Genomic DNA, 72089 nt, shown 5'->3' with positions numbered 1-72089 from the left:
AAAAAATATATTCAGTTTGCAACCTGATGGAGGTCAGTATAGATGGATTAATAGAACAAGACCCACACACAGCTAGAAGCCCAATATTTTTTCAGAGGTAGATGCAGAAAAAAATATATTCAGCTTGCAACCTGATGGAGGTCAGTATAGATGGACTAATAGAACAAGTCCCACACACTGCTAGAAGCCCAAATATTTTTTCAGAGGTACTGTAGATGCAGATAAAAATTAGTTTTAATTTGCAACCTGATGGAGGTCAGTATAGATGGACTAATAGAGAAAGTCCGACGCACTACTAGAAGGCCAAATATTTTTTCAGAGGTAGATGCAGAAAAAAATATATTCAGTTTGCAACCTGATGGAGGTCAGTATAGATGGACTAATACAACAAGTCCCGCACACAGCTAGAAGCCCAAATATTTTTTCAGAGGTACTGTAGATGCAGATAAAAATTATTTTTAATTTGCAACCTGATGGAGGTCAGTATAGATGGACTAATAGAGAAAGTCCGACACACTACTAAAAGGCCAAATATTTTTTCAGAGGTAGATGCAGAAAAAAATATATTCAGTTTGCAACCTGATGGAGGTCAGTATAGATGGACTAATACAACAAGTCCCACACACAGCTAGAAGCCCAAATATTTTTTCAGAGGTACTGTAGATGCAGATAAAAATTAGTTTTAATTTGCAACCTGATGGAGGTCAGTATAGATGGACTAATAGAGAAAGTCCGACACACTACTAGAAGGCCAAATATTTTTTCAGAGCTAGATGCAGAAAAAAATTATATTCAGTTTGCAACCTGATGGAGGTCAGTATAGATGGATTAATAGAACAAGACCCACACACAGCTAGAAGCCCAATATTTTTTCAGAGGTAGATGCAGAAAAAAATATATTCAGTTTGCAACCTGATGGAGGTCAGTATAGATGGACTAATAGAACAAGTCCCACACACTGCTAGAAGCCCAAATATTTTTTCAGAGGTACTGTAGATGCAGATAAAAATTAGTTTTAATTTGCAACCTGATGGAGGTCAGTATAGATGGACTAATAGAGAAAGTCCGACACACTACTAGAAGGCCAAATATTTTTTCAGAGCTAGATGCAGAAAAAAATTATATTCAGTTTGCAACCTGATGGAGGTCAGTATAGATGGACTAATAGAGAAAGTCCGACACACTACTAGAAGGCCAAATATTTTTTCAGAGGTAGATGCAGAAAAAAATATATTCAGTTTGCAACCTGATGGAGGTCAGTATAGATGGATTAATAGAACAAGACCCACACACAGCTAGAAGCCCAATATTTTTTCAGAGGTAGATGCAGAAAAAAATATATTCAGTTTGCAACCTGATGGAGGTCAGTATAGATGGACTAATAGAACAAGTCCCACACACTGCTAGAAGCCCAAATATTTTTTCAGAGGTACTGTAGATGCAGATAAAAATTAGTTTTAATTTGCAACCTGATGGAGGTCAGTATAGATGGACTAATAGAGAAAGTCCGACACACTACTAGAAGGCCAAATATTTTTTCAGAGGTAGATGCAGAAAAAAATATATTCAGTTTGCAACCTGATGGAGGTCAGTATAGATGGACTAATAGAACAAGTCCCACACACTGCTAGAAGCCCAAATATTTTTTCAGAGGTACTGTAGATGCAGATAAAAATTAGTTTTAATTTGCAACCTGATGGAGGTCAGTATAGATGGACTAATAGAGAAAGTCCGACACACTACTAGAAGGCCAAATATTTTTTCAGAGCTAGATGCAGAAAAAAATTATATTCAGTTTGCAACCTGATGGAGGTCAGTATAGATGGACTAATAGAGAAAGTCCGACACACTACTAGAAGGCCAAATATTTTTTCAGAGGTAGATGCAGAAAAAAATATATTCAGTTTGCAACCTGATGGAGGTCAGTATAGATGGATTAATAGAACAAGACCCACACACAGCTAGAAGCCCAATATTTTTTCAGAGGTAGATGCAGAAAAAAATATATTCAGTTTGCAACCTGATGGAGGTCAGTATAGATGGACTAATAGAACAAGTCCCACACACTGCTAGAAGCCCAAATATTTTTTCAGAGGTACTGTAGATGCAGATAAAAATTAGTTTTAATTTGCAACCTGATGGAGGTCAGTATAGATGGACTAATAGAGAAAGTCCGACACACTACTAGAAGGCCAAATATTTTTTCAGAGGTAGATGCAGAAAAAAATATATTCAGTTTGCAACCTGATGGAGGTCAGTATAGATGGATTAATAGAACAAGACCCACACACAGCTAGAAGCCCAATATTTTTTCAGAGGTAGATGCAGAAAAAAATATATTCAGTTTGCAACTTGATGGAGGTCAGTATAGATGGACTAATAGAACAAGTCCCACACACTGCTAGAAGCCCAAATATTTTTTCAGAGGTACTGTAGATGCAGATAAAAATTAGTTTTAATTTGCAACCTGATGGAGGTCAGTATAGATGGACTAATAGAATGATGCTATGCCCAAAAGATTTTACTTCACTAGGTGCAGTAAAAAAATTGGTATTCTATACACAGGTGGTATATCTTGCAACACAGATAGGCTACTCCACTGACTAACACACTCTGCAATAGGCCAAAAAGGATTAGCTTTGCTAGATTCAGCCAAATGCTGTGAAAAAAACTTGCACAGCACTGGCACAGACCTGCCTGGCAAAAACTGATAGGAACTCATGTAACCTAGTCCTGAAAAGGACTGCAATTACAATTAGTCTTTACTCCCACAACCGATCTATTTAAGAGCACAGACCTCCCTGGTAAAAGTCGTAGGAAATGCTGTAACCTAGTCCTTAAAAGGACTGCAATCACAACTATTCCCTACTCCCAAGCTATCTGTATATTTGTGCGAAAATTGGCTTGAAATTAACAAGGTATAGCGCACACAGCAACAGCGGTGCCGTCTAACACGCAGCTGCAGCAGTGAGAAAATGGTGGCGACGGGGAAAATGGCTTGGTCTTATAGGGCAAGGACATGTGACATACACTGCCAATGACACATGCCCTTGCTTGTGTGAAAAAAAGCACTTCGCTCCGTGTGTGCGCTGCTGATAGGCTGACAGATTGCACCTCCCCACTGTAAATGCGGGAAAGAGAAAAAAAAATGGAGATCTTCATTGTTCCTGCAGAGACCCATCCCCTGCCCCTCCCCCCACCCCGCTGTACACTCAAACTGCGTATTAACATTAATTTTCATCATTACTGAGAAAAAATCCAGTTATGATTTTGGTGCACGAACAGTTATCGAACATAACCTCGAACAGCCGAATTTTTCTCAAATTGTTCGTGTTCGCCGAACGGCTCGAACACCGCCCAAAACAGCTCGAATTTGAGATTGGCGAACAGTTCGAGTAGAACAACGCTCATCTCTAGTCCTGTGTAGTACTCCATCCTTACCTGGGAGAGGAGATACCACATATCATTCTAAGGTGCAGTACCCCTGTGGCGACTGAACCCTCAGGGGCGCCACACCGCCAGGGGGCGGCCGGGTGTCCATACTCGGTCCCCAGCCACCTCGTACAGCTGCGCATGTATGTAATAGCGGCTAGGCCTGAGGTGGTCAGCGTTTTGGCGCATATCCTACCTCCTACCTCCTCCGAGGATTGCTGGATGTTTTCCTGCTACTAACCCAGTTCTATGATTCCCGTTAAAACAAAGCTTCAGGTGATGAATGATGGATAAGGTGGTGGCAAAGGAGAAAGAGCAGGAGGAACAGGGACCATTCACATCAATATCAGGCCAGTCAATCACACATGTCTTGTAGGATATGTTTCTGTACCAAAAGGAGCGGTTCGGCTACACAATTATAGGGCATACAGTGAGTGCAATGCCTACCAAAAATTTCGAAGCACTCCAATGCCCCTTGGAAGTGACATGGAGGTCAGAGGGCCTTAACTAAACCTTTTTTTTCATTTATAGCAACTGGGTCTCCTGTGCACTCTTGGCCTAAGCAGTGAATAGAAGACTTTCCAAAAATTATGAGGAACTGCAATGTCCCTTGAAACAGACGTGGATTACAGCGTACTAAAAACCTTCTACCCATTATTGGGGAGTGGGTCTCCCTTAGTGTTCGCCTTTGCATTGAAAAGAAAAAGCTGACAAAAATTAGGAAGAAATGTAATGCCCGTTGGAAGAGTCGTGGAGGTTAGAGGTAATTAAAAACAACATTTCAATGCCCCTTGGAAGAGCTGTGGAGTTCAGAGTGGTTTAACAAGACGGTTTTAATGCCCCTTGGAAGAGACATGGAGGTCACAGTAGCTTAACAAGACCATTTTAATGCCCCTTGGAAGAGTGGTGGAGGTCGCAGTGGAATAAAAAGACAATATCAATGCCCCGTGGAAGAGACGTGGAGGTCACAGTAGCTTAACAAGATGGCTTTAATGCGTCTTGAAAGAGTGGTGGAGGTCGAAGTGGAATAAAAAGACAACATCAATGCCCCGTGGAAGAGACATGGAGGTCACAGTAGCTTAACAAGATGGTTTTAATGCCCCTTGGAGAGTGGTGGAGGTCGCAGTGGAATAAAAAGACAATATCAATGCCCCTTGGAAGAGTGGTGGAGGTCGCAGTGGACTAAAAAGACAATATCAATGCCCCGTGGAAGAGACGTGGAGGTCACAGTAGCTTAACAAGATGATTTTAATGCTCCTTACAGGAGCCATGCAGTACAGCATACTAAAAACATTATTCCCATTATGGAGGAGTGGGTCTCCCATAGTCTTTGAATATGCCTTCAAAGCAAAAGCTGCCAAAAATTAGGAAGGAGGAACTTGCAATGCTGGCAACACGGACCATGGTCACCCTGGTGGTATAGTGGTGGTGGAGGCTGAGCATAAGGAGAAGAGCAAAAAACAGTCGAAATGAAGACGCGTATACCCATGTGTGGGTGTGAAGTGGTGCATGGGAATTCACCTCCCAAAACAACACAGTGGATTTGACTTTATGTTACTCTGCTGTCATTTGGTGGTGATGAGAAGTCTGGCCCAATCCAGCCCTTGTTCATTTTGAAAAGGGTCAGTTTGTCAGCATTGTCAGTTGACAGGCGAGTGCGCTTATCAGTTATAATTCCCCCAGCGGCACTAAAAACACGCTCCGATAACACGCTAGCGGCAGGGCAGGCCAGGACCTCCAAGGCGTACAGAGCGAGTTCATTCCAAGTGTCCAGCTTGGATACCCAATAATTAAAAGGCACAGAGGAATCATGGAGGACGCTGGTACGGTCGACAAGGTACTCCCTCACTATCTTTTGAAACTTTCCACTCCTTGTGAGTGGAAAGCTGAGCTGTAAGCTGAGCGGGTCTCAGAAAACTGTCCCAGAACATTGACAGTGTTCCCCTGCCTCTGCTGGATTGGAGTTGCGCCTCTCTCGCCTATACGCCTTGGTTGGTCAACGAACTGTGACCTCTGCCGCTAGCGTGTTCAGATGGGATTTTTTTTTAAGAGTTCTGCAGCAAGGGCCTTCTGGTGCTGCCCCATTTTTGTAGACCTCTCCACCTCAGGAATAAGAGAGTGAAAGTTCTCCTTGTATTGGGGGTCTAAAAGTGTCACCAACCAGTAATGACTGTCACCCAACATTTTGACAACGCGAAGGTCACGGTTAAGGCAGCGTAACATAAAGTCAGCCATGCGTGCCAGACTGGTAACGGGCAAGACTTCCGTGTCCTCACCAAGATGATGACTGACCATGCTCTCCTCCTCCTCCTCCTCTTCCTCCTCCCCCCTGTCCTCAGGCCAACCATGCTGAACCGACTGTATGACAGTTGTACAGGTACTACCGTCTACAGCGCATGATACAAGTTCCTGTTCTTCCTCCTCCTCCTCTCCCTCATTGTCCCCCAATGCACTTTGGGATGAGATGAGGCTGGGCGGTGTGTAATCGCCCGCTACGGCTTCTTGATCCATCTCATCATACTCTGGCTGCAATGCCTCCTCTTTAATTCTCTGCAGAGAGCGTTGCAAAAGACAGACAAGTGGGATGCTGACGCTATTGATGGCGTCATCGCCACTCATCATCTTGGTGGACTCCTCAAAGTTTGTCAGGATGGTACATATGTCAGACATCCAGGTCCACTCCTGAGGTCTTATGTGTGGAGTCTGACCTGAATATCGACAGCCTTGTTGCAGCTGGACTCCACAACTGCTCTCTTCTGCTCACAAATCCTTTGCAACATGTGGAGGGTAGAGTTCCAACATGTGTAGACATCACACACCAGTCGGTATGCCGGAAGCTGCAAGCGCTGCTGCAACACAGCAAGGGTGGCGGAAGCTGTAACCGACTTCCGAAAATGAGCTGACAGGCGGCGTACTTTGACGAGCAGATCTGGCAACTCGGGGTACGATTTAAGAAACTGCTGAACCATGAGGTTAAGCACATGAGCCAGGCATGGTACGTGTGTGATCTCGCCTCACCTCTGAGCCGCCACCAGGTTACGGCCATTGTCACACACGACCATGCCTGGATGGAGGTTCAGCGGTCTCAGCCACAGATCTGCCTGCTCTTTCACAGCTGTCCACAACTCACAAGCAGTGTTAGGTTTATCACCTAAGCTTATGAGTTTCAGCTCAGCCTGTTGCCGCTTGACTGAGGCAGTACTGCAGTGCTTCCAGCTTGTAACTGATGTGGTGATATCTGAGATGGAGGCTGAACATGAGGAGGAGGAGGATGATGCGCAGGAGCTGTACACTGTGGGGGCAACTCTGACTGACATAGGGCCCTCAATCCTCGGTGTGGGGAGGATGCGTTCCATCCCAAGGTCCGACTGGGTCCTGGCTTCCACTATGTTTACCCAGTGTGCCGTCAGGGAGATGTACCATCCCTGGCCACAAGCACTAGTCCACGTGTCCGTTGTCAGGTGGACTCTCCCAGTAACTGCGTTGTTGAGGGCACGGCAGATGTTTTGGGACACGTGCTTGTGTAGTGCGGGGATGGCACACCGGGCAAAATAGTGTCGGCTGAGGACCGAGTACCGAGGGACGGCCACCGCCTTAAGGTTGCGGAAGGATTCCGTCTCCACCAGCTTAAAAGGCAGCATTTCCAATGCAAGCAGTCATGAAATGTGCGAATTTAGGACTGTGGCCTGTGGGGCGTTGGCTGCGAATTTGCGCTTTCGTTCAAAGGTCTGGGATATGGACAATTGAACGCTGCGGTGGGACGTGGACGTTGATGCTGTTTCTTGAGAAACTGCCATAACAAGTGAAGACTGAGAGGAGGGGGCATCTTTGCATGCAGTATGGACAGGGGATTGCCTTGCACGCACAACAGGGGGTTCTCTTATGCACAACAGCGGAAGAAGCAGTGGTGATGTGACGTCCTCTCCGGTTGAAGCCCTTTTAGTTTACCCTGGGTGTTGGGGGACTCGGTGTCGGGCCCTGTGATGGAGAGATGGGACACAGTCATGGCCCGGACCCGACCCGTGCTCAGGGCCGTCACATTAAAAGGAGATGGTGAGGGCTTATCCGGGTTGAGTGGCTAATTAACGACTACGCCACCTGTGGTGCCTGGTGAGGGGCCACCAGCGCCGCTGCAGTCCGCTGAGGCATGATGTTATGGCGGCCAAAGTTCTTACTACTCCCCACAGGCGAAGCAAGTCCTCAGGGTAGAGGGACAGGATGGAGGGGGTAGTAGTAGAGGGGAAGGGATGCCGCGTCCCGCGGTGGGGCGCAGAAATAACAGTCCGGAGGCCTTAGGGGTGAACTTCCAAGGCTTTACTCACATAGTTGGCAAAGGAAGGCGTCCTGAACTCGCCAGGGACGGGGGTCCGACAACCTCTGAGTAAGTCCAGCTTTCAGTCGGGACCCTAGAGCACAGTGTTCCTGAACTACAGGCCGATTCCCTTCCTGTCCGTGTGTGAGCAAATAGGCCGGGACTCCCTCTGAGCTCATCTCAGAACAAGGGCACGGATGGCAGCTCCACTGCTTCCGATACCCGGTGGGATCCTCAGGGCCTAACCGGGCTTTCCCGTCCAGGACGTAGAGTAGCAAGGTCAGGTGTCGGGGGCCGGTACCCCTCTTGCAGCCGGAGTCCCTCTGAATATATCAGGTTGGCGAGAACAGCTCCATCTGCATCCTGCCTGGGATCCATTTGCTGTGGAGCCACACTCTAGAGCTCCGGGCCTTCTTGCTCATGGTCCTCGACCGGGCTGAGATATTCCTTATATCCCGCCTGCCCATCATCCCAAGGCCTAGGGACTAGGGCCGTGTCTCCATCACCTGCAGGCCCACACAGGATCCACTTTCAGGGTAGGAGATCACGCTCTGACACCAAGCAGGGTACAGCCATAGTATAGCCGAGTGCTGTCAGGATACAGTCAAGAACCAAGATCAAAGATGGCTCTCTATTAAATATGAAATTTAAAGTGCAACTAACTTGTAAGTCCTCCACCCTCGCCCACTAACTGGTTCCCCTAACTCTTGGTTCCCAGTCTCCCAGTAACCAGGGGAGCAGCACCTAGTGCATAACAGCTCCCTCTGGTGGAGAAGTGTGGTGTTTGATGTAAGGGCTGGGTCACGACTATCACACTGGCCTTACCTCAGAGGAGGAACACTACACTCCATTAAAGAAGTGCAGCATTCCTGTGGCGGTTGAACCCTCAGGGGCGCCACAGTGACACCCGCTGACACTGGTCATGGACCCTGGGGTTTGCCCCACAAAGTCGGGTGCTTTGTTGACATGTGCCTGATCATGCTGGTGGTGGTCAGGCTGGTAGTTGTGTGACCCCTGCTGATGCTGGCCTGGCAGGTGGTACAAATGGCCTTTTTGGGGTTATCAGCAGAGTCTTTAAAAAAATTCCAGACTCTGGAAGACCTACAGGTTGTACTGGCAACGTCCCTCGTGTTGGTGTTACGGGCAGCGGTTGCCCGCCTTCTGTCTGCGGCCACCACACTGCTTCTTCCTGCCTGTTGGGGTACTCTGCCCCCCCCCCCGTGTGCTGCTGGCCTCGCTCTGCGTGTCCTCCTGCCACGTTGGGTCAGTTACTAGATCATCCACCGCCTCCTCCTCTTCCACTTCTGCACCACGGTCCTCCTCCTCACTTTGTGGCAATTGTGCCTCGTCATTGTCCACCTCTTGTGACAAATTGCCAGCGTCGCCTTCCTGTGGCCATGGCTGTTCAAATATTTGGGCATCGCTACATGGGATCTCCTCTTCCACCACTTCAAGCGGAGCAGGCAAGGGGCCCAAATATGGAAATGGACCAGTGAACAGCTCTTCAGAATGTCCAACTGTGGGATCAGTTGCTGCCTGACGACACTCGGCATGGTGGGAGGAAGGAGCATCAGGGTGAGGAGGAGTATGCGGTCGAGACTCACGGCTACTAACACTTGACCGTGTGGAAGACAGACTGGAGGTGGTGGTGCACAGGTGACTGGAAGTATTATCTACTATCCAATTAATAACCTGTTCACACTGATCAGTTCGCAATAGTGGTCTTGTTACTGTGTGCTTCCCTAGTAATTCGGTCAAGAACTGGGAGCGAGAAGATGTGGCTGTTGGTTGTGGCACATTTTCACCTTGGCCACGGCCCCGTCCTGTGCACGCACCATTACCAGAACGTCCAGTCCCACGTCCCTTGCCGCTCACCTTGCCCATTGTAAATTAAGTAAAATAGCTTACACTCGCACTATCAATGGTAAAATGATAATAAAAAGGAGATTAGAACCGTGGAAGAGGAAAACCACAGTTCTATTTCTCTGGCTTACACCAGAATCTTTTAAACAGATATATTGGTGTCTTGTTATGCACACGCCTGGGCTGACTGGCGTGTGCGTGATTAGTGATCCCACTGTACCATGAACCGAGGAGTGCCTGGAGGGGCGTAACTAAGTATCTACCCGATCCGACCAAGGTCGCACGGCGGCTAACGACTTCGTGAACCAAGGAGGAACCGAGCAGAGGGACCAGGTGCTACTCCAGGTCAGACCCCGTTCACAGCTGTTGACCCACACCGAGGAATGCAGGAGCAAGCAGGTTAGGCTGGCATACGGAGAGGTGGGTATTGGCAGGCACGGCAGGTAACAGGCAGGTAACAGGCAAGTGCTCTCAGGTGAGCGGGCTGGCAGGCGGTCACGGCAAGTGACGGCAGGAGCCTCCGGGTAGGCACGGCAGGTAACAAGTGGGTAACAGGCAGGTAACAGGCAGGTGCTCCCAGGTGAGCGGGCTGGCAGGCACGGCAGGTAACAGGAACAGAACCGCAGATGCGGTGGGCAAGGCGGAGCCGAGAGGAACCGCCGGAGCGGTGAGCAAGGCAGAGCAGAGAGGAACCGCCGGTGCGGTGAGCAAGGCAGAGCAGAGAGGAATCGCCGGAGCGGTGAGCAAGGCAGAGCAGAGAGGAACTGCCGGAGCGGTGAGCAAGGCAGAGCAGAGAGGAACCGCCGGAGCGGTGAGCAAGGCAGAGCAGAGAAGAACCACCGGAGCGGTGAGCAAGGCAGAGCAGAGAGGAACCGCCGGAGTGGTGAGCAAGGCAGAGCATAGAGAAACCGCCAGAGCGGTGAGCAAGGCAGAGCAGAGCGAAACCGCCGGAGCGGTGAGCAAGGCAGAGCAGAGCGAAACCGCCGGAGCGGTGAGCAAGGCAGAGCGGAGATGAACCGCCGGAGCGGTGAGCAAGGCAGAGCAGGAAGGAACCGCCGGAGCGGTGAGCAAGGCAGAGCAGGAAGGAACCGCCGGAGCAGTGAGCAAGGCAGAGCAGAGAGGAACCGCTGGAGCGGTGAGCAAGGCAGAGCAGGAAGGAACTGCCGTAGCGGTGAACAAGGCAAAGCAGAGAGGACAGGGCTCTGCTCACACTGAACAGACTGGAAGGGAAAAGCAGAACCAGATACACACAAGGTACTTACAGTGAAGTAGCGAGTGGACTCTAAACTCACAACAGAAGTACAGAGACAACGAGTAGGAGTTAGGTGCAGGTTCAGAGACTGCAGGAAAAGGGAAGGTACGGACACGGAGACAAACAGGCTAGAAGAGTGTTCAGACAGGAACTGACACTGCAACAAGATACAGGAGCGAGTCTGGGTATACGGCCCCCAGAGAGGTGGACAAACAGGCTAGGAGAGTGTTCAGACAGGCATGGCAATACAGCCCCCAGGTTGGCGGACAGGCAAGAAATAGAACGGGACCTGGCACATCAGAGGCAAGGAGCCCTCTGAAGGTAAGAGTTGCTCAGGAACCTTCTTCTGGGAGAAGGAGGTTTAAATATCCAGTGACTCACAGCAATAGGCTGGGGACGCATTAGGGGTGTGCCTACAGCAGCTACAAGAATCAGGAAGTAACTGGGCAACCGCCCTAAGCAGTCAGAACAGAGGCATGCACACAATATGAACAGGAGCAAGATTTGCAAGCTGGACTGAAAAGTAAGATTGTGATCTTGCATAGTGGGAGATGGTGCACTATGCAAGCATGCCACCAGGGATGTTACATGTCTGAACAGTCAGCGAGACACTGAAAATGTTTTTTTTTAAGGCAAAAAAGACAAAAAAGTGGATAATACAGAGATTTGAACCGTGGAACTGCAAAACCACAGTTATAATTTCCTGGTGTATACCAGACTTGTTAAAATAGATATATTTGTGTCTGAACAGTCAGCGACACACTCAAACTGTTGTTTTTCTATGGAAAAAAGGCAAGCAGGTTGATAACACCCAGATTTGAACCGTGGAAGAGGAAAAACACAGTTCTAGATATCTGGCCTACACCAGACTCTTTTAAACAGATATATTTGTGTCTGAACACTCACGGACACACTCAATTTTTTTTGGGGGGGGGGGAATACCAAAAGGTTAATAAGATGCGTATTTGTACAGTCTGACTGAGGAAAAACAAAACAAAACAAGATTTAGATTAAAAAAAGGGATTTTTCCTGGCCCCTGGGACCTGGGGATAAGTCTAGCAATTTGACCAGCAGGAGCACACAGGACTGTAATGCAGTGTTTGTTGGTATAACCACTGCGTCTCCTATACAGCCTGCCTGGCTGCCTGATATCTGGGATGGATATTAGTCCTGAGAAGGACTGTTTGTTTGATTTTGCAGGCTTTAGAGACCCTACACTACCTATTTCACAGTATAAATCTCTCCCTAGCTCAGCAGCACTCTCCCTACACTGTCTGATCCGGAGCGACTGTGTCCAAGATGGCGGCGCCCGGTTTTAAATACTCGAGGAGACGCTGTGCGGCCAGCCAATCACTGTAATGCCCACAAACAACATGGCTGCGGCATTACAGTGACTGGCTGGCAATCCCTGCATGTTCATTGGCTCTGTAAAGAGCGCCAAACATGCAGGGCGGAGACCCAAGCTCCCGCTCGAGTAACCCCGAAATGCTCGGTGCTCACCGAACATCCCGAGTAGTGAGATGCTCGGGCGAGTACCGAGCAGTGTCGAACATGCTCGCTCAACACTAGTTGGCCTTCAATGTGCACTGATCTTTATTATGTACTGGTCTGTATTACCTGTAATAGATGGGTCTGTGGTATATGACATTATTTGACCACTACCCACCACTGTTTTTTGTATGCTTTTGATTTCTTGAGTGTTGGCCGTCATTGTGCACTGGTCTTTTTTCTGTACTGGTTTTGTCCACTGTGGTGGCTTCAGTGTTATTCACTCTATATGTTGTTTATATACCAATATGAAGATTGTTCATTTTACATTTACATCTGTGTACAATGGTTTTCCCCTCTTTATATGAGATCCTCATAATACCATAATTAGTTATCTCATATACTACTGATATAAGTTTTTGCCACGTCCATTTACTTATTTGTGGGCTAACTTACCTTTTGGGAGTATATTAATCTTGGTACTCATTATCCAGTACACTTCTGTGTGTGTTTTTTTATGTACAGTACTGTTCAGCACATAGCACTTTACCTTTTTTTAATTGCCTTTTAGAACCTCTAATAAAGATATTTTTAACCCCTTTGCTATATTCATCTACATTAGTTGGGTACCACGCAAGCTAATTTTGAATTATACGAGTAATCAGAAGCAATTCTGGAAAAAAAATACATATAGCATTCAAGTCAGAATAATTGTTAAAGTGCATATACAGTGTATAGTGATAAAGTGCATAAAATTTCATAAACATGAATATATGGGAATACTATCCTTAAAAACACATAATCACTCATTGGTGTCAGCTGTGCATAATTAATAAGTACCATGACTCACCCCATGTCTATTCACAGTATAGCGCCAAAATCCGGTGTCTGTATAGTTACAACTGCGCATGTCAGGAAGGAATATGGATAGTTACTACTGCAGTTGCGCAATGGTCACTGGAAGTGACTGACGCCATCTTGGAATAGGGTGTAGACCTACTGCGCATCCGTTCTCTGACACTCGCGATGAGGTCTCTACGCCCATGCGCAATGCAACATCTATGACGTCCACCATCTTTGACAAAGGAAAACTTGCCCATATATCATTCCCTAGCCCACATACATTATTGTGTATTACGAAAAAGGGGAGTTTATAGCAGTGGGCAAGGTATTGGCTCTAGAGCTTATATGCAGCTATATGAGAGTGTGGAGGTTTCACCAATTTAAGATACACCAGGTAACTGCTCTCCTCCAAATTAAAGGTGTCCGAGTGCATGCAGAGAAGCTAAATAATCAAATCTGCTATTCTGGTTGAAAAACTTCACTCAGAGACTGAACCCCGCAAAATGGCATACTTTATTACGTAGACATGGGGTTATATAGTATACTCCTTCTAGGTGGGATTAGTAAAATTCATTGCTCTCTCTCTGCAATTTGCTCATCCATGTATCTCTTGGTCTCAGTAACGCTTTAGGAATTCTGATGGGAGGGGTGAGTTCGTTTCTCAGCGCCATCTTTGCCAACTCGACATGAATCTGTCTGTTATCAGCCATGCACATGCATACGTCATTCCCAGGAAATCATTTCTACAATAAGAATAGAAACTCTTAGTTATATATTCATTAACTATTAACATAATCCATGTGCATATACACATTTGCATACATACATACACATAGATTATTCCATCATCTCTATATTAACTCACACTGATTAGGTAATCTATTAAAAGAAACTAATTGATTTTCTATAATATATATATTTTACCTTGACAGACCCCCCTAAAATCAATTATTTGCTTTTAATATCCATATGCTAAAAATCAAAGGGGGAGAAAGAATTGACCCTATGTTAAGGCTATTCTGGAACCCAACGATGTGACGGTCGCCCCGTCTCTTTTAGACGGACCCTCTGACGTTCCTAAATCTAACTCATACGAAGACCCTAAAAGATCTAGTGACTGGGTAATCAAGGGCCACCCCTAACACAGAAATATGGATATTATCTTTACAAACTCATTTACTTCCGGTAATCTCAATGGTACAACACTTTTGTCTTAAGGGGACCTGTTTGTTCATAGATTTTGAGAGCCTTAGTAACTTTCCCTGTGGGGCCGGTATTGTCTGGGATATACGTACAACAATGCTCACCTATCATTTTGCATACCCCTCCTTTTTCTGCAAGTAACATATCCAGAGCTATTCTGTTTTGGAAGGCCATGGTAGATGTGGGTGCTGGTTGGTCAGCTATCCCTTGAAAGGCATCTTTGGTGTAATTGACAAATCTTTGATGGTTATAATATGTGTAATTTATCCAATCTACGCTCTTGTTGACGGTTATTATGGGTATTATGGACTCAAATCCCGCCTTCACTTGGTCTCGGGCCTTGAATTCGTCTGGCACCCCCCTAAGCACTCCGAGAACATCAATATATATGTGTGGGTCAAAACTGCCTTTGGGGTTAACTTCTCTCTTGGCCCTGTATGTACCAGAAAACTGGAATATCATTCTCTTTAGTAATAATTGCTTGGAATGCACGTGTTACCGTAACAAAGGCTTCCCCCCCAGCTACTGTCATCAGAAAAAGGAACATCAGGGTTGTGGGTCTGAGACCGCCTTCTTGCAATGGGATGCGTGGACCCATGATGTTCGGCCTTCGACCTTGACATTTGTAGGTGATGTAAGCAACACTTGGAAGGGCCCTTCGAATCTGGCGTCCAGTGTGCCTCGCACGTGATTCTTTATCCAGACAAAATCTCCAGGCTGGATGCTGTGAGTACCTGGTTCAAGATCTGAGTCTGGAATAGAAGAGTACACTGTAGCATGTGTTTTAGCTCTTTAGCAAGTCCGACAACAAAATTCACAAACTTATCATTCCCTGAACTAAGCTGCTGTGGGTAATATCGACCTATTCTATGTGGCCCCCCCAAACAAGATCTCATATGGTGTGAGCCCTGTGGGTTGTCTCGGGGTATTTTGGACTGAGTATAGAGCAATAGGTAGCACCTCCGGCCATGGAAGTGACAATTCTTTACTGGCTTTAAGAATTTTGTTTTTCAAAGTGCCATTCATCCTTTCAACTTTGGCGCTACTTTGAGGATGATAAGGAGTATGCAGGCCCAAATCCACCCCAATCATCTTCCAGATTGATTTGGTAACTTCTGCAGTGAAGGAGGGGTCCTTGATCACTTTCAATCACTTCTGGAATCCCGAATCTGCAGATAAGTTCTGCCAGAAGCCTTTTCACTGTAGTTCTCGCATTCATGTTGGCTACTGGGTATGCTTCTGTCCAGCCGGAAAACATATCCACCACCAGAACATATTCATATCTTCCAGTCTTGCGTAATTGCATATGATCAATTTGGATTCTCTGGAAAGGATACTGTGACTTTCCAGTTTCTTCTTTGGCATATGTTCTGTTCTTCCGGGATTACAAGTGTTACAAATCTCACAGCTCCTAGTATAGTTTGCAGCAAGAACTGAGATCTCGGGTGCAATATAGAGTTTATTGATAGCTGAAAACATCTGATTCTTCCAATGTACTTTTCCATGAGCCCACTTGAACCACTGCAGGATACAGTGCTATTGGCAGACATATTCTTCTTCCCACTCTCCAGATTCCGTCATTACAAAACGTTCCTCCCCGTCCGATCCATCCTTGTTTTTCTTCTTCTGTTACCGCATTCTGCCGGTCCACTAAAGTCCTGTGTGCCGGATTCTCTTCCAGTCTTTGCTCCTCTTCATCTTCCTCCTTTTCTTCTTCCAACCCCAAACTTCTCATTCTCGTTTCTTCCTCATCCCCTTGTTGTCTCTGACTTCTGGTGAGCACAAACACCTCTGTACCCCCCAACACCTCTGCTTCCTCTGGAAATATTGGTTCCATAGCTGCTGATTTTGCTGTAATGTCAGCCAGATGATTCCCCTTGGCTTCCTCCGAATTCAGTTTCCCATGAGCCTTAATTTTGATCATAGCCACTTGCCTAGGTAACTTCAGAGCTTCTAGCAGACTTGTCACTGCTGCTGATTGGAGCTCCACTGACTGTCTTGTAGCCCCTCAGGCCCCATATCAGGCCAAAGTCGTGGGCAATACCGAATCCGTACCTTGAGTCCATGTAGATATTGGCCACTCAAGTCTCTGCGCACTTGCAGGCTTCGGTGAGAGCATACAGTTCGGCCTCTTGAGCTGACATATAAGATGGCAGTGGTCCAGCAGAAACAACCGTTGGTGGGGACACCACCGCATATCCGGTATGGTATGTTCCATATTCATCTGCGTTTCTGGACCCATCAGTATACAGTATCAGATCCGCTTCAGGCAGTGGTTGTTCAGAGACAGTAGGTAGGTGAGAGATTTCTGCCTTCATGATCTCAAGGCAATCATGGTCACTAGAATCAAGGTTTTCATGGTCTTCTGAGGTCCCCCCTAAGTCTTCAGAGCAGTCCCCCCCTTGACAGAGGAAGCAGAGTGGAGGGGTTCAAGACAGTACATTGCCAAAGAGCTATATTTTCTGGTAAAAGAAGCTCACATTGGATTCTGACACGACGTTGCATAGATAGATGGTTGTGCTGGGTTTGTGCAAGGATAGCTTTCAAATCATGAGGGGCCCGTATAGTTGTAGGATGGCCAAGCACAACATCTGCTGTTCTGTGGAGGAGTTCTGTAGCTGCCAGCACTGCTTTGAGACATGTTGGAGCTGTTTGCGTCACTGGATCCAATTTACTGGAATAATATCCAATGGGTCTCATGTGACCTCCATGTTTTTGTACCAGAACTCCTGAGGCATGGCCACACACTTCAGAGACAAATAGAATGAATGGAAATTCATAGTTCGGAATCCCCAGTGCAGGGGCTGAAATGATGAGTTCTTTCAACTGGTCCATTGCATCCTCAGCTTCTTGGTCAAAATTCCAATCAAGCTCAGAAGAGTGGACCCCATCATATAGAGGTTGCATAAGAGCTGACGCATTAGGGATCCACTGCCTTCAGTATGTGACCATTTCCAGGAGTTGTTTGACAGTTCTCGGGTACGGGATGTCACGGATGGCAGTTTTCCCCTCTTCAGTGAGATGCTTGGTACTTTGGGATAAACAATGACCCAAAAACACAACTTTGGTACACCATTGTAGCTTTCGCAGAGTAACTTTGCATCAGATGGTGGCCAGAAAATGGAGGAAACAGTAGCTGAACCTCTGGCAAGTTTGGTCATCGGGACAACATCGACATATTGTATCAATGAGACGTCAGGGTTCTCACTCTTCCAGGGTTGGAGACAGGTAGTTAAGGCCAGTGTGAAGTGATGAGGAGAGTTCTGAGCTGCTTGAGGCATAATGGTCCAGGTGTACTATACTCTGTGTGTAAAAGCAAAAAGATACTGACAGTCTGGATGCAGAGGCACACTGAAGAAGGCGTTTGCCAAGTTTATTACTGTGAAGTGCGTTGCCTCAGGGGGAATTTCACTGAGTAATGTATGTGGATTTGGCATCACTGGGGTTGTAACTGCATTCACAGCTCTCAGATCTTGCACCATCCTAAATTTATCCAGTTCTCCTCTTGCAGTTTTCTTCTTCACTGGAAACAATGGAGTATTAGCAGGAGAAACACAGGGAATTAATGCTCCTTTCTTGAGTAATTCTTGGATCTGGGCATCTAATGATGCTTCTTGGGCTGCTTTGAGTGGGTACTGTGGAAGTCAGGGAATCCGTGCACCTTCTTTCAGGAAAACTTGGACTGGCGGGACAGGCAACCGGCCTATATCATCAGGACCTTGAGACCAAAGTTCAGGTGGTATGCAGTCAAGATAATGCTGTGGTTTGGCGGTTATTGCAAATTGGATGACACACAATGGGAGGGCATGTACCTTTGTTTGTTCTTCTAATGATAATGGAGTAGAGACATTTAGATGCATTCCATTCTCATCATATTATATCTGAGCATTTAACTTCTGGAGTAGATCTGCTCCCAACAAATTAAGCGGGCAGTACTGATGAGCGAGCACTAAAATGCTCGCGTACTCGTTGCTCGGGTCGAGCAAATTGGAATACTCGGGTGCTCGACCCAAGCAACGAGCCCAATGTAAGTCTATGGGAAATTGGAGCATTTTTCAGGCGGCTCCCCCCGGCGGTCTGCAAACAGCCTAAAAATTGCCCAAATCGATGGGAACAGTGCTCAAATGACATGGGAACAGCATGGGGGAAGACCCCTGGAAGCATCTCTGACTCCCAGATCACTGCTGTCAGCAACGTGGTCAGAGTATTACGCCACTTTTACGGACTCACAATAAAACATACAAAAACGAAACCAAAATGGATTTTCCTGGGAAATATGTTAAGGAACATCCTTTCCAGGGTAATGACTTGTATATAAGGCAAAATAAATAACCAAAAGCAAAAATACTACTCCACAACTTGGGCTATGTTCACACGTAGCGTTTTTGATGCGTTTTTGCACTTTTGAATTGCTTTCAACCAAGACAAATGCATTCACCAGGAAATGTCATTTTCACATTTTACAACCTTATCTGGCCATGTGGTGTGTGACACATCATCAGACACATGCATACAGTGCTGAAAAGACATGGGAACAGCATAGGGAAGACCTCTGGAAGCATCTCTGACTCCCAGGTCACTGCCTAAAAGTGTGCCCATCATAAGTGATCCTTGGCGCATGCGAAGATGCCTCCCGCCGTGCACCTGTCGTTGCAGTCTTGCAACAATCACCGTCCACGTCCTTGTCCCACTACAGCGTTCAGTTGTCTCTACCCCATTCCTTGGAATGCAAGCGCAAGTATGCAGGCAGCCACCCAACCACCCACAGGCTGCAATACTATACTGCCAAATTTTTGACAGCTGCTTGCACTTGAAATGTGGCCTTTTAGGCTCGTGTAGGCGGAAGCTTTTCACAACCTCATGCCGGTGGCGGCCGAGTGTCCATACTCGGTCCCCAGCCGCCACTATATTTCCCGGTATCGCCTCCGCCTTCCACAAGCACGGGTCCCACAACATCACCCGTGCCCTCCCCAGTGCACTTACTGGGAAGGACCACCTAAGCTCAAACACGTGGACAGGTGAATGTGGCCAGGAACAGTATGGAGCCAGTACACAACTTTTTTTGCTAAGAGTTGCATTTAGCTCGGTGAAAGGACTGGCATAGAGGGAAAAAGTATCTACCCTGCTTGTCATTTCTCCCAGGAAGTCCTGTAATTGAGCTTGTTGCAAAAGCAATGGCAGCCCGTCCAACATCAACTTGCACTTGTCGGTGGTGCTTTGACACACACACATCTTTCTTTTGCGCATGTAATTTCTTGAATACAGAGTTGGACAATGGCCTGATTTGTAATGCGTTTTGAGAAATAACATGCATAAGCATGGCCGATCCACATTAAAAAAGCAGCCATAGAGTGTCCGGGAACCTTCCCCACCACTTTTCTTAGCCAGGGCTGCTTTTCGGCAGGGTTGGACCGGCCCCCCAGACAACCGGAGACTCCTCCGGCGGGTCCTGGCTTCTCCTTCAGGAGAGTTCATAGTGTTGAGGTGAGGCCATGATGATGATAGAGGCCAACATCTGCTTAGTTTTCTGTTACTTGGAATGCAAGTGCAAGTATGCAGCCAGTCACCCACCCACCCACAGGCCACAACACTAAACTGCCAGATTACTGGGCAGCTCTTTGCACTTGAAATATGGCCTTTTAAGCTCGTGGAGGCGGAAGCTTTTCACAACCTCATGTCGGCGGCGGCCGGGTGTCCATACTCGGTCCCCAGCCGCCACTATATTTCCCGATATCGCCACCGCCTTCCACAAGCACGGGTCCCACAACATTACCCGTGCCCTCCCCAGTGCACTTACTGGGAAGGACCGCCTAACCACAAACACGTGGACAGGTGAATGTGGCCAGGGACGGTACGGAGCCAGTCCACAACTTTTTTGCTGAGTGTTGTATTTAGCTCGGTGAAAGGACTGGCATAGAGGGAAACCGTATCTACCCTGCGTGTCATTTCTCCCAGGAAGTCGTCTAAAGCTGCTTGCATTTGAAATGAAGCCTGAGCATTACTGCTGGTACTTTTCTGTGGGAATTTGCTTGCTTCCTACCAGCCTGGAATATTTCCAGCAAACTATGGTATGACGCCATGGTATTAGCACTGCCCCCAGTACCAGTAGCGAAGCCATCCCCAATTTCCTTCTCAGGAATTTTATTTGGTAGACTGAGTGGCTGCCCAAATACATTTTCTCACAAAGGAGCTGAAGATAGAGTGGCAGTAGGTGCAAGTTTCTCCAGCCTGTTAGATATTAGAGGGTGAACATTGGATCAGTGGTTAGCACTGAAGTCTTGCAGCGCTGGGATTCTGGGTTCAAATCCCAGTAAGGACAACATCTGCAAGGACTTTGTATGTTCTCCCTGTGTTTGTGTGTGTTTCCTCATAAGTAAAAAAGCAGACATAGAGTGTCCGGGAATAGTGTTGAGCCACCCCCGTAGTGTTCGAGTTCGGTTCGGTTCGTCGAACACCCGTGTGTTCGCCGAACTGTTCGTCGAACTGTTCGTCGAACACCTTCGAACACCGTTAAAACCAATGGCAGGAAAACAAAAACACATAGAAACACATAGAAAACACCTTCAAAGGTGTCCAAAAGCTGACAAACTGCTCAGAAGACACAACTAACACATGGAAAAGTGACAAGTACATATAGTCATGCGAAAATAAAAGAGGTGGAGGAGTAAAAGGAGGGGGAGACACAGATATAGGCATGTCATGCCCTTCTAAAATCCAAAAAGTGAGAAGCCGACACGGCCAGTCCGCTCCTGCCCGTGCCACCTCCGTGTCACCGGGTTTGTGCCAGAGCCGCGGTGAACCCTGATGGCCAGCCCCCCTCTCCCAATACTGGTGCCTGTCCGCTGGTGGGTCGAGCGAGCCCCCCTGTGGTGGAGGCAGCTCTAAGCTTTTTAATTTAAATTGTCTCTCTAATTTGAATGAATACACTTTAAATCCATTTACAAGGATCTATTGGAGGGCAAGTCTCATGCCAGCAGCCGCGTAATTCCAGCTCCAGTAGCGTCCACTAAAGCTGCTGCAGTTAAAAAGCTTTTATAAGGATCGAGCTCAGCTGTCCACCGCAAGGCATCCTACTGCCAGTCCCAGCCCCTATGCCTTGGGGTGCCTCCTGATGCTCTTCACTGAGTATCCCATGGTCCCGAAGCATTTCCTTTGAAAAAATTAAGTGTCTAAACTACAGGTGGTGTAGCTTGCTTAACAGCCGGGATAATCCGCTGACTAGCAGACACTGCTACTAGGCACAAAGTATTTCCTGGGCTAGATGCAGTTAAAAATTTGTAATTAGATACTCTCGTTGGATGCTGAGAAAGCATTCCATAGAGTCTCCTGGCACGCCATATATGATTCTCTTAAAAAGCTTGGGGTAGGGGTCTAGGGGACCCTTTTATAGCCAAAATCACGGCCCTGTATCGCAATACGTCACCTAGGCTGAAGATAAATGGAACTGTAGCACCGTGAGGGCTCGGTTGCTACAGACGTATTGCACCTCACCCAGAGGTGTGATATCTCACTCTCAGGTAAGGATGGAGTGTGGATCAGGACCCGACACCTGCATGCATTACACCACATTGCCGTGGGGCAGGGCGACCAATATGCCCCTGAGATGGGCACGACAGTCCCTGTCCCTGGCTGGAGTGGGGGGAGGGAACACTGAGGAAGGAGAACCCTGTAGTGCAGGAGCAGGGAGGAAGCAGTTCCTGGGTGCATTGAGAAGGGAGTATAAAAGGTGGGCACCATCTTAGTTCAGTGCAGAGAAGTCTGAGCAGAAGTGGCAGGGAGCAGGGGCTCTGCATGAGCTCTGCTCCGGAGGCGGGCCTAGTAACAGAGGCCCAGGCCTGGAAGAGGGAGAAGGAAGGAAGAGGAGCGGAGAAGGCTCCAGGAACGAGGAATGAAGGGATCCCAGGGGTGCGGACGGGCGAGTCGCCACCGTACGCCCGAATCCACCTGCGTGGAGGGGTCAGGCCAAAGGGGGAGACCGGTCCCCGAACTAGTGGAGGCAGGAAACGACCCTCAGCTAGAAACCGGAGGCTCTGACATTTTATGTGGCGCAGCCCCTCGCTACACCCGCTAGGAAGGCACCACATAGGGTCAGGGAAACTGGCGCCAAGTTTACCAAGAGGAGGCCCGAGGCAGCCGGACAGAAGTGTTGGTAAGAAAGGCCAGACAAAGGACACACAAAGGGGGTCCTGTGAAGTGCTCCAAAGTTATCTGGGAGTTGTCTGAGCCCCTCACCTGGTGAGCACAGTACGACGTGGGCAGCCGTTACCTGCAGACGTGGTCTGGATAATAAGAACTGTGAGTAAAGGCCCTGGACTGCATCACTGACTCCGTGTCGTTACTGCTGCTGCCCTGCACCATCACCCCCATCCTCCGCATACACTGCCCTGAGGCTATACTCCTCCCGTGGGGAGTTATGCTACGCTCTGCTGCACCCACAACACCAGCCTCAGCGGTCTGCCCTGTAGCGGTTCACTCTGACCGCAATCTACGGGTGGCGTAGTCGGACATTTAAACATCAAAACCACATAAATAGTTCCGCCACTGGTTTGACCGCCCTGAGCCACGGAACCGGGTCGCCGCCACGAAGACTACAACCACCAGCATCCACCAAAAAGGGTCCGGCTCCGGGTGTCCCAAGGCCCAGGGGGTGCGTCAGAACATTTTCATCACCTTTCACAATCACCAATGGGACAAGGCAGGGATGTCCTCTGTCCCCTCTCTTATACATCCTAGTGACGGAGCACCTGCTCTCATCAATTCGCCATAACCCCAATATTAGGTGGATTGAGGTGGGAGGCACCGAGTACAAGTGCTCTCTATTTGCTGATGATGTCCTAGTATATATCACTCCATCCATGCTGTTATGGCTGAAATAGATCACTTTGTTACATGGTAAAATTTTAAAATCAATGCAGCGAAGTCTGAGGCCCTCGATGTCTCCCTCCCCAAATCCATATAGGATTCCATCCAGTCCAACTTTCCCTTTGCCTGGCCCTCACAGGGTATCAAATACTTAGGAATTCCTATTCATAGAGACCTCTCCCATCTATGTTATCTTAATTTTGGGCCCTTTATTGAACAATTCCATACAGACCATGGTTGGCAAGTTAGAACTGTAAGATTCACTACGTGAACCGCTGGTGTTTTGTGGAAAAGCACATGTACACCGCGTTCCAAATTATTATGCAAAAAGTGTTTAGGAGTGATAAGGGAAGAATTTGTTTGTTTGTCAGTTAAACTCATTGATGGTGATGTGTGTCAGGGCTCTTTATATCACTGTAAGCAATTGCAGACACCTGTGCTAATTAGTTTGGCAGGTGTGTCCAATGAAAGGCAAGACTACTTAAGAAGGCTCTCTCACATTATTAAGCAGCCTACATTTTCTGCCAAAATGGGAAAGAAAAAGGATGTGTCGGCTGCTGAGAAGCAACAAATTGTGGAGTGTTTAGGTCAAGGCATGACTACAATCAACATTGTGCGATGATCAGGATGAAGTGTCTTGGCAATCAAGAAGTATGTAGCTGATTCACAGTACACACGTGTGCGTGCTGATAAGGGCAAATTGAGGACTCTTTCCTACAGGCAATTACGTCAGGTTGAAAGAGCAGCGGCAAAAAAGCCTTGTCATAGCAGCAGACAAGATTTTGAAGCTGCTTGTGCCTCCAACGTCCCCCGAACAACAAGATGCAGGGTCCTTCAGAGGTTTGCAGCTGTGCATACGCCATCCTGTCGACCTCCTCTATCCACTTCACACAAGCAGAAACGGCTCCAGTGGGCCAAACATTACATGAAGACTGATTTCAAAACTGTTTTGTTCACGGATGAGTGCCGTGCAGCGCTCGATGGTCCAGATGGATGGAGTGGAGGATGGCTGGTTGATGGACACCCCACGCAAACACGGCTACAGCGCCAACAAGGAGGAGGTGGAGTAATGTTTTGGGCTGGAATCATGGGGAGAGAGATTGTCGGCCCCTTTAGGATCCCTGAAGGCGCTAAAGATGAACTCCATAATGTATGTGGATTTTCTCAAACAGCACTTCCTGCCATGGTTCAAGAAGAAGAACCGTGTATTTCACAGCAAGATCATTTTTCTGCATGATAATGCACCATCTCATGCTGCACATAAAACATCTGCATCTCTGGCTGATATGGGCATAAAAGGGGACAAACTTATGGTGTGACCCCCATGCTCCCCTGACCTCTACCCCATTCAGAACCTTTGGAGCATCATTAAAAGGAGTGTCTATGATGGCGGGAGGCAGTTCACATCTAAGCAACAGCTCTGGGAGGGTATTCTGTCCTCATGCAAAACAATTGAAGCAGAAATCATCCAAAACCTGACAAATTCAATGGACGAGAGAGTTCAGTAGCTCCTTTCGAACAAGGGGTCCTATGTGAAAATGTAACATCACCTAGAATAAAGTTTTGAGTTGAAAACTGTTTGATTTCAGTTTCTAACAACCTGCTAATGCTTATAATTTCAAAAATGACCATTTTTTTGGTCTTTATTAAAATGAAAAGGTTGATCGAAAAGTTTGGGGGATCTAAGAGTGTGGCAACCCAGTAGTCATGATTACTTCGAATTCTGACAATATGAGGGTCATGCTGCAGGTAGTGCAGCAAGAAGGCACTTATGTGTCTTGCGCATCTCGGAGCCCCAAAATTATTTTCCGGGCTAGATGCAGCTAAAAATTATTTTTAATTTTAAATCTGGTGGAGCTTATTATAGATGGCCTAATAGAATCAATACTGCACACTGCTACAAGGCCCAAATTATTTTCCAGTCAAGATACAGATAAACATGATTAGTAATTTGAAAGCTTAAAACGTTTGGTAGGGTGATTTTAACCAATCATCAAGCTTTTACTCTCCCCAGGATGACACAGGGGTAGAAAAGTCGTTTCGGATCCATGATTTGTTCATCTTTATGAACGTGAGTCTGTCTACATTATCAGTGGAGAGCCGCGTGCGCTTATCTGTCAGCACACCACCAGCAGCGCTGAACACACGTTCAGACAGAACGCTGGCTGCGGGGCATGACAAGATCTCCAAGGCGTAAGTGGCTAGCTCCGGCCATTTATCCAGATTGGAAGCCCAAAAAGAGCAAGGGTCCAGTGACACAGTTGTGGCTTCAATGTTTACTTGGAGATACTCCTGTACCATCGTCTCTAGGCGTTGACTATGTGTCAGACTTCTAGTCTCCTGTGGCCTTGCAAAGGATGGGCTAAAAAAGTGGTGAAATGATTCCGCAATATTGATGTTACCAGCAGATACTGTGTTTCTGTTACGGTTTGAGTGCTGAACACTCGACGGTCCCAGGGTTGGCAAGTTGGAACTGTGAGATTCACTACGTGCACCACTAGTGTTTTGGGGAAAAGCACATGTAAGATTCTGCAACAGTCTCTGCTGATACTCCTGCATGCATGCATCTCTTTCTATGGCAGGAATAATTTCTGCAAATTTACTTTTGTACCGGGGATCTAACAGTGTGGCAACCCAGTAGTCTGGATTATTTCTAATTCTCACAATTCGAGGGTCATGTAGCAGGTAGTGCAGCGAGAAGGCACTCATGTGTCTTGCGCATCCAGGAGCACCAAGTCCCTGTTGTGTTGGTGGCGAGGTAACAATCATGCTTCCTTCCTCTGCCCTCTCCCCACAACCTCGCACAACAGAAATGTGATCAAGGTCTCCCTCATCTGATGAGTCTTCCATCAGTTCGTCCTCCACTTCTTCCTGGGCTCCTGCACCTTCCTCACTAGTTTGGCTGCTACCATGCGCCCTGGTAAAACCATCTCCCCCACCCTCACATGCCTGCCGCCTTGGTGCTGCCGACCTTCTGGACCTTGCAGATGTTAGCCCTTCCGCATACAACTCCTCCTCCTCTACTTCCTCCACCTCCTCTTGTGCCACCACCTGACTCCGAATTCTGTTTAACATGTGCTCCAGCATGTAAATCACCGGAATAGTCATGCTGATAATGGCATCGTCAGCACTAAACATCTTCGTCGCCATTTCAAAACTGTGCAGAAGGGTGCATAGGTCCCTGATCTGAGACCACTCCTCCAGCGTGATTTGCCCCACCTCTGAATCTCGTTGGCCCAGGCTATACGTCAGAACGTATTGCACCAGGGCTTGTCGGTGCTGCCACAGTCGCTGCAACATGTGCAGAGTTGAATTCCACCGGGTAGGCACATCGCATTTTAGCCGGTGAAGTGGCAGGCCCAACGACTTCTGTAGAGATGTAAGTCGCTGAGCTGCGGGATGCGAACGGCGGAAGTGAGCACACAGCGACCGTGCCCTCTGCAGAAGGCCATCTAGTCTGGGATAGTGGGCTAAAAATTGCTGGACAACCAGGTTCAACACGTGAGCCATACAAGGCACGTGTGTGACATTGCCCCGGCGAAGGGCCGCACCCAGGTTTGCAGCATTGTCGCACACGGCCTTCCCTGGTTTCAGGTCCAGTGGAGACAACCATTCATGAAATTGGTTCTCCAGAGCTGACCACAACTCCTCAGCTGTGTGACTCACATTTCCCAGACATTTCAATGTAAAAACCGCCTGATGACGTTGAGCCCTACTGCCAGCATAGTAAGGAGGTGTGCAGGATCCCTTCTGCGCAGTTAGAAAGCTTGTGGCATGACCAGACAGGCTTTGGGTGCAGGTGGAAGACCGAGAGGAGGTTGAGGAGGCAGAAGCAGTGGAGGAACTTTGACATAAAGAGGATTGACGCACAACTCGTGGGGACGGCAAGACTTGGACAGCAGCCCCTTGTCCTGCTGTCACCATAGTTACCCAGTGCCCAGTCAGCGACATGTAACGCCCCTGTCCATGCCTACTCGTCCAAGTGTCTGTGGTGAAATGCACCCTGTCACACACAGAGTTTCTCAAAGAAGCGGTGATGTTGTGTGCGACATGCTGGTGGAGCGCAGGCACACCTTTCTTTGAGAAGTAGTGCCGACTGGGCATCTGGTACTGGGGCACTGCGACGGACATAAGGTCTCGAAAATCCTCTGTGTCCACCAGGCGGAAAGGCAGCATTTCTGTAGCCAAGAGCTTGCAGATGGTGAAATTCAACCTCTTAGCTTTCTCATGGCTAGGAGGAAATGGTCTTTTACTTGTCCACATCTGAGGGACCGAGGGCTGGCTATTGTGCTTAGACGGGGTTGATAAGGGTGTCCCCGGCAAACTGCCGGTCTGTGAGGAAGATGCAGGCGGACATGTTAGGTTGCCTTCATCCAAAGGTGGTGCTATCGATGTCGGACAGCGCTCAACACCAGCTGGTGTTACCACCTCCAAAGAAAATGATGACCTGCCAATCACGCTGGCTGTTGCGGGTAAAGAGGTGGCAGGTCTGTGCCCCAAAACAGGTGTGACTGCTGTCCCCCCAGCCACAGAGGATGAAGAGGCCGCGGATGCACAAGATATGGCAGACGGTGGTTGGCCCGGCCGGCTAGGCCGCATTGTAGCACACTGAGCTTCCCACTGCAACTTATGCTTCATGTCCATGTGCCGGTTCATGCATGAAGTACTCAAACTATGTATTTTTTGGCCTCTACTTAGCTTTTGCTGACAAATGTTACAGATAACACGAGTTGGGTCATCTTTATCGATCTGAAAAAATGCCCAGGCTATGCAAGGCTTAGCACCCATGCGACCTGAAGAGCCACCACGACTTGTGGTGAGAGGCAGAGTTGTGTTTGAGGATGCAGTTGTTGACGTGCTTCCAGTACTACGTCTCTGTCCAGGAAGGCGCAACCTGACCTCGTCGTCACTAGCATCTTCCTCCACCTCCTCTGCTGACCTCATCTCTTGGCTGACTGTGGGTTGACAGTAAGTGGGATCTCCGACCTCATCATCATCACCCTGTGCGTTATCACACCCGTCGTCCTCAGAGCCAACCTGTTCCTGCCCTGACAAAAAACTAAAGTTGTCGCTCCAATCAGGTATTTGAGTCTTATCATCATCTTCCTCATTGTCTCCACCAACAGGAGTTACAGTTTGGGAATGAGGGTCTACATTATGGTCAGAACCTTCTGCGTCTGGTCCTGGATCCGACTCATAAAGATTCTGGGCATCAGTGCAGATCATTTCCTCGTCTGGATTCACAGAAGCGCTGGAGTCGACCTCTGATTCCCAGGCTATAGTATGAGTAAACAGCTCTGCAGACTCAACCATCTGTTCTACCTCATACTCAGACGGGCAGCTGGAGATTTGGGAGCTGTGAGGAAGCAAGTGCGATTTGGGTGACACCTTTGAGGACTGGAGTATTTGTGATGTTGAAGTTGATGTGGAGGAGAGCCCACTTAAAGGAGCACTTGATATCCGTTGAAGCACCTGCTGTTTTTGTGCCTTATCTGGAATTTGTAGCGATTGGCGTGGCCGTAAGAAAGGGATCTTATCACATTGTCCGCTAAAAGAAGTAGACATTTTAGTTTGGCTGGAAGATGGTCTTTCTTCTGCAGATGTTACTGTTGCTTTAACACCTACCCCACGGACACAACCTTTTTTCCCCTTCCCAAAACGCCTATTCCCCTTTCCACCAGCAGCAGGCCTTTTTCCACTCATTTTGGTGGTTAACTAATTCACAACTTTGGAGTTGTTTGCACAAAAAAACAATGGATGGTAACCGAGCAGAGCTGAGTGGCCAAACTGTGGTATTAGGCCAAAACTATTGGCTGGGTTAGATGCAGAAAAAAATTATTTTGAATTTGCAACCTGATGGAGGTCAGTATAGATGGACTAATAGAGAAAGTTCGACACACTACTAGAAGGCCAAATATTTTTTCAGAGGTAGATGCAGAAAAAAATATATTCAGTTTGCAACCTGATGGAGGTCAGTATAGATGGACTAATACAACAAGTCCCGCACACAGCTAGAAGCCCAAATATTTTTTCAGAGGTACTGTAGATGCAGATAAAAATTATTTTTAATTTGCAACCTGATGGAGGTCAGTATAGATGGACTAATAGAGAAAGTCCGACACACTACTAGAAGGCCAAATATTTTTTCAGAGGTAGATGCAGAAAAAAATATATTCAGTTTGCAACCTGATGGAGGTCAGTATAGATGGATTAATAGAACAAGACCCACACACAGCTAGAAGCCCAATATTTTTTCAGAGGTAGATGCAGAAAAAAATATACTCAGTTTGCAACCTGATGGAGGTCAGTATAGATGGACTAATAGAACAAGTCCCACACACTGCTAGAAGCCCAAATATTTTTTCAGAGGTACTGTAGATGCAGATAAAAATTAGTTTTAATTTGCAACCTGATGGAGGTCAGTATAGATGGACTAATAGAGAAAGTCCGACACACTACTAGAAGGCCAAATATTTTTTCAGAGGTAGATGCAGAAAAAAATATATTCAGTTTGCAACCTGATGGAGGTCAGTATAGATGGACTAATACAACAAGTCCCGCACACAGCTAGAAGCCCAAATATTTTTTCAGAGGTACTGTAGATGCAGATAAAAATTATTTTTAATTTGCAACCTGATGGAGGTCAGTATAGATGGACTAATAGAGAAAGTCCGACACACTACTAGAAGGCCAAATATTTTTTCAGAGGTAGATGCAGAAAAAAATATATTCAGTTTGCAACCTGATGGAGGTCAGTATAGATGGACTAATACAACAAGTCCCACACACAGCTAGAAGCCCAAATATTTTTTCAGAGGTACTGTAGATGCAGATAAAAATTAGTTTTAATTTGCAACCTGATGGAGGTCAGTATAGATGGACTAATAGAGAAAGTCCGACACACTACTAGAAGGCCAAATATTTTTTCAGAGCTAGATGCAGAAAAAAATTATATTCAGTTTGCAACCTGATGGAGGTCAGTATAGATGGATTAATAGAACAAGACCCACACACAGCTAGAAGCCCAATATTTTTTCAGAGGTAGATGCAGAAAAAAATATATTCAGTTTGCAACCTGATGGAGGTCAGTATAGATGGACTAATAGAATGATGCTATGCCCAAAAGATTTTACTTCACTAGGTGCAGTAAAAAAATTGGTATTCTATACACAGGTGGTATATCTTGCAACACAGATAGGCTACTCCACTGACTAACACACTCTGCAATAGGCCAAAAAGGATTAGCTTTGCTAGATTCAGCCAAATGCTGTGAAAAAAACTTGCACAGCACTGGCACAGACCTGCCTGGCAAAAACTGATAGGAACTCATGTAACCTAGTCCTGAAAAGGACTCCAATTACAATTAGTCTTTACTCCCACAACCTATCTATTTAAGAGCACAGACCTCCCTGATAAAAGTCGTAGGAAATGCTGTAACCTAGTCCTTAAAAGGACTGCAATCACAACTATTCCCTACTCCCAAGCTATCTGTATATTTGTGCGAAAATTGGCTTGAAATTAACAAGGTATAGCGCACACAGCAACAGCGGTGCCGTCTAACACGCAGCTGCAGCAGTGAGAAAATGGTGGTGACGGGGAAAATGGCTTGGTCTTATAGGGCAAGGACATGTGACATACACTGCCAATGACACATGCCCTTGCTTGTGTGAAAAAAAGCACTTCGCTCCGTGTGTGCGCTGCTGATAGGCTGACAGATTGCACCTCCCCACTGTAAATGCGGGAAAGAGAAAAAAAAATGGAGCTCTTCATTGTTCCTGCAGAGATCCATCCCCTGCCCCTCCCCCCACCCCGCTGTACACTCAAACTGCGTATTAACATTAATTTTCATCATTACTGAGAAAAAATCCAGTTATGATTTTGGTGCACGAACAGTTATCGAACATAACCTCGAACAGCCGAATTTTTCTCAAATTGTTCGTGTTCGCCGAACGGCTCGAACACCGCCCAAAACAGCTCGAATTTGAGATTGGCGAACAGTTCGAGTAGAACAACGCTCATCTCTATCCGGGAACCTTCCCACACACTTTTCTTAGCGAGGACTGCTTCTCCGCAGGGTTGAACAGTCCCAGCAGAGAATCCTCTTGTGTGCCTTGGCTTCTACCTCAGGAGAGTTCATGATAGCGCTAACTTTGCAGCTGCTATGGGGCTCTTGAGCGGGTGAGAACGGTTAGCCCTCAGATTCAAATCCTCTAGTGGGCACAATGTTTTTCAATCTGAAACAGCTTCTCAGTGGGAGTTGCATTTCACCACAGCCATATTCTTTAGCTCGGTGAAAGGACTGGCATAGAGGGAAACCGTATCTACCCCGGCTGCCATTTCTCCGTCACCAGGTTCCGCCCATTGTCACACACGACCATGCCTGACTGTATGTTCAGCGGTGAGAGCCACAGATCAGGCTGCTGTGTTACAGCTTTCAACAACCCTGCAGCGCTGGGCGGTTTGTCAATTAAGCATTAAGCATGTTATCTTCAGCACAGCCTGTTGCCACTTGGCCAAGGCAGTGCTGCAGTGTTGTCAGCTTGTGACTGATGTGGTCATTTCGGAGATGGGGGAGAAGGTGCATGAGCTGAACAATGTGATTACATTGAGGTTAAATTGGTGATGCTGCTTTTTATACTAAAGAAAGATCCTATTGTTTTGATTTTTTACATTATTTTTTAAGACAAATGCATTCACCGTGAAATGTCATTTTAACATTTTACAACCTTATCTGGCAATGTGGTGTGTGACACATCATCAGACACATCCTTTTTTATTTATGATGGAGGGACTCTGAAAGGAACTCTGAAAGTCATAAAGCCTATTTTTATAGGGCCATCAGATGGCCCTTACTATTCTTAAAAGGCCAGCAGTCGGCCCTAACTATTGTTAGAGAGCCATCAGAAGGCTATGCTTTGCTGTTCCCATTATTAACAAGTGAGTCTCTTATTCTGTTATTGCATATCCAGTGACTGCAAGGGCTGCCAAAAAATTGGACGCAACCCAATACCCCTTTGAAGAGACATAGAGGAGGGTCTCAGTAAATAAAATATTCCCATTATAAAGGAGCGGGTCTCCTATAGAGATAATGGCCATGCTGTGACTTTTTGGGGAAAAACCCCACTAAGAAATTAAAGACACATAGAGCAGGGCCACAGTAACAAGTACAACATGTTCCCATTAGAAAGGAGAGGGTCTGCTATACAGTTATAGGATATGCAGTGAGTCCAACGGCTGACCAATTATAGGAAAAACCCCACTTAGAATTTAAAGACACACGGAGCAGGGCCACAGTAACTAGGTACGACATGTTCCCATTAGAAAGGAGAGAGTCTGCAATACAGTTATAGGGTATGCAGTGAGTCCAACGGCTGACCAATTTTAGAAAAAAAACCACTAAGAATTTAAAGACATACAGAGCAGGGCCACAGTAACAAGTACGATATGTTCCCATTAGAAAGGAGAGGGTCTGCTATACAGTTATAGGGTATGCAGTGAGTCCAACGGCTGACCAATTTTAGGAAAAACACCACTTAGAATTTAAAGACGCATAGAGCAGGGCCACAGTAACAAGGTATGACATGTTCCCATTAGAAAGGAGAGGGTCTGCTATACAGTTATAGGGTATGCAGTGAGTCCAACGGCTGACCAATTTTAGAAAAAAAAACACTAAGAATTTAAAGACACACAGAGCAGGGCCACAGTAACAAGTACGATATGTTCCCATTAGAAAGGAGAGGGTCTGCTATACAGTTATAGGATATGCAGTGAGTCCAACGGCTGACCAATTATAAGAAAAACCCCACTTAGAATTTAAAGACACACGGAGCAGGGCCACAGTAACTAGGTACGACATGTTCCCATTAGAAAGGAGAGAGTCTGCAATACAGTTATAGGGTATGCAGTGAGTCCAACGGCTGACCAATTTTAGGAAAAACACCACTAAGAATTTAAAGACGCATAGAGCAGGGCCACAGTAACAAGGTATGACATGTTCCCATTAGAAAGGAGAGGGTCTGCTATACAGTTATAGGGTATGCAGTGAGTCCAACGGCTGACCAATTTTAGAAAAAAAAACACTAAGAATTTAAAGACACACAGAGCAGGGCCACAGTAACAAGTACGATATGTTCCCATTAGAAAGGAGAGGGTCTGCTATACAGTTATAGGATATGCAGTGAGTCCAACGGCTGACCAATTATAGGAAAAACCCCACTTAGAATTTAAAGACACACGGAGCAGGGCCACAGTAACTAGGTACGACATGTTCCCATTAGAAAGGAGAGAGTCTGCAATACAGTTATAGGGTATGCAGTGAGTCCAACGGCTGACCAATTTTAGGAAAAACACCACTAAGAATTTAAAGACGCATAGAGCAGGGCCACAGTAACAAGGTATGACATGTTCCCATTAGAAAGGAGAGGGTCTGCTATACAGTTATAGGGTATGCAGTGAGTCCAACGGCTGACCAATTTTAGAAAAAAAAACACTAAGAATTTAAAGACACACAGAGCAGGGCCACAGTAACAAGTACGATATGTTCCCATTAGAAAGGAGAGAGTCTGCTATACAGTTATAGGGTATGCAGTGAGTCCAACGGCTGACCAATTTTAGGAAAAACCCCACTAAGAATTTAAAGACACACAGAGCAGGGCCACAGTAACAAGTACGACATGTTCCCATTAGAAAGGAGAGGGTCTGCTATACAGTTATAGGGTATGCAGTGAGTCCAAAGGCTGACCAATTTTAGGAAAAACCTGACTAAGAATTTAAAGACACACAGAGCAGGGCCACAGTAACAAGTACGACATGTTCCCATTAGAAAGGAGAGGATCTGCTATACAGTTAAAGGACCAGACAATGTGAACTGAGGTCTAAGATGGCAGACATACAAGAAACAGAGGCATGTTCACACTAGCAAAAAAGAAGCAAGACAAAAATATATCTCATACCCTACCATAATTATATATAAATGTGAAGCAAAATTGCATAATAAATATAGGGTACTTAGTGAACTATTTTTGATCAAAAAAAGTATACAAGCCGTCCCACCAGCGGCAAGGTGACCCTAAATTGGGACGGTACCTATACTGCCTATATTAAAAACCTTACTGTATATCAAAGTTGAAGTAATGCATATAAAAGGGTAGACAAATAGGACCGGGTCCCAACTCCAGACCACCTAGGCCCGTGGTAAGCTACATATATACCAATCAGCTCAACAAAGGGCATGCCACACCCTTAAATTGCACAGAATGCAAACAAGTCAAAAAACCAGACAATGTGAACTGAGGTCTAAGATGGCAGACATACAAGAAACAGAGGCATGTTCACACTAGCAAAAAAGAAGCAAGACAAAAATATATCTCATACCCTACCATAATTATATATAAATGTGAAGCAAAATTGCATAATAAATATAGGGTACTTAGTGAACTATTTTTGATCAAAAAAAGTATACAAGCCGTCCCACCAGCGGCAAGGTGACCCTAAATTGGGACGGTACCTATACTGCCTATATTAAAAACCTTACTGTATATCAAAGTTGAAGTAATGCATATAAAAGGGTAGACAAATAGGACCGGGTCCCAACTCCAGACCACCTAGGCCCGTGGTAAGCTACATATATACCAATCAGCTCAACAAAGGGCATGCCACACCCTTAAATTGCACAGAATGCAAACAAGTCAAAAAACCAGACAATGTGAACTGAGGTCTAAGATGGCAGACATACAAGAAACAGAGGCATGTTCACACTAGCAAAAAAGAAGCAAGACAAAAATATATCTCATACCCTACCATAATTATATATAAATGTGAAGCAAAATTGCATAATAAATATAGGGTACTTAGTGAACTATTTTTGATCAAAAAAAGTATACAAGCCGTCCCACCAGCGGCAAGGTGACCCTAAATTGGGACGGTACCTATACTGCCTATATTAAAAACCTTACTGTATATCAAAGTTGAAGTAATGCATATAAAAGGGTAGACAAATAGGACCGGGTCCCAACTCCAGACCACCTAGGCCCGTGGTAAGCTACATATATACCAATCAGCTCAACAAAGGGCATGCCACACCCTTAAATTGCACAGAATGCAAACAAGTCAAAAAACCAGACAATGTGAACTGAGGTCTAAGATGGCAGACATACAAGAAACAGAGGCATGTTCACACTAGCAAAAAAGAAGCAAGACAAAAATATATCTCATACCCTACCATAATTATATATAAATGTGAAGCAAAATTGCATAATAAATATAGGGTACTTAGTGAACTATTTTTGATCAAAAAAAGTATACAAGCCGTCCCACCAGCGGCAAGGTGACCCTAAATTGGGACGGTACCTATACTGCCTATATTAAAAACCTTACTGTATATCAAAGTTGAAGTAATGCATATAAAAGGGTAGACAAATAGGACCGGGTCCCAACTGCAGACCACCTAGGCCCGTGGTAAGCTACATATATACCAATCAGCTCAACAAAGGGCATGCCACACCCTTAAATTGCACAGAATGCAAACAAGTCAAAAAACCAGACAATGTGAACTGAGGTCTAAGATGGCAGACATACAAGAAACAGAGGCATGTTCACACTAGCAAAAAAGAAGCAAGACAAAAATATATCTCATACCCTACCATAATTATATATAAATGTGAAGCAAAATTGCATAATAAATATAGGGTACTTAGTGAACTATTTTTGATCAAAAAAAGTATACAAGCCGTCCCACCAGCGGCAAGGTGACCCTAAATTGGGACGGTACCTATACTGCCTATATTAAAAACCTTACTGTATATCAAAGTTGAAGTAATGCATATAAAAGGGTAGACAAATAGGACCGGGTCCCAACTCCAGACCACCTAGGCCCGTGGTAAGCTACATATATACCAATCAGCTCAACAAAGGGCATGCCACACCCTTAAATTGCACAGAATGCAAACAAGTCAAAAAACCAGACAATGTGAACTGAGGTCTAAGATGGCAGACATACAAGAAACAGAGGCATGTTCACACTAGCAAAAAAGAAGCAAGACAAAAATATATCTCATACCCTACCATAATTATATATAAATGTGAAGCAAAATTGCATAATAAATATAGGGTACTTAGTGAACTATTTTTGATCAAAAAAAGTATACAAGCCGTCCCACCAGCGGCAAGGTGACCCTAAATTGGGACGGTACCTATACTGCCTATATTAAAAACCTTACTGTATATCAAAGTTGAAGTAATGCATATAAAAGGGTAGACAAATAGGACCGGAATAGCACAGAATGCAACCAATGCTTCACATTTATATATAATTATGGTAGGGTATTGCTTCTTTTTTGCTAGTGTGAACATGCCTCTGTTTCTTGTATGTCTGCCATCTTAGACCTCAGTTCACATTGTCTGGTTTTTTGACTTGTTTGCATTCTGTGCAATTTAAGGGTGTGGCATGCCCTTTGTTGAGCTGATTGGTATATATGTAGCTTACCACGGGCCTAGGTGGTCTGGAGTTGGGACCCGGTCCTATTTGTCTACCCTTTTATATGCATTACTTCAACTTTGATATACAGTAAGGTTTTTAATATAGGCAGTATAGGTACCGTCCCAATTTAGGGTCACCTTGCCGCTGGTGGGACGGCTTGTATACTTTTTTTGATCAAAAATAGTTCACTAAGTACCCTATATTTATTATGCAATTTTGCTTCACATTTATATATAATTATGGTAGGGTATGAGATATATTTTTGTCTTGCTTCTTTTTTGCTAGTGTGAACATGCCTCTGTTTCTTGTATGTCTGCCATCTTAGACCTCAGTTCACATTGTCTGGTTTTTTGACTTGTTTGCATTCTGTGCAATTTAAGGGTGTGGCATGCCCTTTGTTGAGCTGATTGGTATATATGTAGCTTACCACGGGCCTAGGTGGTCTGGAGTTGGGACCCGGTCCTATTTGTCTACCCTTTTATATGCATTACTTCAACTTTGATATACAGTAAGGTTTTTAATATAGGCAGTATAGGTACCGTCCCAATTTAGGGTCACCTTGCCGCTGGTGGGACGGCTTGTATACTTTTTTTGATCAAAAATAGTTCACTAAGTACCCTATATTTATTATGCAATTTTGCTTCACATTTATATATAATTATGGTAGGGTATGAGATATATTTTTGTCTTGCTTCTTTTTTGCTAGTGTGAACATGCCTCTGTTTCTTGTATGTCTGCCATCTTAGACCTCAGTTCACATTGTCTGGTTTTTTGACTTGTTTGCATTCTGTGCAATTTAAGGGTGTGGCATGCCCTTTGTTGAGCTGATTGGTATATATGTAGCTTACCACGGGCCTAGGTGGTCTGGAGTTGGGACCCGGTCCTATTTGTCTACCCTTTTATATGCATTACTTCAACTTTGATATACAGTAAGGTTTTTAATATAGGCAGTATAGGTACCGTCCCAATTTAGGGTCACCTTGCCGCTGGTGGGACGGCTTGTATACTTTTTTTGATCAAAAATAGTTCACTAAGTACCCTATATTTATTATGCAATTTTGCGTCACATTTATATATAATTATGGTAGGGTATGAGATATATTTTTGTCTTGCTTCTTTTTTGCTAGTGTGAACATGCCTCTGTTTCTTGTATGTCTGCCATCTTAGACCTCAGTTCACATTGTCTGGTTTTTTGACTTGTTTGCATTCTGTGCAATTTAAGGGTGTGGCATGCCCTTTGTTGAGCTGATTGGTATATATGTAGCTTACCACGGGCCTAGGTGGTCTGGAGTTGGGACCCGGTCCTATTTGTCTACCCTTTTATATGCATTACTTCAACTTTGATATACAGTAAGGTTTTTAATATAGGCAGTATAGGTACCGTCCCAATTTAGGGTCACCTTGCCGCTGGTGGGACGGCTTGTATACTTTTTTTGATCAAAAATAGTTCACTAAGTACCCTATATTTATTATGCAATTTTGCTTCACATTTATATATAATTATGGTAGGGTATGAGATATATTTTTGTCTTGCTTCTTTTTTGCTATACAGTTAAAGGGTATGCAGTGAGTCCAACGGCTGACCAATTTTAGGAAAAACCCCACTAAGAATTTAAAGACACACAGAGCAGGGGAACAGTAACGACAAATTCCCATTAGAAAGGAGAGAGTCTCCTATAGTGTTGGCCTATGCAGTGAATGCAAGGGCTGCCAAAAATTTGGAGGCACTTCAATGCCCCTTGGTAGAGACGTGGAGGAGGGCCTCATAAAAAAATGTTCCCATTAGAAAGGAGCGGGCCTCCTATACTTGTAATGCCCTTGCACTAAGTGTATGGGCTGACAAACATTTACCCCTGGGGGGTAAATACATGAACATAATGTATAAAAAAAAATTTTTACGGGCATCATAAACACCCTTTAAAAAATATTATGTGGGTGTTGCATCACGGACCACGGTCACCCTGGTGATATGGTGGTGGAGGATGAGGAGAAGGAGGAGGACAAGAGCAAATAGCCAAAATCAGGAAGCGTATGCCCATGTGTGGGTGTGAAAAGGTGCATGGGAATACACCTCCCAAGAAAAGACACTGGATTTGAGTTTATGTTACGCTGCTATCATTCGGTGGTGTTGAGAAGTCTGGCCCAATCCAGCCCTTGTTCATTTTTATAAGAGTCAGCCTGTCAGCATTTTCAGTTGACAGGCGGATGCGCTTATCAGTTATAATTCCACCAGCGGCACTAAAAACCCGCTCTGATAAAATGCTGGCGGCAGGGCAGGCCAGGACTTCCAAGGCATAGAGAGCCAGTTCATTCCACGTATCCAGCTTGGATACCCAATAATTATAAGGCACAGAGGAATCACAGAGGACGTTGGTATGGTCGGCAAGGTACTCCCTCAGCATGTTCCAAACTTTGCACTCCTTGTGAGAGCACCCCGCGCCTCAGGGCCTGTGCGATGGGAGGGTCTGAGAAAACTCTCCCAGAACTTTGACAGTGTTCCCCTGCCTCTGCTTGATTGAAGTTGTGTCTCTCTCGCCTGTTTTCCTTGGTTGTCCAACGAAGTGTGCCCTCTGCCGCCAGCACTTTCTGATGGGAATTTTTTTAATAGATCCGCAACAAGGGCCTTCTGGTACTGCCCCATTTTTGTAGACCTGTCTGCCTCAGGAATAAGAGATATAAAGTTCTCCTTGTAGCGTGGGTCTAGAAGTGTCACCAACCAGTAATGACTGTCACCCAAAATTTTGAGAACGCGAGGGTCATGGGAAAGGCAGCGTAACATTAACTCAGCAATGCGTGCCAGACTACTAACAGGCAAGACTTCCATGTTCTCACCAAGAGGATGACTGACCATGCTCTCCTCCTCCTCCTCTCTGTCCTCTGGCTATCCACGCTGAACAGATGGTATGACAGGTGTGCAGGTAGTACCGTCTATTGTGCATGAAACTAGCTCCTGTCCTTCCTCCTCCTCTTCCTCATTGTCACCCAATCCACGCTGAACAGACAGTATGACAGCAGTGCAGGTAGTACGGGCTATAGTGCATGAAACTAGCTCCTGTCCTTCCTCCTCCTCCTTTTTCTCATTGTCACCCAATCCACATTGGGATGAGATGAGGCTTGGCTGTGTGTAATCACCCTGTATGGTTCCTTGCTCCATCTCATCGTGCTCTGCCTGCAATGCATCCTCTTTGATTGTGAGCAGAGAGCGTTTCAGAAGACAGAGAAGCGGGATGATGACGCTATTTATGGCGTCATCTCCGCTCACCATCTTGGTGGAATCCTCAAAGTTTTGGAGGATGGTACATATGTCTGACATCCATGTCCACTACTGAGGTCTTATGTTTGGAGTCTGAACTGAATACCGACGACCTTGTTGATGATGGTACTCAACAACTGCCCTCTTCCGCTTACAAATCCTTCCCAACATCTGCAGTGTAGAGTTCCAACAAGTGGGGCATCACACACCAGTCTGTGAGCTGGAAGCTGCAAATGCTGCTGAAACACTGCAAGGGCGGCGGAAGTTGTAGCTGACTTTCTAAAATGGCACACAGGCGGCGTACTTTAACAAGCAGATCTGGCAGCTCCAGGTAGGATTTGATAAACCGCTGAACCAAGAGGTTAAGCACATGGGCCAGGCATGGTACGTGTGTGAGCTTGCCTCGCCTCAGAGCCACCACCATGTTCTGGCCATTGTCACTCACGACTATGCCTGGGTGTAGGTTCAGCGGTGTGAGACACAGATCTGCCTGCTCTTTCAGAGCTGTCCACAACTCTTCAGCATTGTGCGGTCTTTCACCTAAGCATATTAGCTTCAGAACAGGCTGTTGCCGCTTTGCCGAGGCTGTGCTGCAGTGCTTCCAACTTGTGACTGATGTGGTCATTTTGGAGATGGAGGCTAAAGAGGAGGAGGTGGCTGAGAAGGATGAGATACAGAAGCTGTAGACCGTGGGGGCAACCCTGATTGACCTAGGGCCCGCAATCCTAGGCGTCGGGAGGACGTGTTCCGTCCCAAGGTCTGACTGGGTCCCGGCTTCCACTATGTTAACCCAGTGTGCCGTCAGCGTGATGTACCGTCCCTGCCCACAAGCACTTGTCCACCTATCCGTGGTTAGGTGGACTTTACGGGTAACTGCGTAGTTGAGAGCACGGCTAATGTTTTGGGACACGTGCTTGTGTAATGCGGGGACGGCACACTGGGAGAAATAGTGGTGGCTGGGGACCGAGTACCAAGGGACGGCCGCCGCCATCAGGTTGTGGAATGCTTCCGTCTCGATGAGCCTAAAAGGCAACATTTTGAGCGCAAGCAGTCGTGAAATGTGAGAATTTAGTAGTGTGGCCTGTGGGGTGTTGGCTGCATATTTGCGCTTGCATTTCAAGGACTGGGGTATGGACAACTGAACGCTGCACTGGGACAAGGACATGGACGTGCTTCCTGATGCTGCTACTTGAGAGTGTGCAACGACAGGTGCAGGGCAGGAGGTGTCTTCGCATGCACCATGGACAGGGGATTGTCTTGCATGCACAACAGCGGAAGAAGCAATGGTGCCACCCGCAGACACTGTTCCTGGACCCTGGGGTTTGACCCACAAATTCGGGTGCTTTGCTGCCATGTGCCTAATCATGCTGGTGGTGGTCAGGCTGGTCGTTTTGCCACCCCTGCTGATGCTGGCCTGGCAGGTGGTGCAAATGGCCTTTTTGGTGTTATCAGCAGAGTCTTTAAAAAACAACCAAACTTGGGAAGACCTAACAATTGTACTGGCAACTTCCTTCGTGTTGGTGTTACGGGGAACGGTTGCCTGCCTTCTGTCTGCTGCCACCACACTGTTTCTTACTGCCTGTTGGGGTGCTCTGCCTCCCTCCTCCTGTGTGCTGCTGTCCTCGCTCTGCATTTCCTCCTGCCAGGTTGGGTCAGTTACTAGATCATCCACCACCTCAACTTCCACTTCCGCACCCTGGTTCTCCTCCTGACTTTCTGGCAATTGTGTCTAATCATCATCCACCTCTTGTGACACTTTCTCACCGTCGCCTTCGTGTGACCGTGGCTGCAAAAATATTTGGGCATCGCTACATGCGATCTCCTCTTGCCCCGCTTCAAGTGGACTGGGCGAGAGGCCCGAATCTATAAATGGAAAAGTGAACAGCTCTTCAGAGTGTCCAAGTGTGGGATCAGTTGTCTCTGGGTACTTGGCATGGTGGGAGGAATATGCGGTCCAGACTCACGGTTACTGAGACTTGACCGTGTGGAAGACAGGGTGGTGGTGGTGGTGGCTAAGTGACTGGAAGCATTATCCGCTATCCAACCAACAACCTTTTGACACTGCTCTGGGTTCAATAGTGGTGTGCTGTGGTCCCCTAGAAATTGGGACAGGAAGGTCAGGTAGGTGTTTGTTGTGGCACAATTTCAGCTTGACCATGGCCTTGTCCTCGGCCTCTGCATGCACCATTACCATCACGTCCAGTTCCCCGTCCCTTGCCACGTTCCTTGCCGATTTTAAATGGAGGACAGTATCTTCCACGCTCACTGCAAATGACTGAGTTTGGAAAGAACTTTCATGTGATCCGTTTGATAGAGAAAACACAGTTTTAAATACCTGGTCTGTAGGTAAGTAGTTTGAACAGCAAATTGCGGTGAATTGCTTCAATGAAACACTAATGGAAATTTTTAATGGAGGCCAGAAATAGCAGTATTTTCTGACAATGTATATGTGATCCGTTTGACGGAGAAAACACAGTTTTAAATACCTGGCCTGTAGGTAAGTAGTTTGAACAGCAAACTGCGGTGAATTGCTTCAATGACACACTAAAGGAAATTTTTAATGGAGGCCTGAAATGGCAGTATTTTCTGACAACGTATATGTGATCCGTTTGACAGAGAAAATAGAGTTTTAAATAGCTGTATTTCTAGCGCTCTAATTTGGAAAGGACCTAGCTGTATTCTGTAGTGCCAACAAGCAAATGGCACAGAAAAAATGGTGTTCTGCAAATAATGAGGATTAAGATCCAAAGAAAAGTATTCCTGGCCCCTGGAGACTTGGGCCTTTGTATAGAAATATCTAACAGCAGCAGAAGGCAGAATTGGAATGGAGCCTCTTGTGCTATATGCACTGCAGTCTGCTATATACACTGCCTGCCTATACACCCTGCCTGCCTGATATCTCTGCAGATGGATTAGTCCTCAGAAGGACTGTTTGTTAAGATGGATATGTGTAATGTACGTTTTTTCTCCCTACACTACCTAATACACGATAAAATCTCTCCCTGACACAGCAGCAGCTCTCCCTACACTGTGTGATCCGGAGTGATTGTGACGAGCATGGCAGCACCAGGTCTGATATAGACCTGATGACGATGTGCAGCCGCCAACCACTGTAATGCCCACAACCTACATGGCTACGGCATTACAGTGCATGGCAGGCAATCCCTGCATGTTCATTGGCTCTCTAAAGAGCGCCAAACATGCAGGGAGGGGACACGAGTTCCCGCCCGAGCAACCCGGAAATAGTCGGCGAGCGCCAAGCATCTCGAGCAGTGAGATGCTCGGGCGAGCACCGAGCAGTAGCGAGCATGCTTGCTCATCACTAGCGGGCAGGTGTCTGAAACGAGCAATCTGGCCAGCAGCTTCTGTTCTTTCCCAATAGGCAATGGAAATGTTAGTCGGGATGAGTGTGGTTTTCCATCCACTCCCACACATGAAAGGAAATCATCAGATATAAGCGATTCATAGGGTTAATTTCTTGACCGTATTACTGATCTGGCTGCACCCGTGTCTACTAGAAAAGGTAAAGTTCTGTCCCTTACATCAATTTTGACAGTAGAAATCAGTCCAGATTTAGTGGGGACGTTTTAACTGAGGTAATGGTGAGCATGGATTTGCCACTGTCTTATACGGGGTAATTCTGGTCTTCCCCCGCAAACCGGCATGGTGGGTCTCTGTTATTTTGGTACATCTGTTGCGGTGGCTGGTCTCTGTAATTCTGCACAGGTTCTCTTGGTATTGTCTCATAGTCTCTCTGTGGTGGCTGCTATGATGGCTGTCTATACTCTTGGCAGGAGAACCGTGAATTCCCTTGGTAGCGTGAAGAATCTCTTCTTTCAAATTGCGGGTTGTAGGAGAGTGGCATCGAGCAATAGAAAGGATCACCTCTATTCTCTGGACATTCTCTTCTGAAATTACCGGGTTGGTTACAACGGTGACAGATTGGTTCCCTTAGTCTTAAACTCGATTCTCTGTACATTTGTTGATGGCCCATCCATCGTGGGGTTGAGCGGTATAGTTGTTGTGGGTATCCTGGGGAATATGGCAACTGTTCTTGTTGATTATCTGCAGGTTGATATGTGACACCCCAGGGGTCTGGTTGCCACAGTGATAGAGATATTACGTCTGAGAGCAGGTGGGAGGTCTCTTGGTCAGGAATCCTATGCATGCCACACCTCCTGCCCAGTCCTGGGAGGGGAAGAACTTCCCCTATGTAAACCTAGGGCTGAGGCAGGGTTAGTGAGTAGAGAAGAAGTAGAGACAGAGAAAAGAAGCAAATATAGGAACAGAACATCAGGAGCTCTGTGGGAGCAGTGTTACAAGGAGTCAGGGGCTGGCAGCTGCAGAGCTCGCCCTGACTGAGAAGATTTCTTACCGGACCCGGAGTCCGAGGCTGTGGGGACTAATCTCTACCCAGCAGCAGAAACCGACCGGCAGGGGATTGCAGGTCCTCTGGCCCAGAAACCCGAAGGCACGGTCACACGCGTGGGACCAGCACCGCCATCGTGGAGCGGAAGCCATTAGAAGGCCCCGAGTCACCGGCCATACGGGTGAGCACCACACGGTACACTCAGGGACGTGGGCTACTTTTACCTGCCTCTAGCAAGGTAGCCAGAAGAGTACAGTTAGTTGGGAAGGCCTACAACTCCGCCTGGCCAGGGGAAATCCCATCTGCTCAAGGACTGACCAGGCCCCAATCGCTAGCCAGTACTCCGGGAGGGTCTATCTTTATCACCAGTAAAGACCCTGAACTACACCGCATCGTCTCTGAGTGGTTCCTGCTACCCCCATCATCCACGTCGGCTGCCCTGAGGCCATACCCCTCCCGTTGGGGGTTATACCATCCACGCTGCACCATCCTTCCACCGGCCTCAGCGGTCTGCCCTGCAGTGGCAGCTCCATAGCTGCATTCAACGGGTGGCGTAGTCATCCACCATCTACTGCTAATAGACTGCCACTTAGTCTGACTCCCTGGGCACGGACCGGGTCATCGCCACGAGACTACTACCCCTATCCGATCCGGCTCCGGGTAGGCTCCCGCGTGCGCAACGCAGCGCGACTCAGGCCCAGGGGCGCGTCAACTTGACTGCTAGAGCAGCTGGAGCAGGAGCAGGAACAGGAGTCGGTGTAGGTGCTGGAGTAGGCTCTGGAGCAGACCTTGTAGCAGGCCTTGGTACAGCATTCAATTGTTTCTCTATAGCTTTAGCAATGAGGAGTACCTTTCGCGGGGACATGTCCACATATTCTGGTCTGGAGTCTGTAAGCTTTGCTGAGATTTCCTCTCTGAGTCCCCTAGCAAATGAAGTGACTAGCAGATTCTGTTGGATCCTCTGACCTTCATCGAACCCTTGATCCTTGAACAGAGTAAAGATTTTGGTGTAAAATTTTTCGACATTCTCCCCTGATACTTGAGTACAGTCCAATACACTGGTAGATGAGTCTGTGAGCCGCTCCTTGGCCCATTGCTGAAGTTATTAACAAAAAGCTCCTCCTGATCGGTAAGTCTCCATGTCTGTCACTTGGCTGTCATTCTAAGCTACTTGAATTATTGGCCAGAAGGCATCTCCCGCTTTAATGCTAGTGATTTCATTAAGATTTTTCCAAGTGGCTGAATAAGTTTGTTGAATTTGTCTGATTCTTCTGTAGAACGCCATAGGGTGTCTGTCTGGGTCTGGTAGTTGACTAATTACTTGATTAACTTGCGAGGGTGTGAATGCCACATATCTATTATGGTGATCTGGCACTGGAGATTCTGACTGAGATGATGTTGAGGGAGATACCGGGAACACAGCAACAGGAGGTGGGCTTGTTTTTCTAGGAAATAGTTCATTTGGGTTATCTTCTGAGGTCATCTGGCAGCTGAGTGGGTCTGATCTAGCTGTGGCACTTTCCACAGCTCGGGTGAGAATTTGAGATTTATGATAGTCATTGCTGATTAGTCTTATCTCCTCCAACGTAGTTAGTCCTCTATACTCCCGTATAGCTTGAACTATCGCTTGGGCACAGGCTTGCATAGGAAATCCATACATTCCATAACTTATAGCAGGAAGACCAATAGAAGTAAGGTTCCTTGTTCCAGCATAGTTCATAATATTGTTGATTGTACCTCTAAGTTGTGTCACACACTGATCATGATGATCTTCATCATACACGTTCCGGGTGTAGTGTGTATTGTGGCCTGTATTCCGGGTGCGCCAAGATGGCTACCACCGGAAGGAAGCACACTACAGGAAGGGTGTGTGCCACCGGGAAGGAACACACCCACTGAAATCTGGTCAGAGGCCGGAGGTGATGCAATGGGTGTAGTAACATGGCTGTTGCAGGAAGGGTTGGAACTTTGGGTGGACATAGGTATAACGGATGAGGATGGGGCATGAGGAGTGGCTTGGGTAGTAGCGAGTGGTGGGCCTCCTGTACGGGGCGCGTGACATGCAACACAATAATCCGTTGACAATGGATTCTGCTGGCCACAATTAGAACACACCCAACAATTCATTGCGCCGCCATTATAAGGCAGTGGTGGAGGCATGGTGGGGAGGGGAGGAACAGTGGGGGTCTGGGACGTGGTGCCCCGCATGAAAGACAAGTATCTCTATTATCAGGATTCTTCTGACTGCAATTTGTACAGGTCCATCCCCCCCGTCCGCCATTATCTGGAGAGCAGTATCTTTGTAATACACATAACATGGTGTCTTTCCCTTATTGTCTGTATTTTCTTCCTCCACCCACCCTTCTTTTGACAAATTCTCTGCTGTTCTATACCAAGCCAAAGCTGTTTGTAACAATCCTTCATCTTCTAGCTTGCCCTTTTTCTTCTTCATAATTTCTTACAATTCTAGCGGCTGTAACTGGCCCTTATCTAACAGCTCGCATATTTTAGTTAACTGTTTAAGTTTCTGCACATACTTTTTCCCTTCTTTTGATAAACTCAGCGCAACCTTTTTCCACATGTATGCACTTTGCAACAACCCATTATCTTCCAGTTTTCCCCTGTTTTCACAAATTGCTGCATTCAACATTGTACTGTAATCTACCCCCCCCCGGGTACAACCCACACAATGACATTACTTTTTTTTTTTCTCTATGTATTTCCTTCCTTCTCTTCTAGCAACTATATCTTTGGGTCCTGTCGCTCCTGATCGAGCGACCCCTGCGACACAAGCAATGTCTTTGGTTTCCCCATGATTTTGGCTCCAGGCGTTCCGTCCCCTTAGACTTATAATCAGACCATGCAGCTGATACACAATGAGAATTGAAACAGATCCCTAAACTCCCTCCCTACCAAGCACTGAATTGATTCTTCTATGACTTAATGAAGCACTGAACACCCCGTGCACCCACGTCCTAGTGACGTCTTAATATACGACTTAACGATGCAGTTGGCTCCCCGCGCATTCCACGTCTTAATAGAGGATTGGTTGACCCAGCGTGCCCGTGCCCTAATGGTGTCTTAATACACGACTTATCAGCAACAACGTCACTCCTCACGTGCCCACGTTATAAACAAAGAAATTTTCCTAAATTCTCAAGTGTATACTTGTACGCCCCTGTGTACAATGATCATTCTAATGGGACGGAACACCTCAGAAACCATAGAGCAGAAGTTAGCCAGGAGCGACTACACACCAGAGTTCTTGGAATCACACAGTGGGGAGTCGCCCAGTCGCACAGGGCTGTCCCTAAGGGCCAATCTAGACACCACAAACTCACCAGAGACCGCTCAAAATATGAATAAGCACTACAGATTCATTAAATCTGCAGACTTACCGTATCCAGTGATGAGAGTTGATCAGGCTGTCGCTGTGAGCAGTCCCGGCTCATCCGTAGGTGGTCCGGTGATGGGCACCCCGAGACTTAGAGTCCCCTCGAATGTGATCCGAGTCACGGCACCATTTTTGGAGGTTTCACCAATTTAAGATACACTAGGTAACTGCGCTCCTCCAAATTAAACATGTCCGAGTGCATTCAGAGAAGCTAATTAACCAAACTTCACTCAGAGACTGAACCACGCAAAATGGCATACTTTATTAGATAGACATGGGGTTATATAGTATTTTACTTCTAGGTGGGATTAGTAAAATTCATCGCTCTCTCTGATAACTCGGCACACTGCAATTTGCTCATCCATGTATCTCTTGGTCTCAGTAATGCCTTAGGAATTCTGATGGGAGGGGTGAGTTTGTTTCTCAGCGCCATCTTTGCCTACTCGACATGAATCTGTCTGTTATAAGCCATGCACATGCATACGTCATTCCCAGAAAATCATTTCTACAATAAGAATAGAAACTGTTAGTTATATATTCATTAACTATTAACAGAATCCATGTGCATATACATACACATAGATTATTCCACCATCTCTATATTAAGTCACACTTATTAGGTAACCTATTAAAATAAACTAATTGATTTTCTATAATATACTGTATATAGTTTACCTTGACAAGAGTAGTAGGGCTATGGACCTGGTCCAGAAGGCAAGGGAATGCCCCCCATTAGCTGGGGATGGCAACCCAAAGCCTAATGTTAATAGTGGGAGATATGCGCCCCGTGAAGGGCGCAATTCTTAACCTCCACCCATTGCCAGGACTGACATGTCACTTAATTGCCACAATCTCACCCCATAGCTATTATCCATATATTTCTATTTCCATCTAGATGGTGAGACATCATAAGAAAAAATATATATATTCCCATACAGAATATGCGCACATTCTTAGAGAAAATTTTATTTTGAAAAAAATATATACATATATCAACGCATAAAACTACTTTAATATTGATTGAACAGGGATGAATCATGTTTTCCGAAGTTCTCATCAGCAAATACACAATCTCTAAAAGAAAAACAGAAAAGAAATGAGTTATTGGTACCTAATAGCTACACCAAAGATATAAGCAGATAAATCCAAGAGAAAAACTCAGGCACCCCACAATTTCAAAGCATATTGCTAAATTTAAAATCGAGATTCAACCCATGTGGTTTCAACGTATTGAACAACCTAATCCACTCCTACTCCTTTATTTTAAGTAATGTAATGCAGTGGCTTGCTGCATTACTAAAATGTCCAGGGGGTGTATTCTGGCTGACCACGTACCTCCCCTTCAGGTGACAAATCACATGACTGTGACATCATCACAGGTCCTGTGCACACAGAAGGATATATAAATCCTGGTGGTTTTGAAACAGAGGAGAGGCAAGAGGCCTGGTCCCTGTGTGTGGGACACCATTAGCCTTGAGAGGCAAGAGGCCTGATCCCTGTGTCTGGGACATCATTAGCCCTGAAAGGCACGTGGCCTGGAGACCACGTCTGGGGCGCCTTAGACCACAGCTGTGGCAGAACAGAGCTGTTAGAAGCAGCTAAGACCCGGCAAAGGTAAAAACGGTGCTTTATATGGACATTGATGTTGTTACCTTGCTGAAGTCTGTATCTGAAGCCAAGTGGGCATAGCTGCCACTGAAAGGCTCTAGGATATTACATGTGTAACATTCCTGCTAGCCACTGAGATGGACTATGTTATAAGCAGTTTATGATGTGTAATAAACTGCTGGACTTCATATTACCGGAAAACGTTGCATGTGTGCTTTGATTGACCCGGTGAAGTGAGTGCCCCTCAACATGATGAATAGCGCTACCTTACAGTAAACATACTCTGTCACTACCTCTTCTCAATGGAGGTACGTGATTGATAATCCTAAATCTAAGATGCTTTTCAGAATGTCCACTCTCTATAAAATTTTTGAGACAGGTGAGTCTAATCTCTTATTCCTTATTGTATATCTATGGTGATTTCCATATATACAGTATATATCTCACACCAGCCATATATATATAAAAAAAAAGAAAACAACTCTCTCCCCCCAAGGGAACAAATTCGCTCACTTACAGGTGCTTTTCTCAAAATTAGAATATCATCAAAAAGTTAATTTATTTCAGTTCTTCAATTCTAAAAGTGAAACATATATTATATAGAGTCATTACAAACAGACTGGTCTATTTCAAGTGTTTATTTCTGTTAATGATTATGGCTTACAGCCAATGAAAACACAAAAGTCATTATCTCAGTAAATTAGAATAATTAACAAAAAACATCTGCAAAGGCTTCCGAAGCGTTTAAAAAGGTCCCTTAGTCTGTTTCAGTAGGCTCCACAATCATGGGGAAGGCTGCTGACTTGACAGATGTCCAGAAGGCAGTCATTGACACACTCCACAAGGAGGTCTTCCCCCATGATTGTGGAGACTACTGAAACAGACTAAGGGACCATTTTAAATGCTCTGGAAACCTTTACTGAGATAATGACTTTTGTGTTTTCACGGATCCATTATTAATATATATGTTATATATAGGTTATATTACAGATCACCTCCTCCTTCTCCCTGCACAATGATCTCTGTACAGATTACAGAGCATTCTTAGAGCATCTCCACTCTACAAGTTCCTTCCGCTACAGTGACCTCCGGGGTGCGCAACACTAAGGCTCGCTCCCCACTTCCTCCCTGCATCATCATCGTTAGGAACCATATGTATACACGTGTATAATATTATATATATAAATATACAGTGCTGGCCAAATGTATTGGCACCCCTGCAATTCTGTCAGATAATACTCAGTTTCTTCCTGAAAATGATTGCAATCACAAATTCTTTGGTATTATTCTCTTCATTTAATTTGTCTTCAATGAAAAAAAACACAAAAAGAATTGTCCTAAAGCCAAATTGGATATAATTCCACACCAAACCTAAAAAAGGGGGTGGACAAAAGTATTGGCACCCTTTGAAAAATCATGTGATGCTTCTCTAATTCGTGTAATTAACAACACCTGTAACTTACCTGTGGCACCTAACAGGTGTTGGAAATAACTAAATCACACTTGCAGCCAGTTAATATGGATTAAAGTTAGCTCAACCTCTGTCCTGTGTCCTTGTGTGTACCACATTGAGCATGGAGAAAAGAAAGAAGACCAAAGAACTGTCTGAGGACTTGAGAAACCAAATTGTGAGGAAGCATGAGCAATCTCAAGGCTACAAGTCCATCTCTAAAGACCTGAATGTTCCTGTGTCTTCCGTGCGCAGTGTCATCAAGAAGTTTAAAGCCCATGGCACTGTGACTAACCTCCCTAGATGTGGACGGAAAAGAAAAATTGACGAGAGATTTCAATGCAAGATTGTGTGGATGGTGGATAAAGAACCTCGACTAACATCCAAACAAGTTCAAGCTGCCCTGCAGTCCGAGGGTACAACAGTGTCAACCCGTACTATCCGTCGGCGTCTGAATGAAAAGGGACTGTATGGTAGGATACCCAGGAAGACCCCACTTCTTACCCCGAGACATAAAAAAGCCAGGCTGGAGTTTGCCAAAACTTACCTGAGAAAGCCTAAAACGTTTTGGAAGAATGTTCTCTGGTCAGATGAGACAAAAGTAGAGCTTTTTGGGAAAAAGCATCAACATAGAGTGTACAGGAAAAAAAGAGGCATTCAAAGAAAAGAACATGGTCCCTACAGTCAAACATGGCGGAGGTTCCCTGATGTTTTGGGGATGCTTTGCTGCCTCTGGCACTGGACTGCTTGACCGTGTGCATGGCATTATGAAGTCTGAAGACTACCAACAAATTTTGCAGCATAATGTAGGGCCCAGTGTGAGAAAGCTGGGTCTCCCTCAGAGGTCATGGGTCTTCCAGCAGGACAATGACCCAAAACACACTTCCAAAAGCACTATAAAATGGCTTGAGAGAAAGCACTGGAGACTTCTAAGGTGGCCAGCAATGAGTCCAGACCTGAATCCCATAGAACACCTGTGGAGAGATCTCAAAATGGCAGTTTGGAGAAGGCACCCTTCAAATATCAGGGACCTGGAGCAGTTTGCCAAAGAAGAATGGTCTACAATTCCAGCAGAACATTGTAAGAAACTCATTGATGGTTACCGGAAGCGGTTGTTCGCAGTTATTTTGGCTAAAGGTTGTGCAACCAAGTATTAGGCTGAGGGTGCCAATACTTTTGTCCGGCCCTTTTGTGGAGTTTTGTGTGAAATGATCAATGATTTGATTTTTGCTTCATTCTCTTTTGTGTTTTTTCCTTGCAAGCAAATTAAAAGAAGATAATAATACCAAAGAATTTGTGATTGCAATCATTTTCAGGAAGAAACTGAGTATTATCTGACAGAATTGCAGGGGTGCCAATACTTTTGGCCAGCACTGTATTAACACGTGTATATGTATATATATACATAAATATGTGTATATAAATATGTGTATATATATATATATATATATATATATATATATATATATATACTGTATATACACTGCTCAAAAAAATAAAGGAAACACTCAAATAACACATCCTAGATCTGAATGAATGAAATATTCTCATTGAATACTTTGTTCTGTACAAAGTTGAATGTGCTGACAACAAAATCACACAAAAATCATCAATGGAAATCAAATTTATTAACCAATGGAGGCCTGGATTTGGAGTCACCCCCAAAATTAAAGTGGAAAAACACACTACAGGCTGATCCAACTTTGATGTAATGTCCTTAAAACAAGTCAAAATGAAGCTCAGTATTGTGTGTGGCCTCCACGTGCCTGTATGACCTCATTACAACGCCTGGGCATGCTCCTGATGAGGTTGCGGATGGTTTCCTGTGGGATCTCCTCCCAGACCTGGACTAAAGCATACGCCAACTCCTGGACAGTCTGTGGTGCAACGTGACGTTGGTGGATGGAGCGAGACATGATGTCCCAGATGTGCCCAATTGGGATTCAGATCTGAGGAACGGGCAGGCCAGTCCATAGCTTCAATGCCTTCATCTTGCAGGAACTGCTGACACGCTCCAGCCACATGAGGTCTGGCATTGTCCTGCATTAGGAGGAACCCAGGGTCAACCTCACCAGTATATGGTCTCACAAGGGGTCTGGGGATCTCATCTCGGTACCTAATGGCAGTCAGGCTACCTCTGGTGAGCACATGGGGGGCTGTGCGGCCCTCCAAAGAAATGCCACCCCACACCATTACTGACCCACTGCCAAACCGGTCATGCTGAAGGATGTTGCAGGCAGCAGATCACTCTCCACGGCATCTTCAGACTCTGCCACGTCTGTCACATGTGGTCAGTGTGAACCTGCTTTCATCTGTGAAGAGCACAGGGCGCCAGTGGCGACTTTGCCAATCCTGGTGTTCTGTGGCAAATGCCAAGCGTCCTGCATGGTGTTGGGCTGTGAGCACAACCTCCATCTGTGGATGTTGGGCCCTCATGCCACCCTCAGGGAGTCGGTTTCGAATCGTTTGGGCAGACACATGCACATATGTGGCCTGCTGGAGGTCATTTTGCAGGGCTCTGGCAGTGCTCCTCCTGTTCCTCCTTGCACAAAGGCGGAGGTAGCGGTCCTGCTGCTGGGTTGTTGCCCTCCTACGGCCCCCTCTATGTCTCCTGGTGTACTGGCCTGTCTCCTGGTAGCGCCTCCAGCCTCTGGACACTACGCTGACAGACACTGCAAACCTTCTTGCCACAGCTCGCATTGATGTGCCACCCTGGATGAGCTGCACTACCTTAGCAACTTCTGTGGGTTGTAGAGTCCATCTCATGCTACCACGAGTGTGATAGCACAACCAACATTCAAAAGTGACCAAAACATCAGCCAGAAAGCATTGGTACTGAGATGTGGTCTGTGGTCCCCACCTACAAAACCACTCCTTTATTGAGGGTATCTTGATAATTGCTAATAATTTCCATCTATTGGCTATTCCATTTGCACAACAGCATGTGAAATTCATTGTCAATCAGTGTTGCTTCCCAAGTGGACAGTTTGATTTCACAGAAGTTTGATTTACTTGGAGTTATATTCTGTTGTTTAAGTGTTCCCTTTATTTTTTTGAGCAGTGTGTGTGTGTATATATATATATATATATATATATATATATATATATATATATATATATATACAGTGCTGGCCAAAAGTATTGGCACCCCTGCAATTCTGTCAGATAATACTCTTTTCTTCCTGAAAATGATTGCAATCACAAATTCTTTGGTATTATTCTCTTCATTTAATTGGCTTGCAAGGAAAAAACACAAAAGAGAATGAAGCAAAAATCAAATCATCGATCATTTCACACAAAACTCCAAAAAAGGGCCAGACAAAAGTATTGGCACCCTCAGCCTAATACTTGGTTGCACAACCTTTAGCCAAAATAACTGCGAACAACCGCTTCTGGTAACCATCAATGAGTTTCTTACAATGCTCTGCTGGAATTGTAGACCATTCTTCTTTGGCAAACTGCTCCAGGTCCCTGATATTTGAAGGGTGCCTTCTCCAAACTGCCATTTTGAGATCTCTCCACAGGTGTTCTATGGGATTTAGGTCTGGACTCATTGCTGGCCACCTTAGAAGTCTCCAGTGCTTTCTCTAAAACCATTTTATAGTGCTTTTGGAAGTGTGTTTTGGGTCATTGTCCTGCTGGAAGACCCATGACCTCTGAGGGAGACCCAGCTCTCTCACACTGGGCCCTACATTATGCTGCAAAATTTGTTGGTAGTCTTCAGACTTCATAATGCCATGCACATGGTCAAGCAGTCCAGTGCCAGAGGCAGCAAAGCAACCCCAAAACATCAGGGAACCTCCGCCATGTTTGACTGTAGGGACCGTGTTCTTTTCTTTGAATGCCTCTTTTTTTTCCTGTACACTCTATGTTGATGCTTTTTCCCAAAAAGCTCTACTTTTGTCTCATCTGACCAGAGAACATTCTTCCAAAATGTTTTAGGCTTTCTCAGGTAAGTTTTGGCAAACTCCGGCCTGGCTTTTTTATGTCTCGGGGTAAGAAGTGGGGTCTTCCTGGGTATCCTACCATACAGTCCCTTTTCATTCAGACGTCGACAGATAGTACGGGTTGACACTGTTTTGCCTTCGGACTGCAGGGCAGCTTGAACTTGTTTGGATGTTAGTTGAGGTTCTTTATCAACCATCCGCACAATCTTGCGTTGAAATCTCTCATCAATTTTTCTTCTAGGGAGGTTAGCCACAGTGCCATGAGCTTTAAACTTCTTGATGACACTGCGCACGAAAGACACAGGAACATTCAGGTCTTTGGAGATGGACTTGTAGCCTTGAGATTGCTCATGCTTCCTCACAATTTGGTTTCTCAAGTCCTCAGACAGTTCTTTGGTCTTCTTTCTTTTCACCATGCTCAATGTGGTACACACAAGGACACAGGACAGAGGTTGAGTCAACTTTAATCCATGTTAACTGGCTGTAAGTGTGATTTAGTTATTGCCAACACCTGTTAGGTGCCACAGGTAAGTTACAGGTGCTGTTAATTACAAGAATTCGAGAAGCATCACATGATTTTTCAAAGGGTGCCAATACTTTTGTCCACCCCCTTTTTAGGTTTGGTGTGGAATTATATCCCATTTGGTGTAATGCACACGCCCGGGCTGAGTGGCGTGTGCGTGTGTATGTAGTGATTCCACTGTGCCATGAACCGGAGAGTGCCTGGAGGGGCGTAACTAAGTATCTGCCCGATCCGACCAAGGTCGCACGACGGCATACGACGCCAGTGCACCAGGGAGGAACCGGGCAGAGGGACCAGGTGCTACTCCAGGTCAGACCCCGGACACGGCTGTTGACCCATACAGGGAAATACTGGTACAGGCAGGTTAGGCTGGCACACAGACTGGGGGGTATAGGCAGACATGGCTGGAATACAGACGGGTGGATGCTGGCGAGCACAACTGGTATGCAGGCAGGGAGGTACTGGCTGATATGACAGGTTGGAGCACAGAGTGGATAGGACCCAGTTCAGACTGGGACTCAGGAACAGAACCGCAGATGCAGCGGACAAACACAGCAGAGTGAGACCGCCCAGAGCGGCGAGCAAGAGCAGAGCAAGACGAGACCGCCAGTAGTGGTGAGCGAGAGTAGAGCAGGACAAGGCCGCCTGGAGCGGTGAGCAAAGGGTCAGAGCAGAGCGAGACTGCCGGAGCAGTGAGCAAGGAGTCAGAGCAGAGCGAGACTGCCGGAGCAGTGAACAAGGAGTCAGAGCAGAGCGAGACTGCCGGAGCAGTGAGCAAACGAGTCAGAGCAGAGCGAGACTGCCGGTGCAGTGAGCAAAGGGTCAGAGCAGAGCGAGAATGCCGGAGCAGTGAGAAAAGGGTCAGAGCAGAGCAAGACTGCCGGAGCAGTGAGCAAAGGGTCAGAGCGGAGTGAGACTGCCGGAGCAGTGAGCAAAGGGTCAGAGCGGAGCGAGACTGCTGGAGCAGTGAGAAAAGGGTCAGAGCGGAGCAGGACTGCCGGAGCAGTGAGCAAGGCAGAGCAGGCTAGAACCGCTGGAGCGGTGAGCAAGGCAGAGCAGGCAAGAACTGCCGGAGCGGTGAGCAAGGCAGAGCAGGGGGGGAAAGGGCTCTGTTCACACGGAACAGACAGGAAGGGAAAGGCAGAACCAGATACCCACAGGGTACTTGCAGTGAAGTAGCGAGTGGACCACAAACTCACAAACGAAAGTACAGTGACAACGAGCAGGAGTTAGGTACGAGTTCAGACTTTGCAGAAAAAGGGAAGGTACGGACATAGAGAAAAACAGGAAACAGGCTAGGAGAGTATTCAGACAAGAACAGACACAGCAGCAAGATACAGGAGCGGGTCTAGGTATGCGGCCCCTAGAAGGCGGAACGAACAGGCTAGGAGCGTGTTCAGACAGGAACAGGCAAGATACAGGAACGGGTCTAGGTATGCGGCCCCTAGAATGCGGAAAGAACAGGCTAGGAGCGTGTTCACACAGGCTTGGAAATACAGCCTCCAGGATAGGCAGAAGACAACAGGCTAGAAGATAATACAGACAGGACACAGTTCAGACACGGGAACTGATACTGAAGGCAGGACACATAAACGGGACCTGGCATATCAGTGACCAGAAGCCAACTGACAGAACACAATGCTCAGGCAGGGTTTCTTGGGAGGAGCTGGGTTAAATACCAGGTGACAGACAGCAATAGGCTGAGGACGCACAAGGGGTGTGTCTGCAGCAGGTACAAGAAACAGGAAGTGATCGGGCGCCGCCCTTAATCAGCAGAAACAGAGGCAAGCAGACAGCATGGAGGGAAGCCAGGCTAGCAGACTGGACTGGAGATCAAGTGCGCGCTCTTGCACAGTGGGAGATGGACCACTATGCAAGGACACCGCCAGGTATGTTACATTTGGCTTTAGGACAATTCTTTTTGTGTTTTTTTCATTGAAGACAAATTAAATGAAGATAATAATACCAAAGAATTTGTGATTGCAATCATTTTCAGGAAGAAACTGAGTATTATCTGACAGAATTGCAGGGGTGCCAATACTTTTGGCCAGCACTGTATATACACATATATATATATATATATATATATATATATATATATATATATACACATACACATACACACACGGTTCTTAGCGATGACGATGCCTGGAGGAAGTGGGGAGCAAACCTTAGTGTTGCACACCCCGGAGGTCACTAGAGCGGAAGTTACAGTGACTTGCTGGCGCCTGTGCACAAGATTCCTGCTGTACACGGAACATGGGACGGGAGGAAAAAGTGCGCCTAGCATAAAAGGTGAAGTGCGAAGGCGAGGAATTTGGCCACTGAAACTGCACATTACAGGAGGATGTAGGGGAGGGGGGAAACATTGTAATTAACACAGTAGACGGGGATTTCTTCTATGCCCTGGGTCGACAAGCCATCAGAAACTTGATTGAACAAAAACAAATTTCACAGCAACAAGACCTCTAATATGGGCATACAGGTAAGTATAGATTTACATTTCTATCACCGGTATGCCCATATTAGTATGTCAGTTAAGTGCCAGAGGGTGACAGATTCCCTTTAAATAAAAAAACTTGGAGATACATTCTCTTAAAATGGTTGTTGTACTTTCACACAACTAGATTTCATTTGATCATGTGCTAAATATGCAATTTACATATATTTTTATTTCAAAATTATGTCGTCTAACCCCTGAAAAATCAGTTTACTCCACAGTGCCAGTCTCTAGGTGTCTTATTTCTGCCCAATTTGTTTTCTAGTACCTATTGGAGGAAATTGGCTTTTTCTATGGTCCTTCTCTCCTGTCTCCCAAACTGAATACTGACATAACAGTGATGTTTAAAGCAAGCAAGCCAATGTACAGAAACAAAGCATTCTGTGAAGTGAAGGAAAGTTCCTGCAACTAAAATGCTGGCAGAATGTTGATGAAAAGAAATCTCTCACATAAAAGATTTATGGGACAATACCTTGATATGTCAAACTGATATGTACACCAATAGAAGTTTAAACTTGTGAGGGCAATATGACTATGCATTTATTTGTAAGGAGATGGACATACTGCCCACGTTCTCCTTTGAAGAATATACGTAATGTGTAATGTGAATTGTGACATGCATTAGTAGTGTTGGTATTGAGTTCTGCCCAACAGTAGGGAGAGTTAGAGTTAATGTTTGAGACTAGCCCAAAGTGGCGGTGTGAAGGGGCAGACACCGTTTTCTGTCAGAATATCAGATAGGACCCAGAGTGCGTATGAAGTACACGTAAGGTCTAGACAGTAGCAGTGCTGCATGATGTGGGTGTCCTGAAGTGAAAAAAGACCAAACAGAGATTAGTGTGAACCAGAGTGAGAAGAAAAGAAAAGCCGACAGAAGGACAGAGTGGTCAATCGGAGACAGGTCTTGGGAGAGAACGTCTAGCAGTAAGGCCCTGAATTTATAACTCTGAAAGTTAACGGTCCAAGATAGGACAGAGTACGTGAGACGAAGGGAGTGCTCCGGGCGGGGGTTCCAGAGCATCAGTAGCAGAGAAGCTAAGTAACGACCATATTGACGATACAGTTCCCTTGAGGGGAAAGAAGATGTGGAACCGTGGGTTGAGAAATTGATGCTTGTTAAAAGGACTGTAGTACTGAGCTGGGCTTTGGTGAAGTAGAGTGAAACGGTGGAGATAGAGAACAAACAAGTGAAGAGAAAGGAACAGAGACTGTGTGTGAAGATGCTCCGTATCATGAAGGAAACATTAAGAAAGTTGAGTACCTGCTATCTACTGTACATAATCCCCACAAAGTTATCGTTCAGACTGTTGGTCTCCCTCATTGAAGTTCTCAGCATCTGGTCCTGGCCTACCAAAGACATCTGTAACATGCAGGCTGCAAGGGCGTAGCGCCCGCCATAGCACAAGTCCACACACCCAGCCAGGATTCATGTAACATGCCGGGGAGTAAGAGAGTACCTTGTCCACGGCTAATGCCCAGTGCCACGTGTTTACACAGGTGTGAAAAGACATGTACGCTTTAAAGGGTTTATCCAGAATAGCAAGTTATTTTCTGTCCACAGGATCAAACCCCTTGGACTACTAGCTATCCAGAGATTTTGGCTCTTAAGAGACGCCTATTCAGCGCTCTCTGGAAGTCCAACAGAAAAGGAATGGGACAGAGGTTGAATTTGGGTACCTCTGCTCCATTAAAAACAGATCCCAGTTCTTGGAATCACTAAGGGTCCCAGCAGTCAGACACCCAGTGATCAGCAAATTATCTCTTATCCTATGGATAGGGAAAAACCCTTTTATTCATTATATAATTTTAAAGCAGACAATATTTAAACATTCATAAAAATAAAATGCAGAAACCAATAGCAATGTAAAGAAGATGATGGCTGCATAACTTTGTGTAATGAAATATTGAGCAACTACACCCAAAATGGTTTTCTAAAGGAAACAGGAAGCGCAAGAACAATTTAGATGATGGTCATTTCCATAATAGCAAGCTTGTGGGAAAATCCATTTGTAATCAGTGTTTAGCACTAAAATTTGGCACTGCTCTGTGTACTAATGGGAAATTTTCCTAAAGTAAAGAAAATAGTTTGTAAATAGCTAGTATGAACCACAGTATTTGCAAGGTAATTTACAAGATAGGAAAAACTGTTTCCCTTTTCTTCAAATGATAAAATGAACCTGAGAACTGCAGTAGGGAACTTGTTAGTATGGAAATGCTGTGAAATCTATAGGCACTGTTGCTTTGCAATGCTGGGGTCCTGGGTTCAAATCCCACCAAGAACAACATCTGCAAGGAGTTTGTATGTTCTCCCCGTGTTTACGTGGGTTTCCGCTGGGTTCTCCGGTTTCCTCCCACACTCCAAAGACATACTGATAGGGAATGTAGATTATGAACCCCAATGGGGACAGTGCCAATAATGTCTTTAGAGTGCTGTGGAATATGATGGTGCTATATAAGCAAGTAAAATAAATAAGTTGAACACATTCATATACAGGTTTGTTGTAAAATATTTACTATAGCTTCTCCTGCTCTATAAAACTCTATAAAACTGCCCACAGATTTCAGAACATTTAAAAACAAACAGGTTCCCTGGAATGATTCTCCTGTTTAGCAGTTGAAGGAAAAGGAAGTAGTTTTATTTTGTGAATGACGCGCCCCATGGGCCTTGGGGTACTCGGCAGCCGGGCCTCTGGTTGCTGGGGGGAATATCACGGTAGCTGGCCTGATCTGTGACCCAGGGCGGTCAGTAAAAAGGGAGAGATTTATAGGGGATTTGGAAAAATGTTCGTGACGCCACCTGTGGATTGCTGCTAGAGGGAGCCACCGCTGCGGAGCAGTCCTCTGGAGCTGGTGTTACGGCAGCAGGGATGGTGTGGCTCTCCACAGGTAGAGCTAGCTCCAGGGCAGCGTGGGGTGTAATGGATGGTGGTGCAGGGGAGAGACGGCAGGACGGTCCCGGAGGAAAGATGGACACTCACACGGGGGTAAGCTTCAGTACCTTAACTGGTGATGTTGCAGGCACGGTCCAGGGTACTGCAGGCGAAGGGCACACTTTTGGACTCTCCCCAGTGAGCGGGTATAGGGCCTCCTGATCCTTTGCTTTATTCTCTAAGCTTCTGACCTGCCTGGAGCTAGGCCTAGCTTGGTTACTGTCTCTCTTTGCACCTGCTGACCTGCTGGTAGGGCCTTCTCTTTGGAGATCACTCTCCCTGGATGCTGAGACCTCCGTGACTCCTAGCCCTGGTACTGTAATCAGCGTTTGGTGAACCTGGGACCTGTAGTCCTGCAGGGGTTCCGGTGGTTGCTACTGGGTATAAGGAGTCCCTGTAGGCGCGGACCCGGTGTCCGGTATATATATCGGGGTGAGCCTGGTATGCTCCTCTGCCCCTCGCTACTTCTTCCTTCTCCTCTCGCCTTCGGCCACTCAAGGCCCTCACTAGGCTTTCACTTGTGCTGTAGGCCTTGGCTCGCCTAGGCACGGCAGCTAGCTCGCTGCCTCTTCACTGCACTCTGAGCGTCAGCACGCTCTCTGCTCAACTCTGAGCTCTGTCTGAACTAAACTCACTTCAGACTAACTATCTCACAACTGAGCTGCCTGGCTCCACCCTCCCTATATATATCCCTGACAAGCTCCCTCTGCTGGTCTGAGGTGGTAGGGTGGAGGTGTATGAATGTGTGAGGGCCTCTTGTGGAGAAGTCCATCCATGCACCCTTCTGGATTCTGTGGCACCAATGCGCAGCAGGGCGCCACATGAAATTCCGTCATAAATTCTGTAGTCATACTACAGTAGCTGTATATAAAGTATTTTCTTTACTGTAGTTATTGTAGTGAAATTGTGTAATAAGTTTTATTAGAGATATATGCTTCTTTCTTCACATGTAAGCCACTTCTCCTTACCCTTTACCTTGTAAACTCATTGTGCCCTGGGTAATATACACTCCTGTGAAAAATGAAAGAAGAAAAAAGAAGAATAAAGACTAAACCACCCCTTTCAACTATTTTTCACGGCTGCACTTGTTTCTGCTGAAACCCCTTAGATGCAATACCTGCTTCCGTCAGGTTGGGCACAAAACAAAATCCGTTCAGCTTTCATTTGCATTCAAAATCGATAAATGATCACTACAGTAAATTGTTTATTCACATTCATGTGAATGTACGAGGACAACCTGACAGAACGCTAGTCTTGCCATATTGGCCAAACAAACAAGAGAACATCTGCAAGGAGTTTGTATGTTCTCCTTGTGTTTGCGTGGGTTTCCTCCGGGTTCTCCGGTTTCCTCCCACACTCCAAAGACATACAGATAGGGAATCCAGATTGTGAGCCCCAATGGGGACAGTACCGGTAATGTCTGTAAAGCGCTGTGAAATTAATGGCGCTATATAAGTGAGTAAAATAAATAAATAAATAAACTCCACAAGAATGCAGGTATTGCTGCTAAGAGGTTTTCAATCATCTCCCATCCCCGTGTAAGGGCTAATATCTCTTTTTAAGGTGTATCTGTAAGGGATATTTGTAAGAAAAAACAAAAACCCAGCAGACACCTGAAACAATGGTTAAAATCACAAGTTCAGCAGAAACACAAGTGCAGACGTGAAAAAGAGTTGAAAGGGGTGGTTTCTTCTTTCGTACAGTAATGGGGCTTTGGGAGGATGGAGGAGGCTTACACCACTTTTTGACCCAAGTTTCCAAATTTTCCCTCCATTACGAAAAGTCATTTCATGGGGTTGAAATTTGGGGTCCTTTTTGTGTTTCCCCAACAAAATGAGGGTTGGGGTGTCAGTAGTGCCACACAAATGTGGGGCATGCATTACTTTAACATTACACACCACAATCCATGCTGACTGTGTCCAAAATGCCCCAACCCCCCCCCCCCCAACTTTTATGAGGGGTGTTTTAAGGGTGATTTTACCCCTTGATGGCTTTTGACAGGTAATCTGATGATGCAAATTGGTTAGAATGATCAGTAGATGTGAGGAGATGAACATAATGTTTGCCTCTTTGCATAACATGACGTTTTATGGGGTACATTCTAAGGAGTACACATGCAAAACCCCTGAAAATGGGGATAAACATTATGATTTCTTGACAAGCTTCCAGACATTTTTTGGGCGACTTTGAAAGCATACTGATTCAACCAAGGTTATCATTATCGCCTCATTTTCAACCCTTTGAGGAGGATTTGAGTTTAGAGGTGCACCAGAGGGGTAGTTTTTTTCGCAGGCGGTTGAACTTGACAGGATCACAAATGATAGGCAATCAACCATCACTGACGAGATTTTCAAACCAATCCATTTGACAGTTTCAGAGAAAAGTCGACTTCTTTGGAATTGTGGTAGCCACTTTCCAATGTTGCGGTGCAGCCCATAGAATTGATTTGAAAACAGCAAAACAATTTTCGGATCATAAAATTCAGGGTCTGGCCTACTGCCATGCAAAATTTTGTTTAAATCTGACAATTGTTTCCATTTCAAAATGAATTTGGAAATATTGATGCTTTAATTTTTCACAGGAAAAAAAAAAATTATAATCTGTCTTGCTCAAGAAAAGATGTGAAGTCAGATAACTAAATGATCAAATTGCAGCTACATATTGAAGTCTTTAGAGAGGAGAGTGTGTGTGTGGGGGAGGATATTAAACAAGAAGACGGAGAGACATACATAGAAAAGCTGCTTTCTAGAAAGTGTTTTATTCCACCCCAGGGCTGGATTAATAGCTACACTGCTCAGTTCTGCTGTATAATGTCCAACATGTTGCTGCTTCCAAACATGTACTCCACAGAGACAGGAGAACATAAATCACTGCTTTCTTCATTTACTGTGGCTGCGAGACAATATTACAGCTAATCCCTACCCACTCCCTGGGACGCCTCAAAATTATGCATGTGTAGCACCCCGAGGACTCGGCTGCTACAGGGGTATTGCACCTCGAACCAGAGGTGTGATATTCCACTCCCGGGTAAGGATGGAGTGTGGACCGGGGCTCAGTAGGCTGCATGCACCACACACACCCCATTTCCGAGGAACAGACCAACGGTGCTCCCACTAGACAGAGTGCAGGCACGACAGCTTCTGTTCCTGGCTGGAGTGGGGAGGGGGAGGAAAACCCAGTGGTGTAGGAGCAGATAGGGGTGGGTTTCTGGGCATAGGTAGGAGCCCATTGGTTGCTAGTCACCTGGGCTCGGGTGTCAGAAGGAGGTATATAAGGTGGGCACCATCTTAGTTCAGTTTAGTCCGGTTCAGTTCAGAGAGGAGGAGAAGAGAGGAGCTCAGCCAGAGAGGGCTGACAGGGAGCTGTGGCTCAGTCTGGGCCCAGCTCCAGAGGCAAGCCTGGAGTGGAGGCCTGAGACAGCAGAAAGAGAGAGGAGAAGGAACGGAAAGGAAAGTAAGAAAGGAACTGGAACAGAGGAGAAAGGAAGCAAGGAACACAGAGAAAGGCCCAGAGACACGAAGGCAGAAGGAACCCCATATTCCCAGAGGAGATACTGGGTGAAGGGTTGGCAGAGCAGGGTACCGGAACCCGAATTGGTGGAGGCGACTAATCCTCAGCCAAAACCGGAGGTCGTGACCACATCTTGGTGTGACCCCTCACTACATCCACCAGAAAGGCATACCGCATAGGGTCAGGGAGACCGGAGAGAGGTTTCACCAACAGAAGGCCCAAGGAAGCTGGACAAAGGTGGGTCACTGGTGGGGACGGCCAGTAGAAAGGAAGAGAGGGGAGCTTTCAGCCACACTCTGGAATTGCTTGGGAGTTGGCCGAGTCCCTCACCTGGTGGACGCAGCACGGCTCGGGCGGTCACTGCTGGCCGAAGTGACCGGAGCAACAACTGTGAGTAAAGCTTTGGAAACTGCAACCACACGTCTCTGTGTTTCATCGCCGCACCAGCACCATTAGTACTGGGACGCTCACACCATTACCACCATCATCCACATTAGCTGCCCTGAGGCAATACTTCTCCCATGGGGAGTTATCCCATACTCGGCTGCGCAAACAACATCAGCCTCAGCGGTCGGCAGCGCAGCGGCGGTCCCCACTGACCGCAATCCACGGGTGGCGTAGTCGGACATTGTTCTTACCTATAGACTGCCACTGGTTTGACCACCCTGGGCACGGACCGGGTCACCGCCACACGGAGACTACAACCCCCAGCATCCCACCAGCGATCCGGCTCCGGGTATCCCCTTCACAACACAGGCCCAGGGGGCACGTCAACTTTGGTGTAGTCGGCAGGATCGTTACCAACCCGCCACAAGCGGGTATTGCGTGCCTGAAGAAAACTGCACATGTACCTTAAAAAGAAGTCTCCCGCCATTTCCAGAAGTTTCCCGCCGTCCGGAGTCGTTTCCCGCCATCCGCAGCCGATTCCCGCCATCAGACGCCATCTTGGACCGTTTCCCGCCATCTTCATCAGTTTTTCCCGCCCTGGCAGAGCGGACGCCATTATGTGCGCACCAAAGGACAGCAGGAAGCCACCTCCCATCGTGGGCCAGGTCCCAGAGTGGCGCCAAAGAAGGAGCCCGCCCCCACCAGCCATGAATGCAGCAGTGGAGATGTCCATCAGCGTGGGAGGGCTGCCCTTGAAACTGACTGTCACCAAGTTGCCCCAGGACCACCCCCAATGGGGGCGGGAAGTGAAGAAAACTGTGGGGCAGGGCGCGCTCTGGATCAGTCTGGACAGACCGCACCCGGGAATGGAGGAAGCGTCCAGCAGTGCCAACACCTTAGTCCGGAGCCTGCTGCAGGCCGCACCGCCAGACAGCCTAGTGGAGATCCTGGCACAGCTCCCCAGAGATCCGGAGCCTGCACAGGCTGCGCTGGAGGACTTGGACCGGAGGATGGCTCGGGCACAGCAGGATGCGCTGGCCGAGTGGAGAAGGGAGATGGCCCGGCAGGCTGGAACCCGCCGGCATCAGGCGCCACCCGCAACATGGAGCACGTCTGCCTCTGAGGATGGTGCAGGAGGGACGAAGGCCGGAGACGACGCCGCGGAGGGAGCCGCAAGGATTGAGGCAGGTAATGGGGACGTCATCACCCCGAGCCCAGCAGCCGTAAGCCTGCCACAGCCTCCCGTCGCAGAGCCCGAAGCCCTACTCACCACACCCGTTGCCGCGCCACCACTGCTCCCAACTAGGCCTCAAGCGGCAGGAGCCGCGGTCACGCCCCGTTCCGCGCCACACCCCTCGACCCCGGGCGCGGCAAAAGAGGAAGTACCACCGGCCTGGTCGCAAGCCCTGGTGAAGCCGGGCGCCGCTGCCCCTCCAGCGCCCTCTTCCTCAACAGTGCCACCCCCAGACCCAACCGGAAGTTCCCCGGCCCCCCCAGACCCAACCGGAAGTTCCCCGGCCTGGTCGCAAGGCCGAGTAACCCGGGGCGCTGCTCCCCGATCGGGGCCCGTGGTGCCACCCTTGGGCGCAGATCTCTATGCGCAACATACCAGCCCGGACGGGCTGCCCTTCGTGTGGCCACCGGAGTATGTCAACCCCCGTTTCCGGAGGGAACGGCCCCTGTGTGAGCCTCTGATCCCGGCTCCGGAGCCCGCCAAAGTCGCCCCGCTTCCGCTGGAGCATGCCCAGTTTGCATGGGACCCCACCGGTGAGAATCTCATAGGGTTCACCCAGGAGACCCGGGCGGACGCAGCCCGGCGTGAAGAGTGCTGCCGTCAAAAGCTGGAGGTATTTGAAAGGGAACGGCGGGAGAGGCGAATCCGAGAAGAACAGCTGCAGGCCCGGAGCGCGGAGCAGAAGCGCAGGGCCCGACAAGATCCCCGAGCCGCCCGCGGTCCCCGAGTCAACGGGACTGTAATAAAGTTCCAGCTGGAGCATGGCTGGGGCTTTATCCGAGACCATCGAACCCCCGGCGATGTCTTTGTCACCCGCAGGGATGTCGAGAGCCACCTGCCGGAGGGACACCGCAGACGTGATCTCTACCCGGGTGATGTGGTCACCTTCACCCGGCACAAGGGTGCCAAGGGACCGTACGCCCTCCACGTTCACAGGCTCACGGAGGAGGAACTACAGTACCGCCCAGAAACAGAGTACACCGAGGGTCCGGACGGACCTGAAGACTACCCGGAAGAACAAGGAGGACACCATTATTAGAGAATGGTAAAGTGGAACTGTATATAGTTACCCGTCGGGGTACAAGAACTATTGTGAAATTGTTGATTGTGTGAACTGTTACCTGTGTGCCCCTAATCCCTAACCAGGCTGAGGACTGTGAGCAGCCATTCCCCTATTCCCACTGGCCGAGGACTGAGAGCGGCCATACCCTTGTACATAGTTGCGCTTCTTAAAGCGCCCCCTACTGGTTTTATACAAGAACCGCAACGTCTGCCTCAAGGCAGATTAAATGGACTGTTGCACCTTTTCCTGGTCGCAAGTTGCACAGCGGCCAGAGCTCAAGAATATGTTTTGAAAATGTTTATTTGAAAATGTCTTATAATGGAAAGTTTAATATGCTGCTAAAATAGTAATGCCAAAAGTTTTATATGGTGTTTTGCAAAAAGAATTCCAGTGGCATTAGTAGAATGTTTTATAAAAATGTTTTATACCAGTAACGTTAAAAAGAGAAGAGTACCTCCCATAAAGGGATGAGTGAAAAGTTGATGTCTTATATATGAGTGCACTTTAAAAAAATTTGTATGTTTTAAATTGTCTTTGCTCTTTTCCAGCCCGAGGACGTGCTGTGATTTACCAGGGGGGAATGTAGCACCCCGAGGACTCGGCTGCTACAGGGGTATTGCACCTCGAACCAGAGGTGTGATATTCCACTCCCGGGTAAGGATGGAGTGTGGACCGGGGCTCAGTAGACTGCATGCACCACGCACACCCCATTTCCGAGGAAAAGACCAACGGTGCTCCCACTAGACAGAGTGCAGGCACGACAGCTTCTGTTCCTGGCTGGAGTGGGGAGGGGGAGGAAAACCCAGTGGTGTAGGAGCAGATAGGGGTGGGTTTCTGGGCATAGGTAGGAGCCCATTGGTTGCTAGTCACCTGGGCTTGGGTGTCAGAAGGAGGTATATAAGGTGGGCACCATCTTAGTTCAGTTTAGTCTGGTTCAGTTCAGAGAGGAGGAGAAGAAGAGAGGAGCTCAGCCAGAGAGGGCTGACAGGGAGCTGTGGCTCAGTCTGGGCCCAGCTCCAGAGGAAAGCCTGGAGTGGAGGCCTGAGACAGCAGAAAGAGAGAGGAGAAGGAACGGAAAGGAAAGTAAGAAAGGAACTGGAACAGAGGAGAAAGGAAGCAAGGAACACAGAGAAAGGCCCAGAGACACGAAGGCAGAAGGAACCCCATATTCCCAGAGGAGATACTGGGTGAAGGGTTGGCAGAGCAGGGTACCGGAACCCGAATTGGTGGAGGCGACTAATCCTCAGCCAAAACCGGAGGTCGTGACCACATCTTGGTGCGACCCCTCACTACATCCACCAGAAAGGCATACCGCGTAGGGTCAGGGAGACCGGAGAGAGGTTTCACCAACAGAAGGCCCAAGGAAGCTGGACAAAGGTGGGTCACTGGTGGGGACGGCCAGTAGAAAGGAAGAGAGGGGAGCTTTCAGCCACACTCTGGAATTGCTTGGGAGTTGGCCGAGTCCCTCACCTGGTGGACGCAGCACGGCTCGGGCGGTCACTGCTGGCCGAAGTGACCGGAGCAACAACTGTGAGTAAAGCTTTGGAAACTGCAACCACACGTCTCTGTGTTTCATCGCCGCACCAGCACCATTAGTACTGGGACGCTCACACCATTACCACCATCATCCACATTAGCTGCCCTGAGGCAATACTTCTCCCGTGGGGAGTTATCCCATACTCGGCTGCGCAAACAACATCAGCCTCAGCGGTCGGCAGCGCAGCGGCGGTCCCCACTGACCGCAATCCACGGGTGGCGTAGTCGGACATTGTTCTTACCTATAGACTGCCACTGGTTTGACCACCCTGGGCACGGACCGGGTCACCGCCACACGGAGACTACAACCCCCAGCATCCCACCAGCGATCTGGCTCCGGGTATCCCCTTCACAACACAGGCCCAGGGGGCACGTCACATGCAGAGAGAAAAACTAGTAAAATAGAATGCAGGATACAGGTCATACAATGGCCAGAAGTAGTGTTATTCTTCAAGTACACCAATACCATCTTATACTGTAAAATCACACAAGACAGGTCATATTTAATGTTAGGTAATTACAGTAAATAATTAAATGGTTAAATGCACTACCAATAACGCTTTAAAAAATTAATATGTACCACTTATGCTATAAAGGCCATTAGTATTTTAATAAATTACAAAATATCAGAAGCACAACCTTAGCACCAATACAGTTTTAGGAAATGAAGCTTAAATATTATATGAAGAAAAGTTTTACAATCTACATCATTTCAGTGATCTTCTCGTTAGCTCAGGAGCAAGTGTTAAAGAGGACAAGGCATCTGAGATCACTCTGTTATGCTGATTATAAGAGCAGACTGATTTCTTTAAATTGGGGCTTGTGCTTGAAATCATTGTCTTCTTCTGTTGTTACCTTCAAGGAAACCCATGAAGTCACTATTACTTTGCATCAAACGTCTTTACAGGCAAGGACATTGCTGTTTTTAAGATTCCCCATTAAATCAACCATTTATGGGATCATCAAGAACTTGCAAAAATGTGGTTCAATTACTGTGAAGAATGATTCAGGGAACCTAGCAAGTGCCTCGACTGTCTCCTAAAGAGCATTCAGCTATGCGCAGGGCTTGCTCAGGCATGCAGGCAAGTGAAGGTGCATCTGCATGCACAGTGAGGCAAAGGCTTTTGGCGGCTCGCCTGGTGTCAAGAAAGGGAGCAAAGAAGCCATGTCTCACCAAGAAAAACATCAAGGACAGACTGACATTCTGCAAGAAGTACAGAGATTGACCTGCAGAGGGCTGGGGTAAAGTTATTTTAACTGATGAAGCTGACTAAGCCCCCTTCAGATTGTTTGGGACATCTGAAGGAATTAGTGCCGGGAGAAATAAAGGAGAGCCTTACCATGAGTCCTGTGTCATTGCATCAGTAAAGCATCCTGAGACCATTCATATATTGGATTGCTTTTCATCCAAGGGAGTGGGCTCATTCACAATTTTGCTTGAGCACACAGCCATGAATAAAGAATGGCATCTGAACATTCTCCTAGAGCAACTTCTCCCGACGATCCAGGAGAGATAATGAACAATGCTTTCTCTAGCATAATGGAGAGTATGTCAAAAGACCAAAGTAACAACTAAGTAGCTTGAAATTTTGGGTTCATGGCCGGGAAACTTCCCAGATCTCAATCCCACTGAGAACCTGTGGTCAATTATCAAAATGTGAGTGGACAAACAAAAACACAGAAATCGAGATAAACTCCTAGCACTGATTAGGCAACAATTAGTTCTCATCCCATTGCAGAAGTCTTGCAAAATAATGGTCAACATAGGAAGTATTAAGTCTTTGCATTAAAGTCGATGTATTTCTCAATAACAGTTTAAAAACGTATGAAATGCTTCTAATTGTACTTCAGTAACCATTCAGTAACAGTAACCAACAAAAGAGTGACTCAAAAAGAAGCACTGTAAGGTCATGGAGTGGCTTAGCCAGTCTCCAGACCTTAATCCTATAGAAAACTTATGGAGGGAGTTGAAGCTCCGAGTTGCCAAGCGACAGCCTCAAAATCTTAATGATTTAGAGATGATCTCAAAGAGGAGTGGACCAAAATTCCTCCTGACATGTGCGCAAACCTCATCATCAACTACAAAAAATGTCTGACCGCTGTGCTTGCCAACAAGGGTTTTGCCACAAAGTATTAAGTGTTGTCTGCCAGAGGGATCAAATACTTATTTCTCACTGCAAAATGCAAAAAAAAATTATCTAATTTATACAATGTGATTTTCTTGATTTTTTTTGGATATTCTATCTCTCAATGTTGAAATTAACCTACCATTAAAATTATAGACATGTCTTTGTCAGTGGGCAAACTTACAAAAACAGCAAGGGATCAAATACTTATTTCCCACACTGTAGCTGCCCTTCTTTTCAGTAACAGTCATAAGCCTTCCATCCATGGAGTCATCTGTCAGTTTCTTAATCTGTTGACGATCAATTTTTTGGGAAGCACCAACCACAACCTCTCAGACACTGGTCAGAGAGCTGACTGTTTTCCTTCACCGTAACTCTCCCGTTTTTGAAGGGCCACAAGTTCTCAATAGGCAGTGCACAAAAAAAGAGATTGTGTCATGCTAGGTATGGGAAGAACCCAGCGTACCATGACGGGAAAAGGGGAAAAGCCCAGCAACTAGAGAAAGGGGGAGTAGAGACTCCTAAGCATATCTAACAACACCCTGACTCCCCTATCATCCCCAAATAGGCTCCGCACCTATCGCCGAGCAGGATACCTTAGCCCTGGCTGACTCTAGAGCTAGGCCATAGGTAGGGAGGGGGAGGAGTGAGCACTAGTCAGCCCAACTGCAGCTAAAGACAAACAAGGGAAACAGACAAGGGGATACACTTAGCTTTGAGAAGACACCAGAGAGATCACAACTACAATCCACAAAGGAACTCCAAGAAGAATCTAGCTGACTGCTAGAATTCCAGACTAGAACAAAGGAATTTACTCTGTCACCAGCAACTCTCTTGATAAACTGAGTGTATTTAAAGAGCCAACAAGGGTGTGTAAATTAGCAGCAGAAGGTGGAGATCACCGCTGGGTCCTAGAGAGTGATGATAAAAGGATCAAGAAGGTGTCTGCAAGGCTAAGAGCAGCTAACTTCTACAGCCGGATCCAGAATGACTGTCTGTCAAACCTGACACACCCATGACAGTTTGATCCAGCACTTCAGTTAAAATGAATAAAAACATTTGCACAAAGAGAATCCACATCGTCCAATAATCGGCTATGCATGACCATATACGGGGAAGAAGGTACAATGAATCAAAATCCCTGTTAGAAATATGACGATAGGGCAGTATAATGCAACCATGCACTCAATGTCACAACAGTGTGTTCTGGCATAAATCACCAGAAACCCAATCACATTAGTATAAGATCATACAGGGATGAAACACATGTGTAAGTATATGGTTAAAGTAAATACCCATGGTCCGGAGTGGTGGCACGCCCCCCAAGGAAGCTATTATAGCGAAACGTGCGTTGGGGATCGGGAGTCTGGACTGCCATCTCTCCGGACCATGGGTATTTATACTTACACATGTGTTTCATCCCTGTATGGTCTTATACTAATGTGATTGGGTTACTGGTGATTAGTGTTGAGCCACCCCCGTAGTGTTCGAGTTCAGTTCGTCGAACACCCGTATGTTCGCCGAACT

This window comes from Phyllobates terribilis, unplaced genomic scaffold (assembly GCF_046119375.1).
Source record: "Phyllobates terribilis strain yellow unplaced genomic scaffold, ASM4611937v1 Scaffold_9__5_contigs__length_417890890, whole genome shotgun sequence".
NCBI classification, from domain to species: Eukaryota; Metazoa; Chordata; class Amphibia; order Anura; family Dendrobatidae; genus Phyllobates; species Phyllobates terribilis.
The sequence above is the reverse complement of the archived record's forward strand: the minus strand, read 5'-3'. Positions refer to the sequence as shown.